General features: G+C 46.6%; 1 protein-coding gene across 2 annotated transcripts; it reads left to right on the plus strand.

The window, feature by feature from the left end:
• Positions 1–14,967: 14,967 nt before the first annotated feature.
• SERP2 (stress associated endoplasmic reticulum protein family member 2) lies at positions 14,968–37,220 on the plus strand. 2 transcript variants are annotated; one of them, XR_002225036.2, is made up of 5 exons: positions 14,968–15,123; positions 15,340–15,450; positions 20,903–20,975; positions 30,838–31,077; positions 36,819–37,220. XR_002225036.2 is itself a non-coding variant. In XM_020290363.2 (4 exons), the coding sequence occupies exons 2-4, from the start codon at positions 15,367–15,369 to the stop codon at positions 36,857–36,859; spliced, it is 198 nt and encodes a 65-aa protein (XP_020145952.1). In that variant the 5' UTR covers positions 14,970–15,123; positions 15,340–15,366; the 3' UTR covers positions 36,860–37,220. The 2 variants fall into 2 exon arrangements, 1 of the variants encoding a protein (XP_020145952.1); XM_020290363.2 differs by lacking the exon at positions 30,838–31,077 and having other exon boundaries at positions 14,970–15,123.
• The last annotated feature ends 14,379 nt before the right edge of the window (positions 37,221–51,599 follow it).

The raw sequence follows: 51,599 nt of genomic DNA on the forward strand, positions 1-51,599 counted from the left end.
GTCCTAGGCAGGATGTACCCCTAAAATCAATCATTGGACCTTCAACACATTTTATGGTTCTCCTGAAGGACTGTTGGTAGGAGAGACAGGCATCCTGAAAGGAAGTATTAAATACACAATAACGGCTGTGAACAAGCCCCAAGCTCATCTTCAGATCCTGTTTCTTAATAATCAACGTAAGTATTTGCTAAGCATTTTTGAAAAATGAGAAACAATTTATATAAATTTTGAAACATAAAAAAGTAATAGGAAAATAAGATCTAAATCCCAGGAAACATATATAATAAGAACACATTATGCTTTATATTTTTCAAAGATTTTTCATCCATTTTATTTAATATGATCATCACAACTTCATGAATCAAGAGAATAATATATTATTCTCCTTTCACACATCCAACAAATGAGGCCTGGAAAGAAGTGGTTCATTACGATCACATAGCTGGTAGAAGTAAGTAGAACCCAAATGTTCAAATTCTCATTCTAGCTTTCTTTTCAGTCTACTCTAAGAGCAACCAAGAAGAAACCATTTACAAAGATTTTATTTGTGGTCTGTTACAGGATTGCACACCAAATATTTTATTAGGTTTCTTGCTTTTCTGATCACCCTTCAGCCCATCTCATAAGCAGTAGCCCTGAATTTCTCTTCTTTTTCTTTCCTTCCAATTCATGGACCCATAAAATCATTTCTTTAAAAAAGTTTGACAATCTGCCGTGACAGCAAAAGCCAATGTATTCACTTTTGTCATATCCCAGCCTGGCAATTTGCCTGTGTCTTCTGGCATATTCTAATGAAATTACTGCTCAACTCACAGTATATTTCCCTATAGCCCTGAATGAATTCCCCAACCCCATTAATCTGTATTTTCCTCTATCCAAGATGTCAATTTGATATCTTATTTTCCATTCTGCCTAACTCGCTAGTAACACAATCTGCAAAACAACACATCACAGGGAAATTGCTCCTAGAAAATGTGGTCATAAACACATGTCAGGTTTATCATGTGGTAGATTTTTTTAGTACAGTTCAGACAGGATTAGGATATATGTAATTAAAAATACATCTGTGTTTTTATTTTCAAACCAAAAAGCTGAAGTTCCCAGATCTCTTTAAAGTAGTGATTTTAATCTTCAATAAGCTTGTGTTTATGGCCCATTGTTAGTCATCTGTCCATTATTTTTAAGTGTAGGGATGGTACAAGAGCTTACTCTGTGGAACTTCCAGCCAAAACAATTGGATAATTAACAATTGCTACCTTTCAATGAATGTCTACTATGCACCAAATCTTATACACTACTCGAGGAGATCAAGTATTATTACATTAGTTTTTACAAGCGATGAAGTTGAGATTTAGAGAAGTCAAATAATTGCCTTAGTTCACCCAGCAAATAAATGGAAAGTCAGAATTTTGAATTCAATGCCTATGCCCTTAACCACTCTGATAGGAGTTTGATTTACCCTGAACTTCTATCTTCAAAAAGGAGGTTGAAGATTTAAAAATCTGGAATTTTTACTGAATGTTGAGTAGCTCTTGAAATAATCCTATTAATATTAGTGTATTTGGGTTTTCATGTATTGAGTTAATTGATACCATTTATCTTTATTCTGCTTGGTCCCAGGGATAACGGACGTGATAAGTACTGCAGATATGGTGTCCACGCTCATGGAGCTTACAGCCCAGAGGAGACACCAGCACTAATCAAATAACCACACAAACAAATGTAAATCTACATTCTAACATATTATACACATTTAATCGTATGAAGAAGACATCTGGTACATGTTCAGTAGATCTAAGTCCTGGACATTATGAGAAAGGCTTCAGAGTAGGAAATGTTGAGATTCACACCCTTGGTTGTTGCTTCTAAAGTTGAGAAAACAACAATTAGGCTTTCCAACTGTGTCTAGCAGTCAGTGCTTTTGAATGGAACCTACTGCGTCCTCTCCTGACTCAGTCACAAATGATTCTCTTAGAGCAAAGAACATCGTCTGCAGCCCTTTTGGCTGAACCTAAGTTTGTCTGCAATAGCACATTCTGTTGACAACTGGGACATGGAGGAAGGTGGGGGGATAGAATCAAGGACTACAGTCAGAATATAAACTTGGGTGACAAGGACCGAGGACCATCACTCCCCAGCAGTGGCAGCGTTTAGCAGCTATAAAGGATTGGATTACAATAATATGTTCCATTTTAGACAAAGATATTTAAGTGACGGTAAAATATCTAAGTAGAAACACCTTGAAGATCGGGGTAAAACAAAGAATGGAATATAAAACCAGGGATGACATTGGAATGCCTGCACTCAGTAATAATAGCCCTTTATGCTTTCATGATCCTCATCATTTCACATGGTGCCTACCGTGTGTCTATCATGGGTAGGGAATCTGCAGCCTCAAGGCCATACCGTGGCCTTCTAGGTCCTTAAGCGCAGCCTTTGAACGGAATTCAAATTTTACAACAACAAATTCTTTCATTATAAGGGGTGCAGTAGAGATAGGTGAAGCTTTTCTTGCCTCCTTCAGTGCTTAAAAAAGAACAATCTTGAAATCAGAAGGCTGCAGGTTCCCCACCCATGGGACAGATGAGGAATCTGAGACCCGCAGCATCTAAGTGGCACCGCTAAGGTAATAGTGCCGAGCCGAGATGCAAACCCAGGCACGCTGGCACCCAAGGCTGCGTCCCAACCACTCTAGTGACTTCCTACATATCATTACAGATTACAGCTCCCTTGGGCATCCCCTTCCCCGTTGAATCCTCATGGCAGCTGTGCAGAGGAAGTATTGTTAGCTCATTTCTACCGATGAGAACACCAAGGCCTTCCCAGGCCACAGAGTTCCAGAACCCAAACCCACGACTTCCGGTTCCAGATTCAGTGTTCTTTCTTCTCTACCACAGCTGCCCCTAAAAGCCCAAGAGCTCTTGCTTTAGACAGCACAGAAGGAAACAAGGGAATTCCCATAGGTGTTGAGGAGAAAAGGGATGAAGGTAAAGAATGAAAAGTCAGTGGGGAAAAAAAAAACACTCAAAGAGTGCAAAAAAGGAACAGACATTGTCCCTTCCAGCAGCAATCTGGTCAAATCATAAGTGACCACCTGCTGTGGGAGTTACTAAGTTTGGTTGGTGTTTGATGTCTGCCTACAGGCAAGTGCAAGGTAAATTCTGAGTAGAAGACCTGAGTCTTGCTCTGGATGAGCTTATAATCCTATCAGGGAGTAAGTCAGAACTTAAAACACCAGGATAAGTGCTTTCTAAGGCAATGTACAGTGTCTGTGCCAGATGACTCAGGGAAAGGACGGTAGGATTTCAGAAGAGGCAAAAGTCCCAAGCTGAGTTATCAGGAAAGGCTTTACGAGGGCAGATGGGGCCTGAGTATTCTACCAAGAGAAGCACTTTGTGCTCTTGCTTTTCTGTTTATTTTTAAATAGGTCTGCACATTAATCTTGAGCCTTCCTGGAGCAAGATGGGAGAAAACAAATTCAAATCCTTTTCTCCTTCCTCCCTCCCACTCTCCAAGAATGAGAGATAATGACACATTTTCTAACCATGATAATGAGAAAGTCACTTGAGTGGCCTGTTCCAAAGTTTGCAAGTGCTTTGAGTGAGCCCAAGCGCCCACACTCCCACTGTTAAATTGAGTCACACAGTTCCTCGAGGACATCATCTTCCTTTTAGCAATCAATGCTCCTTGGCTACAGTCAAAGAAACATCAGCCCATGTGACTTCTGTTTCCCAAGAAGAAACTAACCCAACATGGACAACATCTGTTAAAGTGGTTCCCTAATCAATGTAAACAAATCACGAAAAGTTGATCTATAACCAGGAAACTTGGGGTTTTAAATCTCTACCTACAAGTCCAGCCATGTCAAAATATATCCTGGAAATAAAGGCCAGAAGTTTTACGAGTTCCCTTCTTCTTGATGTGGAATCCCATTTCTGCTATTCAATGGGATCTGTATACATTGAGTCCATTAAGGGGAATTATACGAGGTACCTATAATAGGCAAATTCATAGAGACAGAAAATAGAATTGAAGTTACCAGGGACAGGGGCAGGGGACTATTGGGAATTATTGTTTAATGGGTGCAGAGGTTCCATTTGAGATGATGGAAAAGTTCTGGAGTTGAATGCTGGTGATGGTTGCATAACAATGTGAAAGTTCTTCATTGCACAAAACTGTACACTGAAAACTGGTTAAATGGTAAATTTTACATTATGTATATTTTACTATAATTTTTTAAAAGAGTAAAGGGAATTTTTTTCAAAACCAGTTATTAAAATCATCTCCTAAGGCCCATAACTAGGGTAATGGACACCTTTTTATGCCAGACCAGTTTTTAGTAACCTTTTTGAAAATTACCATAAATGAAGGGAAGGGAGAAAAGAAGGCCTTTGAAGTATACAATATGACGAAAAGTCAAACTGTTTGCTAGGAGTCGGAATATGAGTAATTCAGGTGAATCATCGCTGTTTCCTGGATTATTTAAGGAACAACTCAGTTCTACAAACAGCCACTCAACCATCTAACAGAAGTGCATTGAGGCTTCCAGCCAATTATTATCAGTTTAAGAAAACCAAGCCTTAAACTACATCTCAGTACCTAGAACAGAGAACACCATCAAGACAGAGATAAAATAGAGGTTCCCAGGGAATGGAGACATTATTGTTTAATAGGTATAGTGTTTGGGATGATAAGAAAGTTCTGGAAAGAGTGGTGATAGTTACACAGCATCATCAATATACTTAACACCACAGAATTGTACACTTTAAAATGGTTAAATTTTATTATGTATATTTTACCACACAACAAAAGACAGGTAGGCTGTCTCAGCCATTTGCAATAACAACAGAATAAAAATCCCTTCTGGGAAAAAAAGCAAATCCTAAGGGAAAAGACCAATAAAGAACTGGTAGACATGGGAGGGGGTATATTTCATAAAACTAGCTATTATGGTCTGAGGCAGCATTTAATCAACTCTGTGGACATCTGTCCCTGGTCACAGGCTGGTGAGGACGTGTTCAGCCAGAAGTTTTCCAAGTGGCCCAGTCCCTCTCTGGCTGGCCTCCTGTCCCTTTCCTCTTCCTCCTCCCAAACTACTCAGAGCCCTAACTGGTCATTTTCTTCCTTCTATATTGGCAACCACCCACGTTGAACAAAAAAAATACACAGGATGGAGAGGGATGGGGAGGAGGAGACACAGTTCAGAGTTAAGAAAACAAATAGTCAATGAAGCACAAGAAACCACAGTTGGATTTAGACAAGTTCAGCTATGGAAATAAGTGTCAGATGAGTCAACTGTTTCCAGATCTCCACAGCCCAGGCACGGGGAGAGCAAACCACGCCATTTATCAGAGCGAGTTCACACGGGGTGGAGTCGAAGTTAAGGGGATGGACAGGGAGAACAAGGAGGGGAGTTAAGGTCCCTTTTCATTAAGTTGTCACTGAGAAAGCCAAGTGTGTAATAAAGCTCTGCTGGGTACTGGTTAGACGCTGTGGGTTTGGGCAGGGGAGGAGAAAGGATAACCCCAAGAGCAGGAGAGGAACTGAGAAAGGATGACGTAACACCAATCTTGACATGACTCTGGATGGGGCAGAGCAGAAAGGGTTGGAGTAACCAGACACAGAGGCCATAAAGCCACACGGCCACTCAGCGAGAGGTTCCCATGGGCTGCCCAAGTATGAGCTACTCAGAGGGATGAAAAAGCAGGAGGAAATGTAGGTCCCGGGGAACTCAAGCAGGATCCGCCTCACTGGCACCCTTGGCCGTCTCCAGATAAAGAAAGACCCAGATGGACCTCGTCTTTCCATGAGCTCTTCACATGAGGCACGAGCACAAAGACAACCAGAGCCGATTAAAAAATTACTTGTGGTTGGCTGTATGTAGATGGAATTAATTAAAGCCTTGTTTTCTCGGTCCGATTCATAGAGCTACAGAATGAGTTAGATGCTTTGTGTTGTAAGTCAAGTCTTCTCTTTTGAAAGCTATCTGTATAGACGTTCAGTGCGTTCCTATCACATGGAGTCAAAATGCTGGATGTGCACTCAGGCAACACCATCTCAATACAGGACAATTTTGCTAATCACAAATCCATGGCCTGAATGTCCGGGCCTTTGAAGTGTCTATTCAACACTGTGAAAAATACACAGGGACCATGGCCAGAGAAAAAGAAAGCAGATCATGCCAATATGAACCAAGTGAATACGCTCAGGTAGTCCAACAATGGTAAAGGAATAAAGGCCGAACAGAGCCCTAAGTGCTCTAGGAAAGCAGAGTTTGGATGGAATCGATCATGGAGCTTCCTGGACAACCAGGCTTACAAGTGAATTTGTGAACGTTTCTTATTAAACCAGTAATGCTAACATGAACCACAATTCATCTGAAAGAAATATATTTTCCACTTCTCCAGAGCCAAAGAACAAAAGTCCCTCAATCCAACCAGTCATATTTTCTTCCTTCTAGACTTTTTTCCTTTAACTGCCAAACAGTGTAAATGACTTTGACTATAGGATTATAATTAGCTATGTTAAGATGAAGAAATTCATTTTAACTGTGTTCTACATATTATCAAAATGATGGAGATATCAGTAGGAAATGAGCCCCCTCTTTACACACACACACACACACACACACACACACACACACACACACACACGCAGAGTCAGATTCACTGAGTATGGTTTTTGCATATGGAAATCATCACTCTCAGTCACCAAGCAACCGCCATGATTAGTTCTTCTATCTGCTGGTGGTTCCTTTGCATCACCTTTAGTGGGGAGTTAGACTGGTTAATCTCCCAGAGCCTTTTCAACCCTGAGGTGCCATGAGTCTGTGAAGGAGGAGGGGTCTTTGATTGTCAAACGGGGAGTCCTGGCAGTGAGCAGAGGAGCCAGGCAACTGGAACCCTCACCCAACACCACCATGGGTACGTGAGAACCCCTGGCAAAGTCACATCCCGTGAGCAATGGTGGTGCCAAGAACGCAGTGATTGGAGTAGAAGTTGGGCACGTTTGAGGTTTTCTCAAGTTTATAAAAAGTGCAATGCAAACACAACTTCGAACTATCCCTGCCACTGTTTACCCTGCCCCACGGCTAACGAGATTGTCGTCCCTTTAAGACCCTCCTATATAGATGTTCTGTAGCAGTCACCATCTGTGTGTTGGTTTCGCAGCTGAAAACCGATAATCACACTGACCTATCTCCCAGTAGGGTGGTGTGGGGATTGACTAATTAATCCTGTAAAATGCCTTGAAACGTGGACAATAGAATGCTCTGCCTATCTGTCAGAAAGAATTCACACTATTCCCCCAGGCCTGACCCAAGGGGTAGAGGCTGTAGCACATGTCACCCTCTGCTGGTATTTTGTCACATTTGGACAAAGGGCTCTAGAGTCAAAGGGCAGCTTAAACCACACACCCAATACCATGCTTAGAGGAATTCCTGGGAATCGGCTTAGTGCTGATGATTGCCCACTGCTCTGAATCACTTCCTTTCTTCCCACAGACTGGCTCTCTCCTGATTTCTGCTCCCAGACAAAATGGATGTGCACATCTGCCGTGGCAGAGGGACCATGGCTCTGGCCTCAGGCTTGTATTTCCAGGTAACATGAGGGTTCTAATGCTCCTTTCTACGGTAGAGACCCCTTTAAAGCTTCCTCTTCCTAGTCCCCACCTATTTCCTGACCTTGGCTCAGGTTTCATGTTGATATTTAACAACGTTAGGGAAACCCATGCATAGCAAGCAGATCTACCTAGATGAAGCTAAGAAAACCAGAGTGGCCCAGAGCTCCCCACGTGCATAACCTCCCAGGAACGCTGCGATTAAAAAGTTGCTGTGGTCTTGGTGAAAACAGTTCCCTGCAAACATCTGGGCTTTCTGCAGATGGTTTACTAATCCATACGCATCACTGCCAATAAGCTCTTTACAAAATCCTTTTAAAGTTTATTGGATGTGACAGGTCTCCAAAATTTTTAGAAGCTGTGATCCTAGGTTTAATTTGCTGGCATTTGGAAAGGCCCTTAGCATTCCCGAGCATCTGCACAGCTCCTTCTGAGTAACTTTGTGATGAAGTTATTGTAAAAGGCTGGACTTTTCTTTCAATTTGACTTGACAGAGACAAAAATAACAGCTACAATGAGGAATAAGTTAATTGAATCCATAAAACATGTATGTTAATGTATTTAAAATGGTAATTTAACTCTTTATTTAGATCGAAGGAACATAACATAGGCAATTAAATGAGGGTTCAGATTGTTATCTATTTTAGATGCCTGGGTCACAGCTTGGAGTGTGAACCTGCTTTGTGTATCTAACACGAGTTGACATCTTTTCTGAATGAATGAAATATGAACCATATAAACCACTGAATAGATTTATTGTAATTAATACTTGAATCTCCTCTGCAAATCCTTTTGGCTTTCATGTCATTATCCTAGCCTCTGGGATACGACATGATGCATACAGTTGGTCTATAACTTGAAGAGGCTTACAGTCCATTGCATATCTGTCAATGTCTCCTCTGGTTCCTATTGTGACTCAGAGACTGCAGAAAGAACTAACCTTGATACAGCAAAGCTAATTGACTGCGTAGGGGGAAAATTCATGACCTTGGCCTCATAAGCACAGCATTCAATCTAACTAGTAAACTTGAAAAAGAAACAGAAAGAAGTAATGTCACTTGCCTAGGATTGCTTATCCAATGTCACACAACTACAAAAAAATAGCCTGACCACACTCACATATATTATGGAGGGAGCATAAATACAGAAAACTCTGGGGAGGATAATTTGGCACATAATTTTGAATCAGTGAATTATATTTCTAAAAAGCTCTCCAATAGATATATGCATGCATTTTTGCAAAAACACATATACAAGGCTATTTGTTGATTGGAGCTAGCAAAAATCTTAAACAACCTAAATATTCATCAATAGGTGATTGGTTGAATTCATTATGGTATCTATATACAATGCAATACCATGCAGTCATTTTAAAAGAATGAAATGGTCTAGATGTGATTATATGGCTCAATCTCCATGAAATATTAAGTAAAATAAATAAATAAATAAAAACAAAAACAAAAATAAGAGACAGGTTCTATTGAGTAATATGACACCATTTGAGATTTTTAAGAGATTAAAAGGATTTTGTAAAGAGCTTTTTAACATAAACCTAAATGAGCATATATGTGTATATGTCGAAAATGTATTATGCATACATGCTTGAATATATATAGACACACGCAGAAGTAGTAACAGGGGTTGCTTTGAATTGAAGATCAGGGATGAGGGAGACCTACTTTTCTCTATATCCCTTTGGTATGGTAGTGTGGTCAAGGACTATGGCTCATTTGTTTTGACCTTCCTTGGACAAGTTACTTAACTTTTGTAAATCTGTTTCCTCAGTGGTAAAATGGAGATGACGATAATAGTGGTAGCTGATATTTATTAAGTGATTGCCATGGGCCCAGGCTCTGCACTTAATGCTTTTAACAAGGATTATTCTATCTAATCTCAAAACCACCTTGTCTGGTGAGTATTGTTGCTGTCATCCCCATTTTATAGATAAAGAAAGAGGCTTATATCATAAACTAGTAAGTGGAGGAGCCAGGATTTGTCTGTTTCCAGAATCCACGTATTTACAGGGTAAGAAGAAGTGAGAAAGTGCAGGTGAAGTGTTTGGCACGGTGTCTGGTGCTCATGCTAAATATGATTACTGATGTTGTTATTTCTTCCCTGCCAGGAAACTCTTCCAGTCATTAAAAGGATGCACCTGATGGAACAGAAACAGGGTGGCTTTGTGCTGAAATAACTGATGAAATTTTAGCAGGGACCTGGCCACAGCTTGAGCTCAAGCATGTGGAAGCACCTCTCATCTCTTCACTTGCGAGTGAATTGCCATGGGAGGTCATTAGGGAAAGTACTGTAGCAGGGTGTGTTTTTTTTTTCCTTCGGGATACAATGGTTTTACTGCTATTAATAACAGATGTGGCAAGGCAATTACAGACTCAAGATAGGTAATCACATCTTGCAGTTTAAAGCTTAATCTGATCACCTCTGGGGTCAAGGAATTATAAAATTATCACAATGGTTAAACTCTGTCTTGTGCCACCATTTGTGGACTAAAGTTCAAGCCTTAGAGGTCTGAAATGTAGTTTATCTTTGTTCTGCTGTGTTTTTGTGTGTGCATGTGCAGGTGTGTGTGTGTGTGTGTGTGTGTGAGAGAGAGAGAGAGAGAGAGAGAGAGATTTTTTGTACATGTATAAGCTACTCCAGAGCTCAGTCTTGTGGGGAGCCCTGTTACCCTGGCTCCCACTCAACTTTACCTGCTAAGGTTTCTTTTGGAAAAAAAAATGAGAAGTTGAGAGGCCTCAATTCTGCTCTTCAGCTCTGCTACAATTCCCTTTGCAATTCTGAGGATTTTACTTATGTGTGGAATTAGGGCAATCTCACAATATTTACTTATGCGTCCCCTTGGGAAAACTGAGAGCTCCCTAAAGCAGAAAGTCTTATAGCAATCATTGAACTCAATAAACACCAAACAAATGAATGAATGACTGAGTTTCCTTCCAGTTACAACATAGCATGATTCCATAAAATCATGATCTAGTGCATTGAGTTGATTCCGAGGCATGCAGCAGATAACACTGGCTGTCAACTTTCTTCATATTTTTCTCTGCCCACTACTGAGACACTCTCGTAAGCATTTCCACCAGCATGTAAGTAGTATGTACGAAAGGAGATGATTTGAGATTTGCCAAGTTTTCCTCTTCTCTAGCAGTATTGGAAATGGTTTGGATAAGGAGAAAGTATTCATTTGTAGTTGGTGATCTGCTGGTTTTTATTTACACAGGGTGTACCTGTCAACCACTTCCCGTCCATCATTAAGATGTGGCCACCCACAGCACCTGTCACCAAGGCCTCTATACTCAGTTCCCCTTGGTGAGATAAATTGAAGAGAAGCCACTGGCTAACAGCATCTGAAGGCTTCAAGTGACATGACAATCTTTCCAGATCTGGCAGGGGAAATGACAAAGGAGGACATTCTGGTTTTTCGTTTATTTTTACATGCGTGAGTCACACTTCTTGGTTGTAAACAATACAAACTCCGGCCAATGGAAGCAGAAGAAGAATTTATCGTTAAGGATTGCAGGTACACAGAATAAAAAGAACACCAAGACTGGTTCCACCACCACAACTGCTAACACTGCCTGCCTCTAGGGACCGGCCACCACCATGAAGTTTAACTTGTCCCTTTGTCTTTGTATCACTTGATCAAGATTCAAAGTTCCAAACGCGAGAATGTGACTGGACAAGTTGGGTCACAAGCCACAGTCCTAGGTATCTGGCCCCCTGTGCTCCAGGGTGGGAGAGAAGGTCCCAAGGAAACGCTCACACAGGAAGGAAGTTTGCATGCTGCACTGACACAGAAAAGTGACAAGTGTCTACTACATCACAGTTCAATAGCATAGCATCTGCATGCTCTGACAATACATCATTTATAAACATGGGTAAAACCCAGTCTCTGCAGTCACAAATCCAGTGCCACAAGTGGGACACACTTACAATTAATGTACATAGGCTTTTTAGGAATTTTTGCTCTGAAGGCTGAAAAAAATTACCAGCCAAAATGAAATTTTAACAGTTAGCAGTTTTCTGGCACTTTACCCGTGGCAATTCTAAAAGTTGTGGCTGAGCACTACATGCTACTGGCATGTCACGAAATTCCTGTGCCAGCTAGGATTAAGCCAGGGGACCTTTCAACTCCGGATCAAGTTTCCATGCCCCTCCAAACCCTCAAAAGAGCAAGACAACTCCAGGCTTCGCTCTTCCTAGTCTGGTGGTGACTCTGGAACTCCAGGGACACAACTTTGGCCCTTGGCCCCAGCCCCCTGTGGCAGGGTTTGGAGGCTGAGTGGAGGAAGGGACGGGTCAGTGCTGGAAAATCACACTCAGGCAGTAAAGCCCTCCAGACAGTCAACAGACCGAGACTGGCCTGACTCGAGGACAAAAGCAGGGGCGGTCTCAGCAGGAGCTCTACTCATCCAAAAACAGCGAGTACCTCCAACCAAAGACATAAAAGTTGCAGTAATTTCGCTTCCAGGAATCTAATTGCACAGTGCTGTGATGTAGAAATAAAGTGTTTTCCTTACGCTCAGACAGCAAACACAACACTTCTGACACCAGACGTATGGGGGTTGTTTTCCCACACGCCAAGCGATTCTGCAGTGGATACCAGCTGGGTGTCCTAATTCAGTTCAGTTCCGACACTATCCACCTGGAGATAGGACAGGTTCAGGGTTCAGTCCCACTGGACCGCCCCGCTTCAGATGCCAATCACAAGTAGCAGGTGGTGACCTATACCTCTGACCCACTGGCTGTAAATTGAGGTTCCCACAAACCCCATCTTGGTTGGACTGATTTGCTAGAGCGGCTCACAGAATGCAGGGAAAAAAACACTTTACTTTTGTTTATTCATTTATAATTAAAGGATGTTACAACGATATAGATGAATAACCACATAGAAGAGATGCACAGGGCAAGATATGTGGGACGGGGTGCAGAGCATCCACGCCTCCTCTGGGCCTGCCACCCTCCAGGAACCACGTGATCAACCATCCAGAAGCTCCCCTGACCCAGCCCTTTTGGGCTTTTATAGAGGTTTTGTCATGTAGGCATGACCTATGAAACCATCAGCCACTGGGGTCCATTCAACCTTCAGCTCCTCTCTCCTTCCTTGAGGTGGGGATTGGGGCACAAAGTCCCAACTCTCTAATCATGCCCTGGTCTTTCTGGTGACCCCAAGGGAAGCTATCTAGGGTCCCCCCCCACCACCACCACCAATCATCTCATTAGCATACAAAAGACAGTTTCATCACTGTGGTGATTCCAAGGATTTTAGGACCTTTGTGCTAGGGAGCAGGGACTCTGACCAAATATATATTTCACAATATCACACACAGATGTGCCTGCACAAGTACATAAATGCATAGGGATATTCACTAAAGCATAGTTGGTAATCAAAAAAATTGGAACTAACCATCCACTAATAGTTCAATATATTACTGTGTAATCATATGATGGGACAGAAATGCAACTACAAAAAAGAAAGAGGTAGGATATGAGAGCTATGATAATATTGTCAATAAATTGAGAAGAGCAAGTGGCAGAACACTTGGTATAGCATTATTCCTTTTTTTTTTTTGGAAAGGAATATACAAATACTCTTCTATATGTATAGAAAAATATTGGAAGGGCAACCTAGAACCATGGGAATTTTGAAGAGAGGGAGGAGACAAGGAAAGGGAGACCTTTACTTTTTACTGTATGTCCTATTTCTGTTTGACTATTTACTGTGAGTATGCAGTCTGTTTATAATGAAAACAAATGAATTAAAAATGCTGTAAAAGTGAAGGATAGCAGGAAAAAGGAGTAAAATTGGTCAGAAGGAAGTAGGACTTAAGGGTCAAGAAAGAATTTTTTCCCAAACAAGACATCTTGCCAGAGGCTGTGGGAAGGCAGGCTTCTCTCAGTGAAGAACATTTGTCCCCTAGAAGGTGTAGAGGGGAAACCATCTGTCTCCACCTTTTCCTTAATGTCCCTCAGAGCCAAGCCTCCACTCGACCCTGGTGAGAATCTGCCTCTGCCTCCTGCCCAGGCATTTGTTAGAGGAACCTTCTGGCCTCATGCCACAGCCAGGCTCAGCAGGTGTCACTGAGGTAGGAATGCCCCCAGTGCTGAAAAGCCAGCAGTTATTAAAAGCATGAAACTAGAGTTGGGCAGACCTGATTTGTAGTCCTGAGATCATGGTGGTGATGTTGGTGCTAATGGTTAAGAGGCCAATAGAAGCTTGATTCAAACTGAACGGACTGGTAGAGTAGAAAAAGGAATGATCTGATGATACTAATGATCTTCGGTAATTCTGTCTGGGTGACACCAAGCAGCCCCCACAACAGCTTGTATTGAAGCTTCAATGAAAAGAAGTGTACGTGGGAGTCGGGAGGGACCAGCTTCTAGAAGAGTCTGTAACTTGCCATGGACATGGGGGATTTTACCCACACAAAACGCTATAGAAACCTGGCCACTCACAGCTGCAAGAGAAGGGCTGGAGGCGCACCAGCCAGAGCTGGGGGACAAAGGCCGCAGAGCTTCTTCCCCACACCAGGGGCGCTAGCGCCTGCATCCACTGACACCCTGGATCGCCGCTTCCCACGGCCCCAAATCCTCACGGTCGAGCTCCCCCTTTTCTTCTGCTCCACTCTTCTGAGCTTCTAACAGCCAAGGCCAATGTGTTCACCACGTGGAAAAGTGAGGAACTGAACCCTTTCCTGCACCGCACCTGCCACTAAGGCAACCTAAAGAGCTGTCATACCAGCGTATGGAAGGCAACAGGAAAATGCCCACTTCAGCCCCGGAGTCCACACTCAGACTCCTAGGGACAAGGGTGGCTGGAGAGAGGTCCAAGCTGCCCTGGGCGGGTGGGGAGTCAAGGCTGGTAACAGCTTTGGCTTTCGGTAGTGATCACCAAATCCGATCTGGGCTGCAGGCCCAAGATCTCTTCACCCTTCCCGCATGTTCCGCTCAGACGTGTTGTTGGCCCAACTTCCAGTGTAACCCCCACAACTACCAAGGCAAGAATGCCTGTTCCAACTCCATCCTCACACCCCACCCCATCCCACGGGGGATCCTGCTTCGAGTCTCCTCTCGGCATCTTACAAGGCAGCCCTCGTGCAGCCCTCACGAAAGGTCCCGCAGTGGGGTGCCCTAGCCTGGGGCCTTGCCCAGACCCCTTCTCTAAAAGGAGGCGCCTTGAGAGTGTCTGGTCCGGTCCGACTTGTCTCTTGGGGCCAGACCTGGTCCGGGGGCGGCAGTGAGGGAGGCCGGGCGGCCAGGCCTGGAGCCTGGGCCGGGCCTGGCTGGGCCCCGCGCCCTCGGGCCCGGCGCGGCCGCGCCCCCGCCCCCCACGCGCTCACAAACACCGGGCCGCCCGAACCCTCCGCCCCGCCGCGTTCTGCCGCCGCCCGCCCGCCGCGACTCGCGGGGCCGCCCCAGCGGCTCGGCGCGCTGCGCTCCGGCCGGTCGGTGCGGGAGGACGCGCGGCCGCGCCTGCCTCGGTGGCCGCGCTGGGTAGGTAGCTGGGGGGACCGGAAGGATGGCGAGGAAGTCGGAGAGGGTTTCCTGAGATGAGAGATTACTTCCGTCCGGGCGCTGGCCTCTTTCTGGAGCCGGCTCGCGGGGGTCGGGGAGCGGGGTGCGCGGGGTTCGCGGCCGCGCCGTGCCACCTGCAGCGCCCGGGGCGGGCCGCGGGCCCTCGGCGGGGGCTAACGCGGGGGATCCTTACAGGTGGGAGCATTTCGGAGCGCCCAAGCCATGGTGGCCAAACAGCGGATCCGGATGGCTAATGAGAAGCACAGCAAAAACATCACCCAGAGGGGGAACGTAGCCAAAACCCTGGTAAGGCGGGGGCGGCGCCGGCCGGGCCGAGCGGGCAGCGCCGGGCGGGGGCGGGGCCGGGCGAGCGGGCCGCGTTGCAGGGACAGCCTCCCCTCCCCTCCCTCCCCTCCCTCCCCTCCCCTCCCCGCCCTGCTCCGCTCCGGGCGCCCGGCCCGCCCCCCGGGGCCTGCGGAGTGGGGGCCGAGAGCCGGCCCAGGGCGGCGCGGGCTTCTGGGCGCCCTCGTGGGCGGAGAGGGCGCTGGTTGGTCGCGGCCCCTCTGGGAGTGGCTGCCTGGACTACCGTGGAGGCGTGCAGGAGCCCCCCACCCCCCACCACAGGAGCGAATCCAGCCTTCTTGGTCCCTAGGAAAGACATCCTCAGGGGCAAATTAAGCCAACTGCGTGGCACAGGGCCTGGAACCTAATAGGTGCTAGGACGTTTGCTGAAAGAATGAATGAATGAATGGGTAAATGGAGACCACTTGTTATCTCCCCCTCGCTGACTCCACCCCTGTCCTCCCTCCCACACCACGCTTAGGTTTTCTTTCCAGCCCCTTTGTGATGATCTCCCTGGAGATGTTGAAAGGGCTCAAAGTGGGGAGTGGGAATCGGAGCCCATTCCCCTTTTTCCTCTTCTTTTCCAGTGAGGCCTTCCGCTGCCCCTGGGCTAAATCTAAGTGCAACGTTACTCTTCCCCCCATCCTGTGAGCTCAGGCTCATTCTGACGGTATTACTTTAGAGACCAGTTTGTTGCCAAGCGATCTGTGCCCCAGAACCGTAGATTAAAGCTTTACAAACTGGACTTTTAGGTAAAACCTGTGCCTATGCGCAGGGGTTTCTTTTAGCAAAAGCAGATTCTCTTCAACAAAAAATGCGAGGCCTGAGACTTTGGACATTCAAAGGCATGAGCTGGTTGGATGGGTTGTTGGGCAGAGTCAGCCTCCAAGTCTGTGAGCATAGGCGCCTGGGATCTATTATCCCATACAGTTAAGTGGAAATCCAGCTGAAGCTTGGGGTTTGGCTGAAAAAGCTTGCAGATTTGATCAAGCAATTCTTTGTAGCCAAAGAAATTATAATGGTTTGATTAACTGAGCAAAAAGCTGGATCTGTAATCATCATAGTGGAATTCTTGCAAAAACCAACCAGTATTATGGCAGAGAAACCTTAAGATCAAACTCAGCTCTATTCAGAGCTACATATACAGCTCCAGGCTTAAGTGATCCTTAAACTTCTCTCATTTAGCAATTAGGTCATTTAGTTCTTATAAGGCAGGAAAATGCCAATGTGCCATCAAATTGGAACCATTTTTTCATGTAGAACTATGTTTTCCCTATTTAGTTTTACCCAGGAAAAAAAAAATTGCTGCCCAAATTGACATTGAAAAACAATTTATAATGGTTGTTAAGGCACCCAGGTTTTTATATCCCTAGGAGATCAATTCTTCTTTCTCAAGGTATCAGACCTACTAGCTGACATAGTGAAAATGTCTAGTCGTGTGGGTCCTCTTAATGAACTAAAGAACCTGAGTTCAGTTGTCAGATCTCAGTTGACAACTTATCTAACTGCAAAAGTAACAGGAAAACAAGAGCTAATTTTCAGGCTGTTTTATCCATTAGGCTCCGTAGACTCAGTGTCTGCCACCTCTAGCTTTGCAAGACCACTAGAAAATATTTGGGACCTAAAACAAAAAGTATTGGCTCCAAAATAAGAAAAGAAAATGGAAAAAATTGGAAAACACTTTTTAAATATTTAGAAAATGTAACTAGTCACCTGCTATTCCAGTCAACTCAAATTTCGGAGCTATGTTTAAATTATATTTAATGTGCAGTATGAGTACACTTTAATAGGTTTTGATACACTATGAGGTGGGCCTTCCAAAAGTGCCTGGCGCCTATGAGGGTTTTTAAATGGCCCAACTGAATTTGTAATGAAAGGTTTCCAAATTAAGCCACAATAAATGTTTGCTTTGAATTGGTTGGAGGGGTTTTTGGTTAACTTTATTGTAAATGAATCAGAATCCAAAAAGAAAAATGAAATTCTCTTTCAAAAAGAAACTCTTTAAATTCTAAATCTAATTTTCCCAGTTGTAAGTCAAACATGATTATACTTTGATAGAAGTAACTTGCAAAAGATCACTTATTCAGGATGAAATTCAGTAAATGGAAACATATGTATAGATTCCAACTGAAAATTCAGACTAATGGTCCTTTAATTGTATGCAGATGCTTCAGTATTTCATTATTAGCTAACAACTTAAGGGTAAATCAATATTATTTTCCCAGATAGCATGTTAATCCAAGAAACAGAGAAATGGAATAATCATTTTGTGATTATACAGTAGTAACTTCTCCAGAATGAAGGGGAAACTTAAATTTCAGAGTTCCGAGTTACCCTGCTGGTATCTTACCACAGGGAAAACAATTCCCTGACATTTTGGAGCCTCAGAAAGCGGCAAACTCATGTTTGAAGTAAACTATGTTGTTTGCAGAATTGCTACTGCTTTACTTACCTTTCTCAGCAATAGAATCAAGTCTATGTGAATCGTTCCAGTGGGATTGTGCTGGGCACTCTTTCCAAAAAATGTAACCCAAAGCTGTCAAAAAAGGACATGTTGGTATTATGATCAGCCCAAGTCCCCAAATAATGTTGATTCACTGGAGAATGTCATTCAAAAGCCTTTTGTGTTATATACTCCAAGCTCTGTGTGCTGACAATCTGTTTTTCTGAAAATGAAAAAATAAAGGACTCCATTTGGTATCTGTACTAGGCCAATAATTCATTTATAGGTTTCTGAACTCACTTGTTGGCTTTGGTGAAAACTGAGCTAAAATGAATTTTTTATATGGCATTAATGGGACCACGGCAACAGAATTGGTTTCTGGGCAAGAATGACAAGTTGTTAGGAAGTAGGTGGTGGAAGCAGGTGGGAAGGGTAAATGTCACACTTTGCTCAGGTAACTTTATTTAATATCTGTTATTTACTTGATCTGAACTTGGCCTGACACAGTTATCTTATGTAATTATTTAAGATTGATTTTGTCCTTGTCTGGCCAAGAGCAGCCACTGATTCCCTTACAGTGGGACCAGCCGGCATTTAAGTGGTGGTAGATAAAAGCTTGTCAAGGACAGAGAAGTGAATGGTTTTAATCCTTACTCAAAGTCTACCTGCCATTGACACTTTAATCCATTCTTTTCTAGTAAGAGAAATGCTCATAACCCTACACCAATTAGGAAATATTAATAAAAAGACAACATCCTTCCTAGACCCTGTGTTTACTCTACCTGACCTTAAAAATCATATTTAATGGAACTTGTATGATTATTTGTTGTTCAATGAACATTTATTATCTCCTATATTTAAGTTTTGTGCCAGGCATTTCTATACATTGATTACATGAATGAGACATAGTCCCTACCCTTGTGGGGTCTGCAGTCTCATGGAGAGACAGATATCAAACACATTATCACAGGAATAAATATAGACCTACACACTGTGACAAATGCTATCAAGAAAAAGTACATGGCCATACAAGTGACAAGTGAACCCAAGTGAGGTCAAAAGGGGAAAGCTCTCTAAGAATGTAACAGGTAAGCTGAGAACTAAAGAATTTTGTTGACTTATCTATAATGGAATAAGAGGTTTTTTAGGCGAAAAGCCAATTTTTATTTACATGAGCCTAGAACTTAACTTGATTTTATATACAAATGCAACACATCATAGGTTTTGCAGTTTTAATGTATGATACATTTTACAGGAAAGCAACTGCAATGAAAATCCAAGGAAGATTGTACTATTTTATTGTTAGAAACTTTATTAAAACTTGCTCAACATTTCAGAAAATTATATCCTTGATGACAGTACCACTCTTTTTCTGGCTTTTTATTCATTTATTTTATTTTTAAAGACAGAGTCTTACTCTGTCACCCAGGCTGAAGTGCAGTGCACTGCAGCCTCAAACTCCTGGGCTCTAGGGATCCTTCTGAGTAGCTGGGACTACAGATACACGCCACCACACTCAGCTTTTTTTTTTTTTTTTTTTTACTTTTTGTAGAGACAGGGTCTTGCTATGTTGCCTAGGCTGATCTCGAACTCCTGACCTCAAGTGAGCCTCCCACCTTGGCTTCCCAAAGTGCTGGGATTATAGGTGTGAGCCACCACACCTGTCCACCACTCATTTTTTTGAAACACTAATATTATATACCTTCCGTCTGAATGTGTAGCTGTCATATGCATTTGGATATGAACATACTTTTTTTAGCCCATATTTTATAATGTCAAAAGTAATTTTAAAATGTCAACAACATTTAATTGAAATCTGAAATCAGGTTTTACAATTTCAACCACAAATAAACATCTGTCAGTATGGCTACTCTACCAACATGTTTTCCTTTTTGTGTGTATGTGAAAGCTCCTTAAATTATATTGAATACACACTGGTTTTTGCTCAAGCTCATGAGAAAATAATTAGTGAGTCCTTTGCTTTTTTTTCACTCTCTTTGTCCTCCCTTTTTATTTGAGAAATTCACTGGTTTTTTTATACATCTCTCAGAAAGTATTTGTTGTTGCATTGGTTGGTTTGGTTTTAAAAGGTCCAACCCCTACCTGCAAATAGACCTAGAGGTGTCGTGGTGGGTCATTCTTATTATGGCTGTGCTTTTGGTTTGAGAAGAGCAGGAGGTATGTAGGGCTGCATTTGTGCAGGTTCACCGGTGCTCTTCTGCTTCCCAGAGAATGCAGAGACTTCTCCCAAGTGCAAGCTTCATCAGAGCTTTTTTGCAAATTCTGCTCTACTCATATCCATTCATGGATGCTGTGGTGCTTCTGTTGTTCCAAGGATTTCCATTTTACTCACTTCCTAATTATTTTGGTATATAGAAGATTCTGAGAAAATGTCTGTGCTCCTCTGATCCTGCTTGGAATTCACAGATGCAGGAATTAAACAGGAATCTTCTCACGGAAAACTACCCAGGCTCTGCAAAAAAGCAGATCTAAATTTGAATCCCAGCTCTTGCTCAAGTTAACAAACTTTGAGCCTCAGTTTCTCAACTCCAAAATAGAAATAAGAATACTTGCCTTGCACAGAGTCGTGCATGCTGGAAATAATGGTTGTAGACTGCCTAGTCTAGTGCCTGACATAGAGCATGCGTTCAACAAATGGAAGCCATCATTACTGTCATTTGGCTCCAAAATCACTATATTGGTTTATGTCTTTATACCCTATCTGTCTCCCGAATATTTAAGAACACCAAGTTCATTCAGTTACAGAGGCATTAATAAAGTTATAAGGTTATTGATGGATTTTCACAAACTTATGTCAATTCTTTATAATTGACTTTATTCGTCTCTGTCTTGAGGGTTGAGGACAAGTCTGTCTCATTCTCAAATCCCTAGTACCATGCACGATGCCTGTAGTACTGAACCAATGTTTATTGAATCAATGAACCTAATCTTACTTTTCCCATTCCCTTTTAGAGGCCACAAGAAGAGAAATATCCTGTAGGACCATGGCTGTTGGCACTGTTTGTTTTTGTTGTCTGTGGCTCAGGTATGGGTGTTTCACTAAACTTATATCCCATGTTCTCCACTGTACTTCCAAAAACACACGTCTTGTTCACAAAGTAAATAGATGAAAAACACATTGGTCTGGAATTGAAGTTTATCACTGCCTTGAGCCTTAATCTGAATGGGTTTTGATTTAGTTTCTGTCCCAAATTTAGTTTATGTTCCAAAGAGTAGGGCAAAGTTGATACACTATCAAATCATAATCATAAAACGATTACACTGAGCAATTACATTGGCTGTCTACACTGTAGAGGTCAGTTAAGCCAGTGTGTGAAGACAGAGCCTAAAAAGGGCATTAGAACAGAAAGTGGAACACCTGTCTGTCTGAGATAAATCCACATTCCAGAGCAAGGGAGCGGCCTTATGCCTTTCCAGAGAAAGTTCTATGAACTTCTGGGTAGAACTGAGCCTTTGATCTGGGCCTGAAGGTCACCTGATACACCAGTTCAGAGAGCTTTACTTAAACACATGCGAACTCACGTACGCACAGGCACAGGTTGGTGAGCAAAGGCATCATGCAGTTGTTTCTAGGTACCTGCTGTTGTTGGGAGCCTTGGCATGGTCCCTGGTCCCCATGTATTGGGTGTCAGAAATACTAGTGAGTGGAGGCCACTTCTCCTAACTATGGGGAATGCCTGCAGGGTGCCAGTCCAACGTGGTCTCACTGTGGCAGAGGGCAGGGAAGGCAAGAAGTCCACATCTTCCTGCTCAGGCTTAGGCCTCCCCAGAAGACATCCTCTGCCCCAGTGACAAGAGAAGCCAATGACTAAAGATAGATCAGTTCCTTTGATCCTCAAGAGCTCACTCTTCCAAGGAAACAGAAGCTCTTAGAAAGGAGAAGGGATCCAAAGTGCTTGGCATTATTGTTGCTTGTGGCTCAAATATTTTGAAGATGATTTGGCATTCCAAGATGAGAAAATCTTCCACTCAAAGAAATAAAGCTCTACCTCATTCCCAAAGATGTGTTCTTGAAAGAAATCTTTTGCCCAATGTAGGAATTCCCTCATCACTATTTTTAACAGATGTTTGCCTAATCTCTGTTTGAGTACTTCTGAGGATGGGGTGCTCACTTCTTCAAAAACGCTATTCCATTTCTGTGTAGCTCTAATTCTATTGGAAGTGTCTCTCTTGTATTGAACTACACTGTGCCGTCTTCTCAGTAGTTCAGGTCTGGACTCCTAGCATAACACAGAATGGACTCATTATTTTCTGAGCATCTTGAATCTTCAGATATTTTAAACATGACTTCCTGGTGCTTTCTTCTGCAAATAAACTTTCCTAGTTCTTCCAACCTTGTCTCATTAAGATGTGGTTTCTAGACCCTTCTTCTGGATATGCTCAGTGTCTCCCTTAAAGTGTAGCACTTGCAACTGTAGCAGATGGTCTAGAAGTGGTGTGACCACCACAGAGGCAATAGGATTGTCACTGTCCTTGATTTCACCCACCACTCTGCTTTTGCTCATATGACCCAGGCTTGCAGTTGCTTTGAATAGTCGCACACATCCTTGACTCACATAGAGCTGGAGGCCAGCCAGGCCCCACCCAGCTCTTCCCCACTAAACTTCCTGCAGCCTCGGAGATGCATCTGCATGCCCCCTTATCCCAAGGTCTCCCTGTCCCCACTGCATATTGTTTTATTTTACTCATGGGCCTCATTTGCATTTGCAATTATTTACTTATTATCTATTTCCTTCCACCAGGATGTAAGCTCAGGGGAGGCAGTGTTTATTTTCCACTAAATTTGTAGATCCTAATATAGTATTTAGCACATGGTGAGTGCTCAGTATGGATGAATGGATGGATGGGTGGATAGATAAAGCCAGATATTCCCCATACGGTGATTACTAATTGACCTTACATGAGACCTCATATGAAGCTTCATGATTATTTCTATTAAAGTTTTATTGTTGGTTGTGAGTTAACTACAGTGTGTCTATAAAGTTTGAAAACATAGACAAACATATAAAATAAGTGGCTTACTTATAGTACATTATGATATACAATATGGGTCAGTGACATTACATGATATATTTATTCAGTGTACTGTCCTTCATTAGCAATGCACAGTTCAAAGCATTGTAGGAAGTTGCAATGAATATGCTACATTTTAATGCAACATCTCCATCAGTACCTACATATTCATCTGTGATGCATTGCCTCAGATGGTATGTCTCTGATTCTCACCCCAAACAAAATAAAGCAAAACAAATAAAACTGTGCCATTGGCATGCCACAGGAAAATCAAGAAAATCAACTTATACCAAAAAAGTTATCTATGTTTTCACACTTTCTGACCAGTCTGTAGATTGTTGGGTCTTGAACCTTGAGCTTTTGATCTAATTATCTTCTTTCTCAGCTTTATAGTCTCTGAAAGTATATTATTCCGCCAAGCCACTGAAAAAGTCTAGACTTAGAGAAGCCCACAGAACACAATTAGAGATATTCTCTTTCAGGTTGACCTTGAACCTCTAAGCAAAACTCATTCAAACACTGGTCATGTCTCTAGGGTCCCCCCTGTGCCTGGTGCAGAGCTGGACTTTGGAAATCCAGTCCCCGTGGAGAGTTTGCAGGCGCTGGGGGAGGCAGACGAGGAAGCTGTCAGTTGTAGCCAAGCCCCGTTGTAGCATCACTTCCATAGTGACCGCAGAGAGCTCAGAGTGCTTGGCGAGCATGGATAAGGGACTTCTAAATCATATTCGGTGGAAAAGAAAGTTTCCAAGAGGAGGTGCTGTTTGAACAACAAACAGGCAGACAGAGGGGATAAGGAAGGTAACTCCACATGAGGGAACACGGTGGCAAAGGCACAGAAGCTGCAGATAGCATGCCGGGCTACAAACTGTAAGGGGCTCAGAATGTCCACAGCCCGCTACGGGGATCTCGGGATCTCTGAGCCCAGGGCTCACGTGCCTGTGTTGTCAAGGGTCTGAATAGATACAGAGCCAATGATTGATTTGTTTTTGGCTTCAAGATACACGTCTGCCCCTGTCTGTAAAGTAAAAAGCCGATAGAGCCGTTATTTGGCCCGGCATCTATTTCTCAAATCCATGCTAGTTCTTAAAATTCATCTCTTCCTATCTGAACGGCTTAAAGAACTATATTATATGATTCTAAAACTAAATTTTGCCGGACTTACTGGTCCATACAGCAGAAACTATATCTTTCCTTCTTGCATAAATTGGGACATTTGCTGACGACCGTCTTTTGGAACTCTCCGGGTCTCAGTAGTTCAAGTACGCTGGCTCTGCTGTCCTCTCTGCAGTTTGTCTGGGGCCCGAGGATGTGAGCCTGCAGGGCTGGGAGACCTGGACAAAAGGGGCTGAGAGGACGCACCACTCATTGCTACATCACAGCCCCCTTCCTTTAGTGTCCAGGGCTCTTTTAATGATGCTGCTTTGAGTCTTTCCAGTCTGAAGATTATTTTGCTTTTATGGAGAGGTTAGACATCAGGCAGAAGTTGAATCATCTCACTTTCTCTATCCTCTGTTAATATGCTACCACGATCCCTGAGCAGTGGGCCTCCTCCCTTCTTCAATCATAACAAAAATAATGCAGCACCACTCTCTTTTTTTTTTTTTTTTTTTTGGCCAACTTTAGCATTTTTTTTGCAACCCTCAGCTCAAGTCAGGCACTGTTCTCACAGAAATGTGTCACTCTTCTCAGTTTGTCCTTGGGACTGTGCCCTCCCTTCTATCTTTGTACATGTCCTTTTCTAAACAGAACATGTCATGAAGAACACAATAGCTCCTTTAGATCTGTCCCTGTCCCCACCTCGCCGGGATTAGTCACAATTCGTTTCATCTCGAAGAGTCCACCATCCCTCCTGAGTTTCTCTCTCTCTTTTTAGGGTTCCGGGCCGTGAGCAGCTACCTACTCTCCACATCTAAAAGAATGTGATTTTCTCAAGGGTGGCTAGTGCACCAGGTGCTCTGCTGTAGGTATCAAGCCTTCTTGTAGCCGCTAGGATAGTTGAAGCCCTCCTCACTGGTCTGTCTGGCCCCTGTTCCAGATTGTAATCCAAAATAGGGAAGGTCCCCTACTTCTCCCATCTGCCTGACCGTCTGCAGTGAGCACACCTGCAGCCCATGACACCTGCACGTAAACCAGAGGGTCCCACCTCCTTCCTGTCCCTCTCTATTAGTTCTCTCTCCCTCCAGCAAGATGTACCCCTATGACAGGCCCAAGCTGCATTTAACCAAGTCCCAGTGAGACCTTGGTGGTCATCTGATCTTCTTTGAGTTCATGGGGTTGTTTACTCTTATTTTCTATATTTTTATACAGACACTAAAGAAAAAGGTGAAATCTTCTAATATTAGTGAAGACGCTGCTCGTTGGTCTGAATCTCTTGAAAGTCTCATTCGCTTTCATTACCTTGCTCTATTAACCCACTTTTCTCATTGACGATTGGTTGGGTGAAGTGCTGGCTTTAGAAACAGTGCCGGTGCACCCAGGGTGTATAAATACTCAGGCAGGCAGGTAGTAAGGAAAGTGCATTTTGTTTGTTTCTCTGGCTATATTCTAGGAAAGAATTTGGGCTGGTAAAACTTGCCATGTAAGTGTATGCCCATTAATTGGTCTCTCTGCACTCCATTTGATGTGGAAAAACAGGTTAACAAGCCTGTAAAGAGTCTACGGGACCCCTTGACTATGGGGAGACACATGTCACTGCGGTCACTCGAGCCATGCTTCTCAGCTTCTTTCCTGTGGCCTTCCTCATTCTCTGCACGTGCCTTTCATGCCTATGGTGCTGATAAGAGCGAGATAATGGAGAGGAAGGAAGAAGGACCGGGAGAGCAGTGAGGGGACAGTCCAGGCACCCAGAGACCCCTGGCACAAACACACACCCAGGGAAAATACCTCTCCCGTCACTGAGAAACCAGATGGGAGCCACGGACCTCCTGGAGACTGCCCCAGGCCTCCCGGATCCCAGTGCAGGCCAGCACTGCTCTGCCTGATGGCAGCCTCTAGTACATTCCGCATGGGAGAGGGAGTGTAGGGAGGCCATGTAAATACACCCTCGTTAGGGTAAGTCAGTTTCCACTTTCCATGTCTGCAAAAGGTCTCTTAGGACAGGGACTTCTTTAAAAAGTCACCAGTTGACAGTAATGGGATAAGAGGCCTCAGAGGGGGAGGGGACAGTGTTGGCATCTACCCAGCTGTGGGTTCAGAGCCTGGATTCGCTACTTGTCAGCTGAATGACCTTGGACAAGTAAGTTACTTTCTCTCTACTGATTTCCTTATCAAGAAAATAGGGCTGATAAGACGACCTCCAAGGTTGTCCTGACACTGAGTGGTTCTGGGGATCTAGGTGACAACCCCATAGCAAGTGCAAAACCTGCAGCCACTCTCACCACCTCCTCTGTCCTCGCAGCCCTCGTGGGAGGCAGTGCCCCCGTGGGACTGTCAGCCGTGCCGTGGGGCACCTCCGCTTCCACCCGCCTTTCAGGCTGGCATTCAATTGGCAGACTCAGCCTCTCACGTTGGTCTTAATCTGTCAGAAAGCCGCGGGCCCCACCTCTTTACTCCAGGGCTGGGTGTGAGCAATTGAAGTGATAACACTTGGGGGTGCCCGGGACTGTTTTGCCATTTGCATTGAAGTCTTCCCCACACAGGAAGGAGGAACTTCAACATGCAGACCAGAATCAATGAAGAGCGGCTTGTACTTCAAGTCGAATATCAGAAAAAGAAATGTCAGTTTTTTTTTTTTTTTTTTTTTGAGACAGAGTCTCACTTTTGTTGCCCAGGCTAGAGTGAGTGCCGTGGCGTCAGCCTAGCTCACAGCAACCTCAAACTCCTGGGCTCAAGCGATCCTCCTGCCTCCCAAGTAGCTGGGACTACAGGCATGTGCCACCATGCCCAGCTAATTTTTTTTTGTATATATATTTTTAGTTGGTCAATTAATTTCTTTCTATTTTTAGTAGAGACGGGGTCTCGCTCAGGATGGTTTCGAACTCCCAACCTCGAGCAATCCGCCCGCCACGGCCTCCCAGAGTGCTAGGATTACAGGCGTGAGCCACCGCGCCCGGCCGAAATGTCAGTTTTGTTTCCTTAAAGCAATCCACCGCTGTTTTGCTATAGACGTTTTCTTTGTATGATGCAAAAGCTTTGGGAACAGTGTATTCTTTTGAGACATGATATTATCCAATTAGAACATCTCAGGGCCCTATCTTGTTTTATTTCATTTTGTTTGATTTGGCAGCCATCTTGACTGATATTAATATTATATAGATTATGTGAGATATGGAACCCTTCAGACTATTATCCCAAATAGGCTAGAAACTTTTTTTTTTTTTTAAGACTGATCAAATGAAGCAGTGGGAGTGGAGTAGAAACTTCTTGTGCAAGCCATAGCCCGGATTTTGTTCTTTTTGAGCCTCTCTAACCAGCTGGATTCATCTCTACCTGATCTCCCAGGGCTCAGATCCACACTGAAGTCCAGGGGATTTAGGTGCCCCCTTTAGACACTTTGCTTTTTCTCTCTGCCCTTTTTATAAAAGCCTTATCTTCCCTTTCTGCAGGCAGTGGGGCCTCTCTCCAGATAAACAGCTCATCCTGGCTCTGCCAGTCCCGGGTTTTGAAACCTGCTTCTTTGAAGAACTGTTTGCTAGCTTCTGAAGAGTGTTTGTTTTTTATCTCAAGGCTCAGAGACAACTGTGGTCCGGAGTGTGTGTCTGAGACTGTTTCCCCACAAGGATGCTGTCACGTAGATACGCCAACTATCTTCACAAGACACTCGCAGGCGCGGTGTGCGTCCCCAGGCCATTAATGGACCTAGTCTCTGCTGCTCATGCTCATCCCTGGGTTTTGCCTCTCTCTTTTGTCATCAGCTCCTTAAAAAGTCTTATTAAAAAAAAAAAAGCCTTATTGAGAAGGATTCTCAGGCTACACCAAGGCCCAATGGGAAAGTGTGCTGCAGTTGATTAGTGATGTCTGTCCTGAGCACGGTGTGGTCGGCGTGGCCATGTCCTCATATTTGCTACCCTGGCCTAAACTTTTTATAATGTTAGTGCTATGGTGTTCACAGGACTACTGTTAAGAATTTTCTATTTTCCTCTTCGATCAGATGTCTTCTGGACTTGGTAAAATGAGGTCTTTTCCTTAATATGCTAGCTCAGACAATTTTGTTGTTGACAGTCAGCATATACATGTTTCTTGTGGTCTCATAGTATTATTTACTTCTTCTGAGTCCTGGTTATGATACTGTACGTTGCCAGGAAACAGCCATCTGAAACAGTGCTCTTTGTAACGTGGTTGTACCCTTCATCCTTCAGCCACGGTTTCAACGGAGATGTGTGGAGTCACCATTTAATTCCCGTCATCCCTTGATTCTTAGAAAGAAACTCTTAAATACCAGCCACGCCTCAGTTCCCTCCCTCAGACTGTGTCCTCCTCATGCATTCCTAATTTCCATTTCATTTCTCTCTCTCTCTCTCTGGCCAGCTCTGATATTCATTTCCTAATTAGAGATTATATGAGAATTTCAGTGGTTACTGAAGCCTGGATATTCCTGAAACTGAAAAGAATTTCCATCAAAGGGAAACCTCTAGAGTAATAGGATTAACTAGTGACTGCTGTTTTCTTCATAATTTTCTATATTTTCCAAATTTGTCAATACATATATATTACTTTTATAATCAGAAAAATATTGTGTGTTTTCAGAACAAAAAAATCTAGACTAGTGGTGTTTTAGCCTTTTTTCTTTTGTAAAGCTGCAGAACTCTTTGTTCAAGTCAGAGGGAAACAAATGAAAGAGCAGCTGTTCTGGTTGAAGTGGGGTATGTGTGTGTGTGTTTCTGTGTTTGTGTATGTTTGTATATGTGTATGTGTGTGTATATATGAGTGTGTTTGTATATGCATGTGTGTGCATGTCTGTGTGTGTGCGTGTCTGTGTATGTATGTGCATGTGTGTGTGTGTGTGTGTGTGTGTGTGTAGGGCGTACCTCCCTGTGTTGCTAAATAACCCGACTTTCTTGTCTGGGCAGTCTTTGCCTATCACATAGGAAATCGTGCCTGGCCCAGAGCTGCCCTCTGCTATTACAGAGTCAATGCCTTTCAGCAAAGGGCCCGCCAGGTCTATCTGGCACCAGCCCTTGTGAGTAGCTCCACCGTTTCTGGGCAGGGACATTCCTTTTGTCTGTCAGTTAACAGACTGTACTTTTCTCCCGTATTCTCCAGGGACTCTGCCCGCAGGAGGGTGAGGGATGGGAGAAAGAGAGATCATGTCACAGATAGTTACTTTTTCAGGACAGCCTTTTTGGAACAGATTGTGATTCTCTGAGAGGTCCTTGGCAGGACCTGAACTCCTGCCGCCCGGAGCCTCGTGTTTCAGATGGTCCAACTGTCTCCTGTGGGGACGCTCTGAAGGCCTCTCCATTTCTGGAAGGACCACTCTCCCACATTCCCTAAAACCGGCTGTTTCGTTAAGGATCGTGTGGAAGAGGGAAGGTACTAAGTCATGCATGTGCCAGGGACACAGGGGAGGCCAAAGCGCCACACCTCTTGGTGCTCCTGCCCCCCACTCCCTGTGTGGCCCTTGTGTGGCCACCAGTCTTGTGGTGAACTGTCTTTGAGCCTAAAGGTTAAGGAGCCAGAATGGAGCCTTTTGTAACAGCTAAGAAACTCTCCTCTGTGAACTACTAGCTGCTCTCTGCAATCTTCCAGGAACACAAGATTTGAGGAAGGTCTGTATTTGGGGGCGTGTTGGTTGAAAGCCACCAAATTAGCATGGCCAGATGTCACAGGGGGGCAGTTAACACGGTTGCTAAGAGCTCTAACTTCAGGGCCAGATTCCCTGGATTTGAAACCACCTACTGGCTGTGCCGCCCTGTCCAAGTTATTATAACACGACACCCACTCTAAGCATCAGCTCTCCCATTCTTAAAGAGGATGGATGGTGCTGGTACCTCACTCCTGGGAGCCTGTCGATCCTCAGGATTAGCTGAGACTATGCATGTGAACCGTTTTGTGGAGTCCTGGTAATGGTTTGATATGTGTGTGCTGTTGCTATAATTATGTCTGTGGTCTTGCTCACATGGCTGCCTCATCTCTCCACCTTCCTGGGAAGGTTCGGACCAAAGTTCTAAATGCTTACGAGGAAAGACAGATAAAATGTTGCCCCATTTGGTGGCTTTGCTTTGTAATGGTGAGTAAACTGGTAGTGAGGGAGCAAAGCTCTGAGATACTGAGGACCCTGCATGCACCAAGACCAGCTGCCACCTGGGCAAGCAGAAGACAGGGTTTGTAAGCCAGCAGGTCACTGGTGTCACCTCTACAAGGACAATTGGAACCCTTTCTCCACCTCTAGAAAGACCTATTTATAAACTTGCCTGGGGGGGGGTGAGCAAGATCTGTTCATAGAACTATTTTGGCTACCATTTCTTGAGGACCAACTTATTTTAATGCTGGGCCTTATCCATACATATCCTCTTCTACTCACACAATCCCTACAAAGATGCAATTATATTCATTTCTCCAGATCACAAAACTGAGGCTCTTAGAGGAAATCTGTCAATGGCCCATAGCTAAAAAGTGAGAGAGCTAGTGCCCAAACCTAGTCCTTTGAGACTCCAAAACCCACCTGCTTTCTAGCACCCAGAATTCCTTTTCTCTTACTATTTCCCTAAAAGTACTATGGAGCAATAGTTTTCCACCAACTTTAGGCCTTTAGCATAGGGCTATGTATTGAAAAGAGCTCCTATTAAAACATCCTGTTTTTCTGTCAGAAAAGGTGAGTTTTCCAGACGTTCCAGATGTACAGCCATCCCGGGTCTTGACCCAACCACAAGCTGCCTCTCAATTGGGCCACCAGTGCCCCACTCACCTCACTCTTTTCTGGACACTTGCTCCAGGGCAGACGTGAATCGGCCATGCTCGCAGGTCAACTGCATAAACACTGGCCTTTCCTGGAGACTGCCAGAACTATCTCGAAACTGTGACACCCAGAGGGGTCACTGCCCCCCACGCCCTGAGACTGGCAAGTGGGATGTCTGAGGAACCGGACGGCCGTGCACCTGCTCTGGAGCTCCTTCCTCGGGATCTGAGATGGACAGGCTGGAGAAGACATCTCATCACCCATCAGCTCCCTCAAGGTGACCTTGGCCTCCCTTGCTATGGGCCACCCTCTGCCCTGGGCCCTGGTGGAGCACGCGGGACTGTGTGCAGGCTCTAACTCAGAAGAGTGCTTCTGCTTTTTTAATGCGGATAGGAGGCCTCCCGTTCTTTGCTAATAACACCTGGTTGTTAACAGCATCTTCTTGCCCTCGCCTGTCTCTAGCATCTCTCTCTTTCCCTCCCTTCCATCTCTGGAGAAGCTATCAGAAAACCATATCTTGCCTTTGACTTCCTTTGTGCTGATTCTACTTGCGTACTGATCCACCTTGCAATGCCTTATCTCCTAATGTTTCAACTTGTTGCTCAGGGGGCCCATACTTTTTCATTTTTTTAATGAAAAATAATCAAAGTTTTATGATTTCTAGGGTTGTCTTCTCCTCCTAAAGGATATTCATTCCTGTGGCCTGTCTTAATCTGTCTTCTTGCAACTCCCTTGATCTCTCTTATCATCAACTATTTATTTTCAATAAAAGTTGCTTCATGAAGCTTCCTACTATCTGTCCAGGTTCCAGCTTTTTGACAGTGTCCTACCGGACCCACTTGTCGTGTCACCCGCTGCCCTTCTGGCATTCCCTCTTAGCTGGGGTGGGCCAGTCCCCAGAGTGAGAGTCAGTTGGGGTAACCCAGTTTCAGGCCTTTAGGAGTTCACGGTCTGTCTTGACTTAATGCTCCTCCTTTGAGGCCTAAGCCCTTGGGACATTTGGATCTAAAAGTAGTCATTTGTTTCACAAAGTAGTCAGTTGAGGTTCTTAAAATGTATTTTCCTCTGTGCTCTTTGAAATCATTCACCTTACAGTCATTCAGTAAATATTTACAGAGGATCTATTTAATACTTTGTGCCATACCTGGTCCCTATTCTCCTAGAGCTTACAGTCCAGTGGGAAAGAGAGATGAGTTGATCAAGCACCCACACTAAAGCATGTCAATTTCAGGCTTGAACGTGTTTGAAGGAGAGGCACACGGGCTGTGAAAGTGTGTAGTGCTCTTGGGCAAGTGGTTCTCAAAGTGTGGTTCCCAGACCAGCAATATTAACATCACCGGTGAACCTGTTAGAAACACAATTGTCAGTCCCTACCTGAGAAACTCAAGAGGGGAGGGGTATCCAGCATCTGGGTTTTAACACATCCCAGGGAGACAGTGATGCACTCTCAGGTTTGAGAACCTCTGTTCCAGGTGGTCAAAGAAGGCTTCTCTGAAGAAATCACTTTAGGGTTAGGAAGGAAGTTGGGGAACAGGGTGGGGTAGAGGAGGAATTATTTCAGACAGAAAGAATGGCATGCGTAAAAGCCCCGTAGTCAGAACAGGGAGCTTTTGAAGACCTAATGGAGTACCCTAAGCCAGGGAAGAGCGATGCAAGATGCATCTGACCGGTGCCCATGGGCTGGAATAGGCAGGTGATGGAGACCTCGTAGGACTGGGCCATAGGAAGTTTCTGATGTGCTTTAAACACAGAGGTGACATCATATTATTTGCTTTTATTTAAAGGATAATTCTAGCTGTAGTGTAGAGAAAGGATTGAAGAAAAGCAAGAGTAGAGGTCCTTGCAGGGGCTTGCGGAAGGGCAATAGTAACTTGAACAAGGGTGTTCTGGGGGGCTGGAAGGAAGGATGCACAGTCCCAGGATTCTTAGGGCAAATCCACAGGTCTTGTTCATCGAGTGGAGGTCGGGGGGACTCTGGTGTTTTGGGTTTACGTGCAAGGTGGAGGGTAGCGAGCCAGTCTTGGCAATGGAAAGGGATATGAGAAGGTCCTGTCGAGACTGAGTGACTTTGAGCCACTCAAGTGTAGATAGCAGGCAGGTGGGGGAAGGCACGCTGGAGCGCAGAGAAGTCAGGGCTGGAGATGCATTTGTCACCATCGGCAGCTAAGCGGCAATTGAATCTGTGGGCGAGGATGAGTCACCTTCAGAGAAAGAATGGAATGAAGGGAAGAAAGCCCGTGAGGCTCACTGAGCAACTTCAACACTCGTGTCTAATGGTCGGGTGAAGGATGATGACCCCATCAAACAAGCGGAGAGGAAACAGTCAGGGAGAAGGAGAAAATCTAGAAACTAGGAGACTTCGTGTCACAGAGGCCAGGGGAAGAGTTTCCCCAGGGAGTGCTCAGCGGGTGGGTGGGGAGGAGGCAGGAGGCTCGGGAGGCAGAAGAACACAACAGTTGTCCTGAGACACACAAAGGTCATTCCCGACTTCAGCAAAAGATGTCTCAGCAGAAGAAGCCGGTAGAAGCCAGAATGAGGCAGATATAAGCAGGACTAGCAGGTAAGAAAGTGGAGAAAGTGAGTGTGGACAGCTCTTTAGACCTGCTGGTGAGGAGGAAGACAGGGCCAGGAGTCGCAGCGTCAGGTGATGGCCCCTGTTTGTGTAACTTGGCAATGGCCCTGCGAGCCTGTTAGAGCCTGAGGACTTCACTGAAAGGGGACATTGAAAAAAAAGCAAAATGTGACCCAGCACAGGTGGAGAACCTGCAGCTTCGGGGCCACACGTGGCCTTCTGGATCCTTGAGTGTGGTCTTTTGACTGAACCCACATTTTACAGGGCAAATCCTTTGAATAAAGGACCTGGAGGGCCAACCTGTGGCCTTGAGGCCGCAGGTTCCTAAACACAGGCGGGAGGGGGCCCAGGCCTGTCTGTTCTGGCAGGTCCTGTGCTGGCTTGGACTTTTCCAAACCTCCACGACCTGCCCTGCCCAGGGCCCGCTCCCCCAGCCCGGGGTGCCTGCCGCCCGCCCTTTCCCGGCACCCCTGCCCACCGCCTGCCTGCCCGCAGCCCTCTCGGCTGTTTTCTCAGCTTTGTTCACCCACTGTTAAGTTATTAACTTGTCAGGGTCTAGACTCCCCGCTTCCTTTCCCTCTTTGAACTCCCTGTTGGCTCTCTTCCCGCTCGCCCTGTCGGAAAGTCAGCATTCGCAAGGCCGGGCCGCGCTGCGGGTCAGTGTTGGCAGGCACACAGAATCACAGCTCAGAATCTAGCTATAAACTGTGCAAGGCTTCTTAAAGACATTGATACAACTGAAAAGGAAATAAACACAATCCTCTCACCATTATCTTAGACGTGGATGCAAACGGTGAATTTAAAATAGATTTTATTCAAAGTAATTTCTCCAAGAGGGTTCAGTGTTAAGGGGTCACGTGTAAACCTGTTAGGGACCATCAGATTCTTACATGTTAATTCATGGATTCACTTAGGATCCAGAATGATCTTTAATTGGTTTTTAAAGTGGACTCAAAGCACTAGGTAAACTGTTTTCATGTAAGTGTTGCTAATCTGAGACACGCAAATTTTGTCAGATTCTTTAGGGAGATTTGCAGCAGTTCCTTAAAAAGAAATGAGTGGTTTTTATCATTACATAAAACTGTCAAAGTCGTAAATTAACTTAATACAGGTATGACAGAGGGAAATACAGACTGTTTCCTATTTGTTGACCTGTTTCCCTCTGATCTAAGGGCCAGGGTAAGTGAGAAGTGATGTTTTTGAGCATCTACTTATTATCATATTTATTCCTTGCCATCCTTGAGGTACTTACTATCTACAATTTTATCAATTAGAGCGGGGCTCAGAACTGAGTAGTAATTTCCAAAGTTCACACCTTTGTAGGGTGGTAGATAGTACAAGTGCTGGTCTTCACGCTCAGCCTCGGAGAAGCAGCAGCCACTGTTGTAGTCACAGTGATGACAGCGGTAGCTCCCGGGTGTCGAATTCTCAACATCTGAGCACCCTTCCTATACGTCATATGGCTTAATCCCGTGACAGCCCTGCAAGGACCACGATCCTCATTTTACAGAACAGGAAACAGCCTCAGAGAGGGTAAATTATTCCCAGCTATTCAGTGATGAGCTGGGATTCAACCCAGTTCCATCTGACCCTAAGATTCTGCTCTAAAGTCGGCCTGTTTTGTTAAGATTGGGGATGGTTCCCTCATTCCAAGAACGAAGTGTGAGGCATGGAAGCTGTAAAATATCTTTTGCCTAATGTTGAATATGCAGCTGCCTCCTGGCCTTCCTATTGAGCCAGAATACAGAATGCCTACATTTTTGCTCCTTGTCGGTCTTGGTAGGGGAGGACAGAAATGTCAGCTGTATCTACGAGCTTATAAATTTTGGTAGCATACTTTCTCTTCCATCTAGCAACTGCCCTTGTCATGACCCACCCAAGAACCCCAAACGAGCCAAGAAAACCTCTGAGCACAGCCAGGATTAAATAGCACGCGTTGTTGAACGAAGTCCTTCACTGCATCTGCAGAGGAGTCCCTCAGACACGCACGGAACAGATTGACTCGGATTCGACTCGTAATTCTAACAGTCTGTTTCCAGCTCAGTCTACAGCAACAAAATCAGACAGGGCCCACTGCAGACAGGTGTAGTACCACTAGAGATGCAGCAGAGGTGAGAAGAGATTTGACAAAAAACAACAAGAAGCAGAAAGGAAAGCCCAGGTACAGCTGACCAGAGCTGTCTGGGGTCAGGTGGGACATATGCGTCCTCTGTGGCAATGCCACAGCAAGCCTCAGCAGTCACTGTTGTTCCTTATGGCGACACTGAGCACTCATGAAAGGTAACATTAGATCATGTTTGGTATCTCCAGTTTAGGAAGGCAGTGATGATGTGTACAGTGTTGTTTGTTTGTTTTTAAGGGGGGGAGCCCAAAGTGCACTAGTGCTTTGTCTACCCTTAAAATCCAGCTTTCCAAGAAAGATTCCTCAGGGCCCTGTGTGATATTTCTCCCTGAAGCACAGTGCCTGGTATGTAGGGCGTTGTCGCTAATGTTAGATGATGAGATATTGAGTGACTTTTTTTTCCTGAGGATTCCAGATATAGTCCAGGGTGACTCCATGGAGGAGAGAAGGGGTAAGACCCCCGAGAGCTCAGCATGTATTCTGTTACGCATGTGATTAAATGAGATGATACCATGCCTCCCTTCCAAAACAAAATCACTCGGTACATGGTAGTTAATCTTATCAGCCTTATCATGGCCTTTGCCAATATTGACCAACCGTTGCTCCTTGGGGAAGATATAAAAGAAGTCAGAGCCTTCCTCTGCTGGGCCACATTTGAAGCCCGTGGTGACCAGGCTGGGAGCTACTAACCAGCCGTCGTCAGCGCGGGCAGGGGTCCTGGGAGTTCTCTGTGGGCTTACAGCTCTCCACCCCTTGACGAGCCCAGGCAGTAAAGACTGAGCCCTGAATAAATCAGCCCTGTGTCCAGGAGAGACAGCACATTCCAGAGAGTTGCAGGCGGCTGCAGGATCCACGTGCGTCCTGGGGGGCCTGCTCTGAGCACCTGGCCTGCCTTCCCAGCACAGGGCTGGCGGTTTTACAGGTCACAGGCATTTTGAAAAGGCAGACTCGCTGACCTGTTTAACGAGTGCAGTTTCTGCACGAAAGCCCATCTCCCTCTCTCTGGCAGGCAGACGCAGAACATTTGCTAGGGAAGGGGCCAAATCTCTCAGTGCCAGAGGGATTTCTGGCCCTAACTGCTGGTGGAATTAGCAGGAGTTATCTATAAATCCCTGAGGCATCCATCAGCAGACAGAGCAAGGCTGCCTCTTTAAAGAAGTTCACTGACCTCTTGTTAACTTAACTCCTTGTTAGGAAATATCTAATCAGCTGCGAGCTGGGGCATCAGGGCCCAGGGGTCGCAGAAGCCAGGCTCGCTGTGGGCTGGGCTTCCAGCTGTGTGCTGTCTGGTGTCTGCCCTGACTGTTTTGTTTTCCTCTTGCAGCTATCTTTCAGATCATTCAGAGCATAAGGATGGGCATGTGAGGAGGCCGGGGAAGGCTTTGATTCAGCCGGTACCTGCAGGAAGCAAAAAGGCGGCAAGGAATAGAAAAAAGGCTCACTCAGTCGTTCCCTGATCACTTCATCTTGGATGTCAGACCAAATTGCCTTCTCACGGGACATCTTGGTGCATCCGGGTCCTCAAGCGGAAAGGACATTTTGCTTTTCTGTTGGCCGGATGGGTAGCGGCGTGGGTCATCCACGACAGTGCCGTCCTTTTGGTTTCCCCTTGGTTCACTAATGTATGCATGTGGCCCTCTGAACGATCGCTGGTTTACTTTCTACAGATACAGTCTCTTCTCTACTGGGAATTGGTTTTACAAATAAATGTCTTCGTTCAACCTTATACGCTTGTGTGTGACAGTGAGAAAGCCGAAGTGAAGAAAATAGCAGAATAGCTCAAGCGAGGTTGAGGCAGGTGGGGGAGCCTGGTTCGGCATCTGGAAAAGGGCGGGAATCTGAGGCCGGGGACCGCAGCTAAATCCACCTGGCAGGTCCCTGGCCTCAAGGTCAGAGAAGCCCTGGGTGCTCTAATGACCTTGGGTTTTCTACACTTTTGACTCTTCTTTTACACATATGTGTTTGTCTTGTTTTGTTTTTGCTCTCTTTCAGTCCAGAAAAGGCACACACAATGTGTGTGAAGGTCTGATTAGTCGGTATCTCCCCTGTGGTCCCGCCTTGGGGCTTCCACAGAGCAGAGGTCCCAGGCCCAACCTCGGCCACCACCCGAGGGCTCTGGGCAGAGTGGGAGCCCTGTATCCTTGGGGATGGGTGGGGAGGTTGGCCATCAGGATGGGGCCGAGGCCCTCCTTTCCTTGGCCAGCCTTCCTACAGCCTCTCACAGTGTGCTGTCACCAAAGGAAGTTACAGTGACAGCCACAGCATGGCGGGCAGGGGTAGACATGGACACCCTGCAGCTTTAAGCATGGCTTTTTTGTTTGTTTGTTTTAATTCCATCTTTGCATTGAGCATTTTTTTTTCATTCCTTGACTTTGTGAGAGCTTCAAAAAGGGGAGTGGAGAAGTGGCCAGACCTCTCTGGACGGCGTTAGGGTTTGATTGTAAGTGGCACCATTTGACTTAAGGGGCTTTCTGTGCACTGGAGTTTTTCACCCTAGACCCTTCGGTGATGTTCTTTAATGCTTACTTTTCTCCCACCCTTTGGGAATTCCCCTCCAAAAGCACCCCTCTGCCCTCCTCCTGCTTCCTCCCCACTGCTCCAAAGTTAGCAGCCCCCAGCCCCTCCCAAGGTGGCAGAAGACATTCCCTGCCCACTCAAGGGCAGCACACAATACATGCTCTGCGAGCTCATCCCCTCATCCTGTTGGCCTGTCGTCATCTTCTAAGTCACCGATGAGAGCAGTGTGCAGTGAAAGATCAGTCCCCAAGGCTCCTGCCCAGGGCCCAGGAGCCCTGCTGTCTGCCAAGAGGCAGAAGAAAGTCCCCTTCAGGATACCCGGTCTGTGCTCCCACACACACCCTGACCCCCCAGCTTGCCTACGCGTGATTAGAATGCAGGCCTCCTCTTCCTCCCCTAATGCCAATAAAAGCACACCCACCAAACCACTATAAAGGCCATCACCCGGCTTGAGCTTTGTTGAGACAGTATGTTTTGTTCCCTAATTTTGCCTTTCCTGTAGGGCAGCTATCCCCATCTCAAGGAAAGTGAAACTGAAACCTGGCCAGAGTGGCTCTGGATAGCCCCAGCTTATTCCCAGGTAGCGGACCTGGTGGCTGAGTTGGCTGCATGCCATCAGCTGCCAAGGTTGATCTCCTCTCCCTGGGCTCTGCAAGTATCCATAAATTGGTTCTCTGTTAGTGTCCAGGTAGCCTCCCTCAAGTACTCATAGATGGCAGTCTGCCCTCCCAGGTGACTTCTTCCTCAGTCGTCTGCAAGCAGAGATGAGAGCTAAGTTAGGGGCATCATTGCCGCATGCCGTACAGCAGAGACTACAGCATTTTCCCTGTGACAACCCAACGCACGACGCACCCCCCAAAGCAAGAGTTACAGAACGACACAAGTGTTATTTCTCACCACACGTGACACACTCTCATATTTTATTGTCTACTTGTTTTTAGTACTGGTTTCATAACCCATGACTAGGCTTCAACACTGCTCTTCAGAAGAAAACCAAGCCCTTACTAGGGGACAGGTGGGCAGGGCTCACAAGGCAAGAAAGTTGGAACACACTTCGCATCCTGGTGAGAACCTGAAGTCCCCGTTGCAGTCACGGCCAATCAGGAACTCCGATGGCACTTGATAAGGGACTTCTTTTGGGATTTAAGGGTCATTGGCAGGTTCTGCAGAGGAAGCTGGTGGCCCAGGTGAGCCTGTGGATCTAGCACCACCTTGAATCCACTGAAACTCTGAAATAAATATCAGGTTACATTTGTCAGCGTTCACTGGCTGGGAGTCACAATCACTTAGATGGCAGTGGGGAGTTCTCCAAAGTAGGAACCCACCCCAAGCCTGCTACAAATCAAACTCTCCGGGGAAAACGTGCATGCATGTGCATTTTGCATATGTATTTTTTTAAAAGATGCTCAGATGATTCTGATACTGCCTAGCCACCAGTGAGCATTTGGGAACCGATTCGCCACCAGACTTAGTTTAATTAAACCAAAGCAGAGACCCAGAGGCAATGCCCCACACCTATCACTGCACTCGTTCTGAGCCGGAGCTTCTCCCTTCTTTGACGTCCTGAAGCATGTTGGGGGCTCCGCAGGGCTCGGGGACACGACCACTCTTCCTGGGAGGGCCAGTGCCCAGTGCATGTGCTCCCTGAACTCACAGGAAACGCCCTCAGACATGGGGGCTGCACTTCGTTACAAGACCATTCACATCCTATCCAGACACAAGAACATCCTAATGTAATAGTAATTCTTCCACCCTTGGCCCCCAGAGCTTTGGAGGCAAAATGTCATCTCAGTGATGTCCTTTGTCCTACACGAGTCATCATCAGGCTTCAGCTGCGAGCTGTGACAGTATATTAACAGCTCTTGGCAGCAGGTCTCTTTCTTTAAGAAATCGTTAAGTCCCAAGGCCTCATCTGCCAGCCGTGGGCCATGACTTCCTTTCCGGGGATAAGCAGACTTTTTCTGTAAAGGTCTAGATGGTAAATATTCTGGGCTTTGGGGCCACGTGGTCTCCAGACTATTCAACTGTGCTGCTGTATCTTGAAAGTAGCCATTGACCACACATAAATGAATGGCCGGGGCTATGTTCCAATAAAACTTAATTTAAAAAACAGGCGAGGCTTGCAGAGCTATGCCAACCCTTACTCTAAAGCAACAGTTCTCAAATTATGGTTCTCTCCTCCCCCAGACTCATCAGCATCCCTTGGGAACTTGTTTGAAATGTAAATCCTCAGGCCAAACCCAAATCGTGGGTTTTAGAAGCCTTCCAGGTGATTCTCGTGAAAGCTGGGAGTTTGGAAACCACTGCTCTTGGTCTGGTCCAGACCTGTCTGCTCTGGGGAGTTGCCACGGTTAGCCTTACCCCCTACATGCCTCTGCCCTTCATCCCTCACAAACTAAGTATACCTTAGGACTTAATTTACTATTACGGGCCTAGAGTTTTGGTCTCTGCTTGTCTCGTGTCTCTATATTTTTTCTCCCAATTAGATTGAAACCCCTTGAAAGTAGAGTCTGTATCTTTGACTTTCGTCTCTACTTCCATCACTGCTTCCTTTTAAGCACTTAATAAAGGCAGGAAGACCTTCACCTTTATTATAATAGCTTTTTGGATCTTAGAAAAGATAGTTATAGGGCTGGGTGCAGTGGCTCATGCCTGCAATCCCAGCACTTGGGGAGGCCAAGGTGGGAGGATCACTTGAGGCCAGGAGCTTGAGACCAGCTTGGGCAACACAGTGAGACCCTGTCTCTACAAAAAATACAAAAATAAGCCAGGCATGGTGGTGCACACCTGTAGTCCCAGCTACTCAGGAGGCTGAGGCAGCAGGATTGCTTGAGCCCAGGAGTTTGAGGTTATGGTGAGCTATGGTCACACCACTGCACTCCAGCCTGGATGACAGAGGGAGACTCTGTTTCTGAAAAAAGAAATCACAGGATATGTTTTGCCTCAGCCAGTTCCGGGGTCCTGCATGTGACTCTTCCCACAGTCTCAATCTCCACTCTTGGAGCCACACCTAGGGGGCTGGGAAAAGGGAGTTGGGGGGAATGGTTTGGGGATGATAGCAGAAATTTGTTCAGGTCCAAAAACCTGTATTATTTCCATATGGGGAAAGGGCTTATTTCCCCTTGTTTTTAATCTGGCTATTACCATTTTGATAAACCATGTTCAGACTGGACAAGCTAGAGGTGTCAAGGGCAGGTGAGAGTAGAACAAAGGTAGATTTCTGGTGACAAGGTGCAAATAGGATTGTCAGCCAGCAAGATTCACAGGCAGGAAAGGGCTTATCTTGGGAGCTCAGTCAGGGCGGGGAGCAGGTCGTGCTGGGGTGCCCCACCCCTCCCTGGACTCCCAGGCCGAGGGTCCCCCAAGGCGCCAGGAGCACGATGGCACCTTGGGCAAGCCAGCAGCATCCTGCATCTCAGCCCCTCCCCTCCACACTGGCACTTAGTGGACGATCTGAGTTTCCTTCAAGGAAGTCAAGGCTGGCAACATGGCGACGACACAACACATACCTGCATATTAGACATACGTCTACAAAACCGGTGTTTGCTGTTTCTTCTGGAAGGTTAAAATTTGGAACATAAAGGAAGAAGAGAGGTTGCTGACATTGTTCCAAGCTCTACATAGGGGATCCCTGGGCTTTCCAGTGGGGACACGTTGCATGTGCTCCCGGCCTGTGCCGACGCAGCTCCTGTCTGGTGCTTCTGTCTTTCAGCAAGTGCTGCAAATAGGCAGAGGACGGCGAAGGAACACAAATGCTCCCCTGTGAATCAGGGCCATTCTCGGTCGGCCGCCCGACTTGTATTTCAGGGGACCTCTCTCCAGCTCCCGGTCGCCCAGGCTGGCCCGCAGCCCTGAGAAGGGCCGGGCTTGGCTCCAGGAAAGGCGGGATCCCGTTCAGGCCAAGCGAGACCCATAAGATGTCTCCCCGTTTTCTAATATCGGGACAGCCTCCTGAAATCATCATTTATTTGCGTTGGGAAAGATTCCTGCTGCTTCCCAACCTGGCCCACCTCCCCGGGGGCTGAGCTGGGGAGAGTTGCTGATGCAATAACCCAGCTCGGCTTCTGCTGCCAGTTGCAGCGGGCGGGAGGAAGCCGGCGCGGGAGGTCAAGGCCGGCCAGCCGTGCAAAATAGTCTTCACGCAGCAAGGAAGCCACCCTTGACAATATGTCCCCAGGGGCTCTGGGGACCTCTTTATGCCTTTGTCTATCTGTCAGCCTCTCAGTGCGTGTGTGTCTCTGCCTTTCTCTCTGTATGTTTCTCTGTCTCTGTCTCCATCTCTCTCTCTGTCTCTTTCTGTCTCTGCCTTCCTGTCTTTCTCTGTGTGCCTCTCTCTGCCTCCATCTCTCTGTCTCTGTCTCTTACTAAGGAGCAGCCACTGCTACTCTACATCTACTTAGTAGACTAAGACTACTTACTCTCTCCTTTGAGTTGCAGACTATGCCTAGGCTTGGGGTTTTTCACCCCGTCACCTCTTCAAGCTTCATCAGCTGGCTGAGGCCTGCACTGGGCTGGCCGGGGCGCTCCCTCCCGGGCCCCCAAGGCTCAGGCATGCTCTCCCTCCAGAAGCCTGTCCCTCTTCTTGCTCCCTAAATGCTCCTTACTGACCTCTCTCAGCAGCCAGGGAGAGTCTGGGGCAAACGCAAACAGTTCTTTGGTTTGCTTATTCACATTTCTTGGTGCAAAGGTGGAGGAGGAGTGCAAGTAGTGCTGCCACCACGGCTCAGAGCCCGCCCTGGGGACAGGGAGAACCTGAGCCTGCCCATGCACAGCCAGCCCTGCGAGGACCCTCCAGCAGGGCTCTTGTTAGCCTCTGTCCAGAGACCAGACAGAAAGTGCTTTGTAAACATTAACCACAAAAGTCCCCTATGATGGCCTGGATGGGGCTCCACACGCCTTGTCCTTTGGGAGCCATCACAAAGGGGGGCATCCTTCGCGCTGCAGTGGCGGATGGGGCTCCCAGTGGGCTCAGAGGAGCTGTGCTGGGGCAGCCTTGTTAGGGCCTGGAGGGACCTGGGACCCATCCCCATCCAGGGGCGAGAGGCTGTCTGAGCTTCACGATTAATCCCGCACCTCTGGGGAGCGGTTCTCCTGCCGAAGATAAGAAGATGAAGCCCAGATGATTTGCTGGGCCTGGGAGGCTGGGCACACCGCAGCATCCCAACCAGCAGGGAGGGACGTGCAGCCCCCACCGCAGACTCCCACCGTGCTGCCCCTGTTGCCAGGCAGATTCTCTGAGCACCGTGCGCCGAGGTACTGCAGGGAACCCAGAAAATTATTTTCCTTTATACAATAGAGGCTGTGTTGTTTAAGTTTAAAAATACAACGGGGGAGGACAGTGAGCATAATCAGCTCTGTGAAAGAATAATCAGGCGAGGGAGCTCTTTCCAGAGGCTGGTCCTCCTCCTCCTCCTACCTCTGGCCGCCCTCCTTCTCTCCCCCGCGCCCCCCCACCCTCGTGTCTCTGGGCTTCTATAATAGTCAAAATCATCAACGTAGCCATTACTGCATGCAAGGTACCATTATTCCAAGTGCTTTTCAGATCATTTAACCCCCAAAACTCTATGGGGAATGTTCTGTTTCTCTGTATCACATTCTCCTTCTCTCTTTCTGCCTCTTGTCCCTGGCACCCACAACCCACACCTTGGGCCTCTCTCTGTCTCTATCACACACACAAACACACACAGTCTCACCCACCTGATAAGAAGCACATCACCTTCTCGGGGAGGAACAGCCTCAGAGTAGAGGAATGTCCTCCGTGGTGCCCTGCTGAGCCACCTGGAGTTCACCTGAACCGAGCCACCTGGGGCTGGGCTTGCCCCCAGGTGCCTGGTACTTGGCTGAAGTTCCTGGAGAGGAAAGCAGCCCCCCTTTCCACCCCACGTCAGGCTGCGCCGCCTGGCAGGGGCAAATCTGTGCCAGGACCAGGGGCTGCCCTTTCTTCTGTCCTTGGCACTGCTCGGACCCGGAGGAGCCAGGCAGGGGTGAGGGGACAAGCAGAAGGAGACACTCTCCTTTCCCGGCTGCAGCAGCACCGGCTAGAGAACAGGGAAACCCGGATCTTGCCCCGGCCATGCCCCTCTCTGCACCTGGACAGCGGTTTTCCATTTCTCCCACAGGGAGATAGATTATACCTGTTTTTATTTTAGGAGCAGAATGTCCTTTCCAAAAAAATCAGAGCAGCCCAGTGGTGTAAGTACAAAGCAGGGCAGGGCAGGCTCTGTCCAGGCCACCCATGACTCCCCCCCACCAGCCGCAGCCCTTTCCAGACTTGCTCACTGAATTAACCCTTCTGGGTGCAGACTGCGCTCCATCCATGGTGCTGGGGTGCACAGGGCTGAGCACGGGCTCCCCGTCCCCCAGGAACTTTCAGCCAAGGGGAGAGAGGGGCAGGCAAGCAAGCGGGTAAACGCAGCGCCCTTAACAGCCGGCATCGTTAACAGGGGCAATGCGCAAAGCCCAGTGGATCAGTTCAAGGAAGAGTGAGCTAAAATTGTCAGTCCTCTCTGGGGTATATCCCCAAAAGAACTGAAAGAGGGGCTTGGAGAGGTATTTGCACACTCTCGTGCACAGCAGCACTACTCACGGCAGCCGGGGGCGGGGAAACTCCAGTGTGCATCAGCCGTCAGGGACGAACGCACGCACCACATGCGTCATCTGCACGGGGTGCCACACGGCCCAGCCTTGCAGACGAAGGAGACTCTGGCACATGCTACAACATGGGTAAGCCGGGAGGACATTATGCTCAGTGACATAAGCCAGTCACGAAAAGACAAATACTGTGTGATCCCACTTACACGAGGAACCTACTACAGTCAAATCCATAGAGTCGGAAAGGAGAAGGGCGGTTGCCAGGGGCTGCAGTGGGGGAGCTAGGGTTTAACGGGTACAGGTTTCAGTTGGGGAGCATGAAATGTTCTGGAGATGGAGGGTGGTGCTGGTTGCACAGTTATGTGAATGTATTCAGTGCCCTAACTGCACGCCTCAACCAGGTTAAGATGGCATATATGTTATATATATTTTACCATAATTAAAAATAATACTTTTTAAAAAAAATTATTGAGTCTATGTCTCAAAAAATAGTGGCCGAGCTTTGGCATGGGCTGAGGGGAGCAGGGCAAAGGAATGCCAGGTAAGGCCGGCTCTAGCCCTGGGCACAGGCGTCCCCTTTGCGGTCTCAAGGCCCCTGCGTGTGTTCTTTCTCTCACCAGATACTTTTCCTTCTGTATTTCCATGGCTCCGATCCGCTCAGCTCTCTCTCCAACTGTCACCTCCTCAAAAAGCCCCCTCCCCCAACACTGACTACGTAAACCTCATACAGAGACACAGAGGTACAAGCACACAGGGACACGGTGCCCCCTCCCGCCTTGGCGGATTTATCTCCTGCATGGCACTTACTACTGTCTCCTATGCTGTGACACGTATCTTTGTTTGTGTCTCTTCTGTTTCCCTCGCTAGAAGATAAGGACAGGGGCTCTATTCTGTTCACTGTCCTCTCCCCTGTGCTCAACATTGTAGGTGCTGCTATGAATTTGAAGAACAATGAATAAGCAGGTAAGTGGATGGTCTGTTCCGATCCCAAGGCTCCCCTGGAGCTGGGCGCCCAAGCCCCACCTGGCCGCATGCCCGCCTACTGAGGCTTGTCTTTCTCGCATGTCTCCCTCTCGAGAACCCTGCAGGGAAGACGGGGTTTGCAGATGTGATTCAGAATCACGGCTAAGTAACAGCCATGACCATCTTCTGCCCTGTGAACTTGGCCTTGCAGTTTAGATACCAGGAGAATGGCAGATGCTGAATTAAGAGGGGAGATTCAATTTTAGACAACACACGTAACTCAGTTTTTAAAACAGAATCATGCAGTTTTTGAGGTGGAACTTAAGCTGAGTTGGAAGCATCAAGAGATTACCCAGTTGCAAATGGATTGCAGGGCCCTGGCGACCAGGACAGGCCTGTGTTGTACTCTTGGTCAAACTCTACACACAACCAGGGCAATAAGACATGTTTTATGGAAGAGAAGGAGTTGCTGGTGGCAGGAAGGACACAGTAGAGAGGACCAAGAAGCCTGAGACAAGCTCATAAGCTTAGCTTTCCCCTGCAGGACTGCTCTGGAGCTTCTGGGCCACTAGCACGGGGGCCTGTGGCTCCCAGACACCAGATACGGGGTCTGACTCTGTCACTCAGGCTGGAGTGCAGTGGCACCATCACAGCTCACTGCAACCTCCAGCTCCTGGGCTCAAGTGATCCTCCTTCCTCAGCCTCCTGAGTAGGTAGGACCATAGGCATATGCCACTCTGCCTGGTTAATTTTTTAACTTTTTGTAGAGGCAGGGTCTCTCTTTGTTGCCCAGGCTAATCTTGAACTTCTGGGCTCAAGCGATCCTCCCACCTCAGCCTCCAAAAGTGCTGGGGTTATAGGCATGAGCCACTGCGCCCAGCTATAGTTCATAACTTTATGAACCTGATTCTCAAAATTGCTCATGTACATCAGCATGTGTTAAGAGCTCTCATCTCTCACCTCCCAAATTAGGCTAAATCTAAAAAGAAGCCAACTTTGAGTAAGAAGTCTATGAACAACTGACGACAGAATGGCGATTGCATTTGAGTTTTCAAGGCAATGGGGTCAACTCCCATTAACTGCATCATCACTGGGGCACTATGGCAGCATGCTCCTCTCTTATGCCTTAGAATTACTGCTGGAATCACGGACTCTATACAATGGAGGTGAAGTGAAAGGTCACTGGGCTCGTGCTTTTTAAGCCTTGGGTTGCAATCATTTTGCAGGCCATAAAATCAATTCAGTGGACCATAACAAGAATTTAATTTGAAAATTGAAATAGAGCAGAATTAAACAGAGAAAGAAGATCACGGTGTTGCACACAGTAAAGGTAAGCACTGTTTGATGGATCTTCTTGTTCAGTGACATATAAACGTGCATATGTAAACTGCATTGGAACACGAAATATGCTTCTGACTATGAGTCCTAATCAAAAACCATTTGAAAGCTACTCCCCTGATCCATTTTCCATAACGGGCTCGAAACATTCCTCAATGCTTGAATTTATTAAGTGCCCAGGGTGTGGAAGGCACTGAGCTGGCTCTTGGGGCCACAGAGATGACTAGAACACCGTGCTGGGCAGGGTCCCGGCAGGAGCCAGGTGGCACATCCTAATTGGGTAATATGAGGAGAGTTTAATAAAGGAGCTATTTATATGGTGTGGGCAGAGTACAGGGAAACTAAGAAGATAGTGTAGACCCCCGGGGCTGTGAAAGGCAGAACAAAGTGGGAAGTGGGGGAGGGGAGGGAGCTGCTTCCAGCACCCAAAGCCAAGTGAAGAGGCCTTTCTCACAGAGAAGCTGCCGCCTTGAGTCCAGGGAGGCAGCCAGCTCACAGGACCCCTGCAGGGAGCAGCCAGAGCTCAGCCCTCGTCTCCTGCCCACGAGCCTCAGCCACTGGCACTGGCCGGCACCACCCTACCCAGAATCTGGGGAGCCCAGGAGCCCAGACATGCATTTTACACAGGGGAGTGGCTGGGGGGAGAAGGTGGGGGGGGGGGTGTATGGAGACCAGACAGAAGGTGACTGGTACACACAAAATCTCTGCCCTGTGGGAAATTATATTGGATGGATGAGAAGGCACATAATCAAAAATCCACAGTGACACAACTCCTCCTGGAAGAGAGGTGTCGATGAGGACTTCTGGAAGCACCCAGAAGGAAGCACTTGACTGTTGGGGAAGGTTAAGGAAGGCTTGCAAGAGAGAAGTCACAGTGGTCCGTCTCCCAGGATCCTTTCCTTTGAGGAGCCAGCTTCCCTGCCTCCCTCCCTCCCTCCACGTAGTCCTGGGAGGATCTCAGAATGGTGCCATGGTCCTCTGGTGCAGGCTAGCAAATTGAAGTGCACCCCTACTCCCAGGCCACAGCCCTCAGGGTTCTCCCTGGGGATCTTCTGCTAGTGACAAAGACTGTTGCTCTTGCCTCTGAATTAATTGAGGATGCTGAGAGAATGTGAAATTAAACCCATTGGCTGCCATCTCCTCCTTACCCCCAATAAGCATAAATATTTAACTTAGGAAAAAATTGGGGTGGGGTAGAAATCTTCCCACTGGGATATGCTTTACATTCAGAATATACCTTATATTTGCATATATACTGTGTCCATGCACACACCAGAATATAACTTCTCCTTCCCACACCCTTCCCTGAAAGCATTCCAAGTTTATATATCTCCTATGAAAGAACAGAGCTCATCCTCAGGTGTGGTTTGACCAAAGGAAGAAGACACCATCACACTCTTTTATGAACGCAGTCCATAAAAGGTTTTCCTGGATGAGAAGGCACATAATCAAAAACCCACAGTGACACACTCATGGTGGAAGAGATTTCCTGCAGAGTTTTCCTGGGGATCATTTCACAGCAATGGCTGACATTCTATTGTCTAGAACTCCTAAGTCTCTTTTTATATAGGCTCTGGATCATTTTTTAATGGACTAGTAAATATTTTTTTTTGAGTGAATAATTCTTTTTAAACTACCTGAACTGCTGACCTATAGCATCAAGCTTCCATGTCTTCCCTACTTCCAAAAACTATACATCTCCAATCCTTTGAGTTGAGTTTAATTTACCAAGTAAGTATGATGTGAATGAAGAATCTGGAACAGATACTGTGAAAGATGCATGAGAAAGAAGAACATCCTCTATGGTTTTCAAGTAGCTTGGAATCCAGTGAGGCAGACAGACAGATGGATGGATGGATAGATATATAGCTGATAGATAGATAGATAGATACATGCATACATATATAGATAGATACATAGATGGGTAGGCAGACAGACATAGGTTACATAGAGCTATAAAAAGATCTTTGGAGAAATTTCTAGTTGTAAAATGTCAGTGTGGAGGAGTTGCTATGATTTTTCAAGGTTCTAGAAATATTTCACCTTGAGGTTCGCCAAACCATCTTCACAGCTCAGCACGTCTGAAGGTTTTTACCATGTGAACCTCTGGTTGCCTGGTATCTGTCTACACCGTGGATAACTGAGGACCAGTCACCTGCCCTTCCCCTTCATGACCTTTGCCTTAGAATGTTCCCCCTGGGTCTCCAGGTTTGTATCATCCCCTGCTTTCTCTTTCCTGGGGTTGATCTTTAGTTTATTCCCCCGAATTTCACTAATTTGCACAGATGTGCCTTACGAGGGGCGGTCATAGAAAGCAGCCTGCCTAAATATGCTCTGTGTCGGTTCTGTATCAACTGCCTTAAACTGTTTCCCTCCATCCTGCCTTTAGTAAACTCGCGCCTCAGTTCTTATCATCTCAGATTGTTTTCTTCTCAGATTGTTTTGTTCGGTGCGTCTTGCCATACCCCACACCATCAGCTTCCTCCGTGCCTCCTAGAGCCGCATTTTTCCAATCCAGCCAGGCCATGCGCACAGTCTCCACTGCGACACATGGCTCCCCCTTTCTGAAGACTGGGGAGGACTCTGACACAGAGATCTGGGGACAGGGAAAGCTGCAACTTTCAACAGATCCACTCATTTTCCATATATGTGTGTGTGTGTGTGTGTGTGTGTGTGTGTGTTATATATATTTTAATTTAAAGAGATTTACTCTGAGCTGAATGTGTGTGACCAGCCCGGAGCACATGGCCTCAAGAGGTCCCGAGAAGATGTGCCCCTCCCGGTATTTACTGAGCACTCCGGGAGGGGCAGAGAGGAGACAGACCTGGCAGGCGAGGGGGGTGCCCTGGGCAGGGCAGGGAGTGCAGGCTGTTTTGGGGGCAGAGGGCCACGCTTTCTAACCCAGCCTGGACGGGGAAGCTCCAAGCGGAAGAGGCAGAGGAGCGGAGCGGGAATGGAGAAGGAGACCGCAGGCCCAGGGGCGGGAGAAGTTTGGCTTCTCCGTGCCACAGAGCAGGAGGGGCTGCAGAGAGCAGAGGAGGGTGTGAGACAGATGAAGAAACTGGGGTTTTATCTAAGAGCCACAGGAAGCCTCTGACAAATTTTAAGCCAGAAGTGATAGCATCGGACTGCTCATATTTCATTCTTTCTTTGCTAACTCGGAAGGTAAGAACTGAATTTGCAGGCCACCGTGTGCACTTGGGAAGTGCAGCCACCCTTCTTGCATCTTCTCAACCCTGGCCCCCAGGGTCCTCAGTCATTAACTCTGGTGGTACTGGATGCATTGCCACAAGCCCTATCCAATGTTAATAAATAAACCATGTTAGCACATTTAACTCCCGTAACAGCTCTGGAGTTGAACATTTATATCCCCATTTTATAGGGAAAGAAGCTGAGGCTCAGAGAAATAAGGCAACGTGCCCACAGCCTTAGAATCATTTCATTCATTACTGGGACTTGTTCAACATCTCGCTTCCCCGACAGATTACAAACACACCCAGGGCAGCGACTGCGTCTGCCGTGGTTGTGGGACTGTGCCTGCCGCCAGCACAGGGCTCCCACGCAGGAGACCGGGCAGGGCTGCTCTGACTGACCCGCCCTCCCTGCTGGTGACTCCAGAGCCAGCTGTGGTCAGAGCCGACCCGAGCGCTGTCGCTCCAGTCACTGTCCCCTCCCCGCCTGCTGTGGCTGCCCAGCTGCCATGGACTGAGCCTCCTCTCCTCCCCGCTACGTATGCACACTTTTAAAGAAGACCCAGCATTTAACTTTTAAGTACATCAAGTCACTAAAACCAGGCTGACATTTGGTTGCACTTAGAACTGGACTTTTGGCAGGGCGTGGTGGTTCACACCTGTAACCCTACCACTCTGGAAGGCCGAGGCAGAAGGATTGCTTGAGCTCAGGAGTTCCAGATCAGCCTGAGCAAGAACAAAACCCCATATGTACTAAAAATAGAAAAAACTGGTTGGCGCAGCGGAGTGCACCTGTAGTCCCAGCAGCTTGGGAGGCTGAGGCAGGAGGATCCCTTGAGTCCAGGAGTTTGAGGTTGCTGTGAGCTATGATGAAGCCACGGCACTCTAGCCCAGGCAATAGAGTGAGATTCTGTCTAAAAGACTCTGCCTAGACTTTTAGGCCTGGAAGAAACCTGAGCAATGATTCTCATCTAACCGGCTCATTTTACAAATAACTCAGGCTCAGAGGGAGTGGGTGGCTTCCCAAGGTCACACAGCTACCATGTTTCCCCGAAAATAAGACCTACCCATAAAATAAGCTCTAGCAGAATTTCTTAGCATTTGTGCAATAAATCCCTACACTGAAAATAAGACCTAGTGATGGGCGTGGCTATGCAGCGTATCTGCACAACCCATGCATTTTGTCGCAGAGTGGTAAAGAAGATGAGCAGCCCTTCTCATCTGCCCCATCGTGACAGCTACTATCCCAGAGGTGACCGGAAAGGTGCGGGCAGCCCCACCAACAAGGTCGGCTCCCCCTGTCAGGTCTCGGCCATCCTGTGCGTGCTGCAAGCGGAGGCTTTGAGGAGAAAATAACACATCCCCTGAAAATAAGCCCTAGGGTGTCTTCTTGAGAAAAAATAAATATAAGACCCTGTCTTATTTTCGGCGAAACACGGTAGTTACCAGCAAGGTGTGGATGCAGCAATGATTCCCATGTGCCTCAACAATGTCCTGTATCGTGT

Source organism: Microcebus murinus, chromosome 13 (assembly GCF_040939455.1).
Source record: "Microcebus murinus isolate Inina chromosome 13, M.murinus_Inina_mat1.0, whole genome shotgun sequence".
Taxonomy (NCBI): Eukaryota; Metazoa; Chordata; class Mammalia; order Primates; family Cheirogaleidae; genus Microcebus; species Microcebus murinus.

What these genes read in the sequence shown, in the direction of transcription:
- SERP2 (XM_020290363.2), top strand. Translation starts at nt 15,367, where the DNA reads ATGGTGGCCAAACAGCGGATCCGGATGGCTAATGAGAAGCACAGCAAA. An exon ending in GGAACGTAGCCAAAACCCTG is followed by an intron (nt 15,451 to 20,902) that starts GTAAGGCGGGGG and finishes ATTCCCTTTTAG; the next exon opens with AGGCCACAAGAAGAGAAATA. An exon ending in TTTTGTTGTCTGTGGCTCAG is followed by an intron (nt 20,976 to 36,818) that starts GTATGGGTGTTT and finishes TTCCTCTTGCAG; the next exon opens with CTATCTTTCAGATCATTCAG.